Source organism: Pristiophorus japonicus, unplaced genomic scaffold (genome assembly GCF_044704955.1).
Source record: "Pristiophorus japonicus isolate sPriJap1 unplaced genomic scaffold, sPriJap1.hap1 HAP1_SCAFFOLD_37, whole genome shotgun sequence".
Lineage (NCBI taxonomy): Eukaryota > Metazoa > Chordata > Chondrichthyes > Pristiophoridae > Pristiophorus > Pristiophorus japonicus.
In genome coordinates, this window is record NW_027253543.1 from 4,554,547 (window position 1) to 4,626,130 (window position 71,584).

Genomic DNA, 71,584 nt, shown 5'->3' on the forward strand with positions numbered 1-71,584 from the left:
CATGTTGCTGAGAATTCTGTGCTCAGTGGTGCAATGGCTCGCGGATTGGACTGCTCACTAATTCTATTCGGTAGAAATATTCAAATGTTGTTGATTCGAGTCCCGCCAACGTGTAATTTTAGGACAGGGGTCCGTTCGCTCTGTACTGGACCGATACATTTTTCAGCAAACCACAACTTTCTGCTCTTCGGCCGCACAAAAACTGCCGCTTGTAGCTCCGATGGCCGGAAGGATTAATGCGTTGGGATTGATGTCCACTCGTGTTTCTGCTCGCTGTGACACTGTTTAAAGCTCCTTTCAATACCAGAATAAGTAAGAGTTGGAGATGCCGGGCTGCATTTCCTTCTCTCAGAGCGAGGAAGGCGCGTTCAAAGTGTCGCCCAATGCCCTTCTGCAAGATTTCAAGAGACGAGAAGGAGTTATCCTCAAGCTGCACTATTAATGTTGTTATTTTCTTCACATGCATCTCTCTATCTCTCCCTGTCTCTGGCTCAGGTCTTTGTCTGTATTTAGCTGATTGGCTTCTCAGGCTTCCGTGGCACGCGAGGGCTGATCTAACCTGTAACAGGGGCAGAAAAGGGGAACGAAAGACTGGAACGAGATATCAAGTAAACTTAAAAAATCCTGTCCATTTTCTTCTGACATATGTCTCTTCGCTCTCATAGTGAAATAACACAGCATTCGATTGCAACTGGCTTATGGTAGCGCGTATAATATGCGGATGCTGAGGCCGTCCACAATATCGGGTTTTAATTCTGCAAAATCTTATTGAATAATACAAGTCGTAGATCCAAAATTAATTTTGTAAAGAAGATCTAATATTGTTGACTTGAAATGGTCAATAATGCTCGCACGGCAGTTCGAAGCCTGTGTCCAGTTGCAAAGCTGCCTGAAAGAACATGCAGTTTGGCAACGCTGGACCTCCAGCGGATAGACTTTTCTACTGAGCAGTCAATGACCCTCATTCTTGAAAATGGCTTTCCAGTGCAGCTCAGAGGTGCTTAACCATCATGAGAGTGGGACGGAACTGGGGCCACTTATATACCAGGAAGTGCAGTGGAGCATTTTACATTCCTTGATGAACATTAATGATTCAGTTGCAGTTTTTGCTGCAGAATTTGTTTGTGCCACTCGTCACTCGGCGTAATGATGAGCTGCGCCGATCACGTGGAGTTAATTCAATTGTTCCAGTCAGTTATTTCATTTGGCATTTCAAGAAAAATAAGAAATCCGTGTATCCTCGTCACTGACCGCGTAACCGTATGTATCTTAATGCTATCAGAAATTACATTTTAGAGTCCATCGCGGTCAGTTTGCACCCTGGGTTCCAAGCTCGATCGGACCATTTCAAACAGTCTCTGAACTCATACTGAAATACTGAAATTCCTTTTGCTGACAGAAGCGGACTTACATTTCCAATATTGCGGATCTGAGTGCACGGGCAGGACATGCGGGAAAATATCTTTCCTGCACGTTTTTCTCTTTGGATGTCATTTAAAAAAAAATCTAAGTTAGTTCAGTCCTAGCCGAATGAACGGAAGGAAGAAGTGAGGGAAGGTTCTATCTCCGCTTTGCGATCTCTGTTCCACGTTCATTCAAGAAGTTGCATCTGAAGTTTAACACAATAAATGAGCTCAATTAATTAGTCGGCAATCGCCGTAAATTCTCGTCTGCTGTCTTCAACAACTCAGCCAATGCATTTCCTGCTTGTTGCATCCAAATAGAAAGATTCTGCAAGACGTCGCTTTCATTCATGCCCTGCCCGAGCATCCGGATCGACAATGTTGAAAATGTACAATCACCTTCTGCAAGCAAAAGGCCTTTGGTTACTTCAGGAAACCTGTAAAATGCCTAATCGAAAGATGAGCTACCGAACCCTTTTAATCAGACCAGGCAGCTTGGCCACGCCCGATTGATTCCTGGCGTATTTCGCCCAATTCTGGTCGCCATATTATAAAAACAGAAGTAAACGCACTGGAGAGGGTGCAGAGAAGATTTACAAGGATGATACAAGAAATGAGAGCCTATACTATCAGGAAAGGATGAACATGCAATGCCTTTTTTCTCTTGAAAAGGGAAGTCTGTAGGATGACCTAATAAGGCTCGTGAAAATCATCAATGGTTTGGATAGAGTGGATACAAAGAGAGAGTTTCCATTTCAGCCATGATCTTATTAAATGGCATAACATGCTCGAGCGGCCAAATGGCCTATTCCTACTCCTTTTTCTTATGTTCTTATGTTTCCACTTGTGGGGAAGAGTGTCACTATAGGTTATCATTATAACATAGTCACCAAGAAATCAAATCGGGAATTCAGAAGCATCTTCTTTACCCAGAGAATGTTCAGAATGAGGAACTCGCTACCATAGGGGATGGTTGAAGCGAATACTTCAGATGTATTTAAACGTCGGTTAGATACGTGTATGAGGGAAAAGGGAATAGAGGGTTGTACTGATAGAGTTTGAAGATGAAAGAGGGAGGAGATTCCAATGGACCATAATCGCCTACAGTGACTGGTTTGGCGGAATGTCGTGATTCAGCGCAGCATATCCTATGTAATCCTGTAAATCCGGCACCCATCAGTTAAATTCAAATTTCAGGGATAGAGAAAGAAGAACTGACTAATATTCAGGGCAGAGGATTTTTCAAGTATATTTGGAGATTGACCCTGAATAGAATTTCAGCCCCATTGTGGCGAGCTCATGGTTGCAGAAGGCTAAATATGAAGGCTCTACATTGGCCGCAATCGAACACGTTTGTAGGACGCCCAATGACTCACAGCTGTACACACACGGAATCCTTTAACTTTACTCATTTGGTTGGTTTTCACGTTGCTCCGGTGAAACTCTGTTTTTTTACCACAGAAAGTTGCTGAGTGCAATTCACGAAATATATTCAAAAAGGAATTAGGTGTAGTCCTTACTACGAAGGGGATCAAGGAGTATGGCGAGAAAGCAGGAATGGGGTACTGACGTTGCATGTTCAGCCATGAACTCATTGAATGGCGGTGCAGGCTCGAAAGGCCGATTGGCCTACTCCTGCACCTATTTTCTATGTTTCTATGTTTCTTTGTTTTTGGACGATGTGGGAAATAAAGACCGAAAACTCAATCGTTTTTCATTTAAAGTACTTATGTTTTCTGTAGTTTGGATCGGCTATGAGAAGATGATGTTTGACTAAAACCTGGTGAGGATTGTCTGGGCTTTAAATCTCCCTTTCCAACACCGAAATCCCAAAGCGAGAATCAAATTTCCAGACCAACGAGCCGATAATAACCAGCGCAAATCATTACATATTGGGATCTCATATCCTAACTATACTGAATCTCATATAGATGCCTGTGCTGTGTCTCTGATTGAGCTCTCTAATTAGTCCCACATCCACATAGTCCTACAGATGTTTTCCCTTTAAAGTATGTACTAATAATTTGAGACATGACATGTGTTAAGTGCCGCATGCTTGGAGCAAAAGTTGAATTTAGAAATGAAGTTTCAAGTGATGGAGAAAACAACCATAGGCAGCAAAGGTTTTCCACAATAATGACGAGCATGGGATTCGGACCTTGCATGCAGAGCAGAAAGGATTAGGATTCCACCCGCATAACTTCACGGCCATATCGCCTTAGTGTTACAGCCCAATCAGCCATTCTGCCTCTGCACACACATTACCCTCGTGGTCTCTAATAGGCCCTACTCTTTCTTTAGTTATCCTCTTGCTCCTAATACATTTATTAACCATCTTTGTCTTTTCCTTGATTTTAATTGCCAAGAAATTTTCAAGCTCCCTCTTTACTTTCCTAATAAACTTTTTAATTTACCGCTCGACATCTATACTCCTCTAGAGATTCTCCAATATGTAGCCCTTGCTCTCTGTCATCAGCCTCCCCTTTTTCTTTATCCTACCCTAGTCGTTGGGGCACAAGGTCCTGTGTTGACAAGTCATTGTACCAACATTTGTTGGTGCAATGGTTCAAGCTCAGAGGTGCCAGGATTGGGAACAGCAGTAGCAGGAAATAACATCGAAATATAAGTAACCACTGATATAATTTATCTGCATCAATTTCGATTTAATAACTTTTACTGAATGTGGCCCACGCCACGTCCCAGGATATCGGGTCGGGTCCTCCATGGAAAATGAGTTGGACACCTCTGAGATTTTTCTCCTGAGAGCAGAGGAGCCCAATGTCGATTTAAGAGAGGTGTTAAAAATCACAAATCGTTCTGGAAGAATATATATAATGAGAAACTCTTTCCAGTAGCTTAAGGGTCTTTAACTAGAGTACACAGATTTAAGGTGATTGGCGGAAGGACCAAAGATGAAATGAGGATACACTTTATTAGGCAGTGAGTGGTTAGGATTTGGAATGCACTAATTGATAAGGTTGTGGATACAGATTTAATAGTAGGCTTCAAAAAGGAATTAGATCAACACTTGAGGGAGAAAACATCGCAGTGATCTGGGGAAACAGCGGGGCAGTGGGACTGACAAGATTTCTATTTGAAAGGGCCTGCACAGACTCGATCAGCACAATAGTCATCTTCTGTGGGGTACTATTCCATGATTGTATGACAATCCCTTTCTATTTTAATATTTATGATTACATTGTCGACAGCACGTCACACAGCTTGAGTCAGGAAATTCATGACAAAGAATAATGCCATTCGGCCCATCGTACCCGGGCCGGCCGACAAAGGTATCCAGACTAATCCCACTTTCCAGCGATTGGCCTGTAGCCTTGTTCGTTCGGGCACTTCCAGGACTTGTTAAATGCTATAAGGGTTTCTGCCTCCACCACCCTTTCAGGCAGTGTGTTCCAGACCTCGACCACCATCTGGGTGAAAACATTGCGCCTCAAATCCCCTATAAACCTTCGAGCAATTATTTTAATTCTATGCCGCCCGGTTATTGACCCCTCTGTTATGGGAAACATGTCCTTCCTATTCACTCTATCTTCGTCTGTTCAGAATTTTATACAACATCAATTATTTGTCTATTCTACTGTTAACTATATTTATCATGATCTCGACTGGGTTCAATGAACGACAGTTCAGCGAGTCAGGCCTCATTCAGACATTGACTTCTGCTGACAGCTAAAACACCAGACGGATCCTTATTAAGGGTTCCTCTGGTTCGTCGGCATATATTTCTCAGGATACTGAAACCCAGCTTTCCCACAGTCCAATCCTGGAGGCCCCACTCCCTGAGAGCACAACCTTCAGCGGGGTCAGTGGTGGAGTCCCACAGCGGGAGGGATCTCAGAGTAACTGTCGGGATCGCACCCCGTGGATATTCCAGGTTATGTATTTTTAGTTATCCTGGTGTGTAACACGCAAACATCAGTAAAACAGGGAAATCCTGGAAACACACTGCAAATCCCTCTTTGTCTGGAGATCAAATATCTGTTGTATAATTGTAGCAGCAGTTAGCAGGCTCCTGTGAACTCCTCCCTCTGATATTTTAATGCATACATTAATCAGTTTATTTTAAACGGGTTTATTTAAATGAGATAATGCCTGCATTAAAATGGTATACTCAGGATTGTCCCACAAACACGTTAAATCTTCGTGGAATAACAACCAAAGTAAAATTTAGACTGGAAACTTACACCAGTTAAGAACAGATCGCAGTTTATACCAATCACTGATTGGACAGCACGTTTTCACCATTTACTTCTGTTCGTCCTGACTCTAAACATTGTTGTAATGGAGCCTTCTATTCTGTGCCCAGGAGCTCTGACCCATGGAAGAGAGCGGCAGGGATACAGTTCGTCCACACCTCAAGATTAACCCACATGGAGAGTTTGCTGTCAGTGACCAGAGATGAGAAAGATCAACGTGCTGTTTGCCCCTCTCAGTGTGGCCGCGAAGGACTGTATCCAGGATGAAGTTCTGTTTCCCCCGTAAGATCCTGCCCCCAGATTCTCCTTTCTCAGATCCAGCCAGGTGAGCTAAACAATCAGCTGGGAAAGATAGAAATCTACAACAATGTATTTAAACAACGCTGATATATTTGAAAAAACATCCAGATTGTTAAAATACACCCGGGTTATGTGGGTTATTAACATCAGCAGAAATGAACATGGCTCAGTCCGCAATGTGATTAACCGAAGCAATAACGGAAGGATTCAGCTCCTACAATCACTTCTGAACTCGCTGGTATCTCAGCAGGTGGAATGAATTAGTGAATCCCTAACCACACTCCGAGCAGGTGAACGGCATCTCCCCAGTGTGAGTGTGTTGGTATACCGTGAAGTCTGATGAATGCCTGACTCCAATCTCAAAATGAGAGGACCTAAATGGGCTCTCCCCAGTGCGAACATTGTTGCTGGACAGTCAGTTTCCCGGACCATTTACAGCACTTCCTGTGTCCAAGGATGTAAAAGGTCTCTCGTCAGTGTGAACTCGCTGGTGCATCAGCAGTTGGGATGAATTAATGAATCCCTTCCCACACTCGGAGCAGATGAACAGCCTCTGCCCAGTTGGGTTGCATTGGTGTCTCAGCAGATCAGTTGCGCTTTTAAAGCTCAGCTCAAACATTGAACAATTAAAAGGGCTTTCATCAGAGTGTGCAAGTTGGTATCTCAGAGGGGTGGACGACCGAGGGAATCCCTCGCACACAAGGAGCAGGTGAACGGCCTCTCCCCAGAGTGAATCCTGTGGGGTGTAAGCAGGGTGGACGATTAAGGGAACCCTTCCCACACATAGAAGCAGGTGAACGGCCTCTCCCCAGAGTGAACGCTGTGGGGTGTCAGTCGGGAGGACGACTGAGGGAATCCCTTCCCACACAAGGAGCAGGTGAACGGCCTCTCCCCAGAGTGAATCCTGTGGGGTGTAAGCAGGGAGGACGATTAAGGGAATCCCTTCCCACACATAGAAGCAGGTGAACGGCCTCTCCCCAGAGTGAACGCTGTGGGGTGTAAGTCGGGAGGACGACTGAGGGAATCCCTTCCCACACAAGGAGCAGGTGAACGGCCTCTCCCCAGAGTGAACGCTGTGGTGTGTAAGCAGGTGAGATGACAAGTAATGGCGGAGTCTGGTCTCCAGTTGCCTTTGATGCCCTTGCCACTGGACCTTGCTCTGTCAAGCCCGTGTGGTGTCTGCTCTGCGCCGGCCATCCCACAATAAAATAATTCACGCACAGGCATTTTCAACCCTTTAAAATGAGTTCATCAGTCACCTGAATACTCATTTTTAGCGTCGAAGCAAGTCATCCTCGACACGGAGTGACTGCCTATGAAGATGATGACAGGGTCAATCGTTCCCACACATGGATCAGGTGAATGGTATTGCCCCGGTGTGACTACGCCGATGCGCTTCCAGCTGGTATGGGTAATTGAATTCCTTCCCACAGTCCCCACATTTCCACGGTTTCTCCATGGTGCAGGTGTCCTTGTGTGTCTCCAGGTTGGACGATCAGTTGAAGCCTGGTCCACACACAGAACATGTATACGGTTTCTCCCCACTGTGAATGGTGCGATGTTTCTTCAGGCTGTGTAACTGGTTATAGCTCTTTCCACAGTCAGTGCACTGGAACACTCTCACTCGGGTGTGTCTGTCCCGGTGCATTTCCAGTCACCCTGGTGTTTGAAATCTGTTCCCACAGACAGAACAGACATACGTTTCTTCTTCCACATTCGGAGCTTGATGAATGGAGTGACTCCGTCAGATCTTCACGTTATGCGTGGTGTGAATTTGCGGTGTATAAATGCTGTCCCCTTCTCTGACAGACTGCAAGAGGAGTTGACAAAAGCCATCACTGTGAGTCCACGATAGAAATTGTCATTTTCTCCTCCTAGTTCCTGCCCAAGGGGGCTGCGCATGGGCTCTGCTGCACCCTGAGCCGAACAAGGTGACGGACGTTCCCCGGGCCTGTCACCGTGAGCAAGCACCGTAGCTGCCGTGGGCCCCACAGGTTCTTGTTCGGGGCCTGAGACCCAGATCGGGTGTCTGTAAAGCGGATGATGCGGAATGTTTTCTCTCGGGTGCACGGGTGGGGCCTAGGCCCGCACTCGGGCTATGTGAAGCACGTATCCCCCCGTGGTGTATTAAATCACTCCCTCCCTCCCGCCCCTCTCTCACTTACCGCGCATGCTCAGAGAGTGAGGGAGATCGAGTTCAGCCCCGCCCACTTTGTCTGCAAACCCCGCCAAAACGGTTTCAGCTCCGCCCTTCACACACTCCGTTTCGTTGGAGCACCAACCGCCGCTCATTCCTGCACACCCGCCCCTGCTCTTCCTATTGGTCGGGAGCTGGCGTCAATCAGCCGGGTAGTATGAGCTGAGCATGCGCGGGCGGCGACACCAGACGCTGACGCAGTCAGTGACCGAGCTGCAGGGAATGGGTTGGAGAAAGTCTGGCGGCAAAAACACCGAGTGCGGCCCCGGGCCCGAATATAAACCGTGGAACATTCTCCCACCGTCCTCCGGCTCCGGGTTCGCTCCAGCCCGTGCATGTGCAGTGTCAGCGTCAAACTCTCATGGACCGTCTGTAAATTAATGGAAAATGCTTAATAGCAGGGACTGTATGTAAATAAGAGGAATGATGATGGTTCAGGGTGCGTCTGTAAATTAATTAGCAATGGTACTGTGTAGGGGTATCTGTAAGTGACGGAGCAATGCTACTGAGCAGGGAGTGTTTGTAAATAAAACTGGAATATAGATAGGTTAGCGAGCGTCTGTAAATGAGCTTATTAACTTACACGAAGCGTGGACAAAATATACAAAAAATGCCTTCTCTTGGCGAGAGGTTATGGTGGAGGACTGGTGAGAGTTTGTGCTGGAGTTGCTGAAAATGACGGTGTGGGCCCAGAAACGCCGAGGACCGGGGGAAGCACGTGCCAGCCCACACTGCGATATGTGTGCCCACTCGGTCAGTGCAGCAGAGTACGTCTCCTGTTGTCCTGGTTTACCCTTGCCAATGGATAAAGATCTAGCTCCATCAAGCCCGATTGCTGGCTGATGTGCAACTGTCACCACACGTTAAAAAAAATCCACGCACAGCCATCTTCCACCCCTTGGCGTTCAGGACTGCAATGTTGGGTCCTCCATTGAAACATCTATGAACTCATCGCTTTTGGTGTGGAAGTAAGTCATCCTTGTTCGAGGGATCAACTATGATGATGAAAATGAAAATGAATTATCAATTGTGACTGAACATAGGCTGTTTGTAAATGAAGGAGGAATGGAGATGAGCAGGGAGCATCGTTAAAGAAACCTAGAATCATAAAATATTACAGCACAGAGGCAGGCCTTTTGGCCCATTGAGTTTGCACCGTATCTTTTGGAGAGCAATGCAGTTAGTTCCATTCCCCCGCTCTTTCCCCAAAGTCGCTGTAATTTATCTCCTTGAAGTTTTTATCGAATTAAGTTTTGAAGGTTACTATTGAATCTGTATTCAGCACCCTGTCAGACCTTGCTTTCCAAACCCTAGCCATTTGTTGCATCAAAATGTTTCTCAACCTGTCTATTTGTTTTTTAGCCAATCACCTTCATTCTGTGCCCTCTCGTTATCGATCGTTTCTCTTTATTTAATACATCTAAACCCTTCATGAATTTAAAGACCGCTATCAAATATCCTCTTAGACTTCTCATCTTAACGGAGAACAAACCCAGCTTCTCCAATCTATCCACGTAACTGTAGTCCCTCATCCCTTAGACATTTGGAACAGAGACGGTTAAGAGGTGACCTATTGGAGGTTTTATTGTTATCATTATTATTATTAGTACCATTGATAACTTTTATTTATATAGCGCCTTTACCATAGTAAAAAGTCCCAAGGCGCTTCGCAGTAGTGTTACAAGACAAAACAGATAAATTTGACACCGAGCCAAAAAAGAAGAAATTAATGCAAATGACCAAAAGCTTGGATAAAGAGATAGGTTTTAAGCAGCGCCTTAAACGAGGAAAGAGAGGTAGAGGGGCGGAGAGGTTTATGATGGGAGCTTAGGGCCCAAGCAGCTGAAGGCACGGCCACCGATGGTGGAGCAGATATAATGAGGGATGTTCGAGGGGGCAGAATTTGTGGAGCGCAGACATCTTGTGGGGTTGTTTCAGGAGCAAGGAGTTAAATTAAAAAGTAGGACCTCAAGGGTAGTATTCAAGGATTGCTTCCAGTGCCACGTGCTAGCCAGAATAGGAATGCCAGGAAAGCTAAAATGAATACGTGGCTTGAGGAGTGATGCAGGAGGGAGGGATTCAAATTACTGGTACTTTGGAAACGGTTCTGGGGGAGGTGGTACCCATACAAACCGGACGGTCTGCACCTGGGCAGGACTGGAACCAATGTCCTCGGGGGAATGTTTGCAAGTGCTGCTGGGGAGGGTTTAAATTAAATTGACAGGGGTTGGGAACCTATGCAGGGAGACAGAGAGAATTACAATTGGGAAGAAGCAAAAGATAGAAAGAGGAAAAGTAAAAGTGGAGGGCAGATTAACGCATGACAAAAATCAAAAACGGCCACATTACAGCAAAATTCGAAAAGGACAAAGTGTGTTAAAAAGACAAGCCTGAAGGCTCTGTGCCTCAATGCGAGGAGTATTCGTAATAAGGTGGACTATTAATGAATATGATATAATTAGGATGACGGAGACATGGCTCCAGGGTAAACAATACTGGGAGCTCATCATCCAGGAGTATATAACATTCAAAAAGGATTGAGAGAAAGGAAAAGGAGGTGGGGTAGCGTTGCATGTTAAAGACGAAATTAACGCAATAGTAAGAAACGACATTAGCTTCAATGATCTGGAATCTGTATGGGTAGAGCTGCGGAACAACAAATGGCAGAATACGCTAGTAGGGGCTTGTGTACAGACCACCAAACAGTATTAGTGAGATTGGGGACAGCATCAAACAAGAAATTAGGGATGCATGCAATAAAGGTACAGCAGTTTTCATTAGCGACATTAATCTACATATAGATTGGGCTAACTAAACTCGTAGCAATACGGTGGAGGAGGATTTCCTGGAGTGTATTAAGGATGGCTTTCTAAACCATTATGTCGAGGAACCAACTAGAGGGCTGGCCATCCTAGACTGGGCGATGTGTAATCAGAAAGGACTAATTAGCAATCTTATTGTGCGAGGCCCCTTGGGAACGATTAACCATAATATGGTAGATTTCTTTATTAAGATGGAGAGTGACAAAGTTAATTCAAAGACTATGGGTCTGAACTTAAGGAAGGGTGACTTCGATGGTATGAGATGTGAATTGGCTAGAATAGTCTGGCCAATGATACTTAAAGGGTTGACAGTGGATAGGCAATGGCAAACATTTAAAGATCACATTAATGAGTTTCAATAATTTTACATCCATGTCTGGAGTAAAAACAAAACGGGAAAGTTGGCTCAGACGTGGCTTGCAATGGACATTCGTGATAGTGTTAAATCCAATGAGGAGGCATATAAATTGGCCAGAAAAAGCAGCAAACCTGAGGACTGGGAGAAATTTAGAATTCAGCAGAGGAGTACAAACGTTTTAATTAGGAGGAGGAAAATAGAGTATGAGAGGAAGCTTGCTGGGAACATAAACATTGACTGCAAAAGCTTCTATCGATGTGTGAAATCAAAGAATTCGTGAAGACAAACGTCGGTCCCTTGCAGTCAGAATCAGATGAATTTATATTGGGAACAAAGAAATGGCAGGCCAATTGAACAAATACATTTGTTCTATCTTCATGACGGAAGACACATATAACTTCCGGAAAGATTAGCGGACCGAGGGTCTAGCAAGAAGGAGTAACTGAAGGAAAGCGTTATTAGTCAGGAATTTGTGTGAGGAAAATTGATGGGATTGAAGGTCGATAAATCCCCAGGGTCTGATAGCCTGCATCCCAGAGTACTTAAGCAAGTGGTCCTAGAAATATTGGATGCATTGGTGATCATTTTCCAACAGTCCATCTACTCTGGATCAGTTCCGATGGACTGGAGGGTAGCTAATGTAACACCACTTTATAAAAATGAGGGAGAGAGAAAACGGGGAATTATAGACCAGTTAGCCTGACCTCAGTCGTGGGGAAAATGTTGGAATCAATTATTAAAGATGAAATAGCAGCGTATTTGGAAAGCAGTGACAGGAACTTTCCAGGTTTACATGGATTTATGAAAGGGAAATCATGCTTGACAAATCTTCTAGAATTTTATGAGGATGTAACTAGTAGAGTGGACAAGGGATAACCAGTGGATGTGATGTATTTGGAATTTTAAAAGGCTTTTGACAAGGACCCCCACAAGAGATTATCGTGCGAAATTAAAGCACCTGGTTTTGGGCGTAATGTATTGATGTGGATAGAGAACGGGTTGTCAGAGAGCAAGCAGAGAGTAGGGATAAACAGGTCCTTCTCAGAATGGAAGCAGTGACTAGTGCGGTGCCGCCGGGCAAAGTGCTGGGACCCCAAAAATGTACAATGTATATCAAATGATTTAGATGAAGGATGAGTGCAATATCTTCCAGGTTTGCAGATGACACTAAGCTGGGTGGTGATGTGAGCTGTGAGGAGAATGCTAAGTGGCTGCAGGGTGACTTGGAGATGTTTGGTGAGTGGACAAATGCATGGAAAGTGCAGTATAATGTGGATGAATGTGAGGTTATCTACATTGGTTGCAAAAACAGGGAAGGCAGAATATTATCTGAACGGTGGCAGATAAGGAAAAGGTGATGTGCAACGAGATCAGTGTGACATGCGACGTCAGTCATTGAAAGTTGGCATGCAGGTACAGCAGGCGATGAAGACGTCAAATGACATGTTGGCCCTCATAGCTGGGGGATTTCAGTATCAGAGCAGCGAGGTCTTAATGCAGTTGTACAGGGCCTTGGTGAGGCCTCACCTGAAATATTGTGTTCAGTTTTGTTTTCCTGCTCTGGGGAAGGACGTTCTTGCTATTGAGGGATTGCAGCGAATGTTCACCACACTGATTCCCGGAATGGCGGGAATAATATATGAGGAGAAACTGGATCGGCTGGGCTGTATTCACTGGAGTTTAGAAGATTGAGAGTGGAACACATAGAAACATATAAAATTCTGACGGGACTGGACAGGTTAGATGCAGGAAGAATGTTCCCGATGTTGGGGAAGTCCAGAATCAGGGGTCGCAGTCTAAGGATAAGGGGTAAGCCATTTATGGACCGAGATGGGGAGAAACTTCTGAACTGAGAGAGTTGCTAATCTCTGGAATTGTCTACTGCAGAGAAATATTGATGCCAGTTCGCTTGATATATTCAAGAAGGAGATAGATATGGCCCTGATGGCTAAAGCGATCAAGGGGTATAAAGAGAAGGCAGGAAAGGGGTACTGAGATGAATGATCAGCCATGATGTTATTGGTGGTGCAGGCTCGCATGGCCGAATGCTATAATCCTGCACCTATTTGCTATGATTCTCTGTTTCTATGTTGTGAGGCTGACAAAGATACAAGAGATATGGAGCAGCAAGACCATGGAGTGATTTGTAAACAAGGATGAGAATTTTAAATCGAGGACTTGTTTAACCGGAAGCCAATGTAGGTCAGAAAGCACAGGAGTGATGTGTGATCTTTACTTGGTGCGAGTTAGTAAACGGGCTGCTGAGTTTTGAATGACCTCAAATTTATGTGGATTTGAATGTGGGTGGCTAGCCAGGAGTGAGTTGGAGTAGTCCACTCTAGAGGTAACAAAGGCATGAATGAGAGTTTCAGCAGGAGAAGAGCTGAGACAGGGGCGGAGGCAGGCAATGTTACGGAGGTGGGATAAGGCTGTCTTAGTTGTGTTGTGGATATATGGCTGGAACCTCATTTCAGTGTCAAATATGACAACCCGGTTGTGACCAGTCTTGTTCACCCTCAGATTGATGCCAATGAAAGGGAATGAAGTCATGGGTAGGGAATGCAGATTCTGGCGGGGACCAAAGATAATGTGTTTGGTCTTCCCAATATTTAATTGGATTACATTTCTGCGCATTCAATCCTGGATATCGGACACACAATCTGACAACTTAGATACCAAGCAGGGGTCGAGAGAAGTGGCGGAGAGTTAGAACTTGGTGTCGTCAGCGTATATGTGGAAACTGACTCCATGTCTAAGGATGAAATTACCAAGGGACTGCATATAATTGAGAAAAAAATGGGATCAATACAGATCCTTTGTTGACACCAGAGGAAACGATGCGGGAGTGGGAATAGAAGCCATTGCAGGAGATTTTCTGGCAACCATTTAGAAAGAATGGAAGCAGGCGAGTATATTCCCACCTAGCTGGATGATGGTGGAGAGGCGTTGGAGGAGGATGGAGTGGTCAACTGTGTAAAAGGCGGCAGACAGGTGCAGGACGACGAAGAGGGAAAGTTTACCTTTGTCACGCTCACAAAGAATGTCATTTGTTACTTTCATGAGAGCTGCTTCGGTACTGTGGCAGGGGGGGGAAACCAGATTGAAGGGATTCAAACATTGAATTCATGGAAAGGTTGTAATGGTTTTGGGAGCCGCCAACACGTTCAAGTAATTTGGACGGTAAAGGGAGGTTGGAGATAGAACGATAGCTCGCAAACAAAGTGGGGTCAAGAGTTGATTTTTGTAGGAGAAACGTGATGACAGCAGATTTGAACGAGATAGGGACAGTACCTGAGGAGAGACCTGTTAGCAATGTCAGATAACTTCAGATCCAGAATGGGAAGATATGTGGTCAACAGATTGCTGCGAATAGGTTCTGGGAACAGGAAGTGGGGCTCATGTACAGGATGAGGTCGGGGAGATCATGGGAGTTCCGGGAGAAACTTGAGAAAGATGTAAGATCAGGGCTAGGGAAGGTGATTCGCAGAGGAAGTTGGGACTTTGGGCTAAGAGAAGGAAGGGAAAAGGCAGAGGTGGCTGAACAGATGGTCTCATTCTTGGAGAATAAGATGTCCATGAGTTTCTCATACTTCTTGTCGTAGGTGAGGGTGGAGACTGGCGAGAGGGGTTTAAGTAGATAATTAGCAGTGGAGCATAGAAGACAGGATTTATATTAGCATTCCAGAATAATTCTGGAAAAGTGAGCGTTTTTGGCCGATGAGAGCCGGTCGCGATAGTACTGATGGTGAATGGCTGGACCAGTTTTCCGCCATATCCGTTCAAGTTTGCATCCGTTGAACTTAAGGAAGAGAAGACGTGGCCCATACCAAGATGAACGGCCAGGGTGAGAAAGGGTAATTGTTTGATCGCGAATAGTGCATCAAACGTGGTCGTGTGAATGAGCAGATCCGTTGCTGCAGAAGCGCCATGGTGAATGGAGTGTGAAAGGCTGGAAATTTGGGCGTTCACACCAGCAGTTGTAAGAGAGTCAGGAGCGAGCATATTCTTAGCGGCGTACATAGAATGAAGTATGTTTGCGTGGAGGTTGGGCGGCTGGTTGAATGGGGATGTCGGTGGAGAGCAATGCAAGGAAATAGCCAGAGATGGCCTTATCTGCAATTGAAATGATGGGAGTATCAAGACCACGAGAGATGAATTGAGATGGGATCTAATAAAGAAACATTGCAACTGTGAGGATGTGTAAAGTAGCACTTAACTACGGGCATTAAATAGGTCATTGCAAGGCAAGAAGTAGGTTACTGAATCAAATCATTGTTGAACTTTGACAAATTTCGACAAACTTCCAAAGCTCCTGTTTTCTATAATCTTAACTACTGCGAATCTATTACAAATTCAGAGAACTGCTTGAATTCCTATCTTTATCTGAGTATCAGAGTTACTATGTATTTTGCTTTCATTGGTTCTGTACAAGTGCCTCTCCTGAACCGGCGAAAATCAATTTTTGAACGTCATCCACAATATTCTTGGAGTTTCCAACAATGTCCATTATAATCACAAAGAATGTGTTGGGCAAAATCTCATAACACGTTTAAAAAATCATCGGATTATGGTTGAGGCTGAAATGAGCCCGTTGTTGTTCAACCTCAGTTGCGCTGGGAAGGTGATAGTGTGTCTGCTATTTGACCGGGCAAGCACTGAGATAATAAAGGGTCTTCACTTTACTCGTGCAGTCCTTGCGGTGGGTTTCAGTTTGTTTTAAGTGCGGAGTTTTTGAGGTCACACAGGGCCTTTTCTTACACCGGGCCATCTTTGAGCTCACAGAGAGCCGTCCCTTAACCAGGCCGGTCTTTGAGGTGAGGATCGCTTCATCTTAAACCAGGCAGCTTTTGAGGTGAGGATGGCCTCCTTTTAAACCGGGCAGCCTTTGAGTTGAGGACAGCCTCCTCTTAAAGCGGGCACACTTTGAGGTGTGGATCGCCTCCTCTTAAACCTGGTAGTCTTTGAGGTGAGAATGGCCTCCTTTTAAAATGGGCAGTCTTTGAGTTGAGTATGGCCTCATCTTAAACCAGACAGCTTTTGAGGTGAGGATGGCCTCCTTTTTAACCGACAGCCTTTGAGGTGAGGATGAACCTCCTCTTAAAACGTCCATCTTTGAAGTGAGGATGGCATCTTTTAAACCCGGCAGTCTTTGAGATGCAGATGGGCCTTCTCTGTTACTGGGCAGTCTTTGAGGTGAGGATGGCCTTCTCTTTTGCCATGTATTCCTGGAAGTATTATATAACCTGCCCTTTAACCGTGCAATTATTGCAGTGCTAATGATCTTTCTCGTTACCAGGACAGTCCCTGCAGTGTTGATGGGACTTCGCTGTCGGATTGGATGTCTCCATAACCCAGTCCATTGAATGGAGTGTGGGCAGGTACAGCTGGAGCCGCGAGGTCGCTCAAAGGAGCAGCAAGAGATCCTGGAGCGACGTGACTGGGGCCCAAGAGAGGCGTTAGTTCTGGGCCCAGCAGAGGCAAGAGCCCAGGGGCAGCATGGGCAAGCCCACGCACACCAACATGTGTGCACAGTGCGTCTTTGCATCAGAGCTGGACTGCAGTCGTCTTGGCTAATCCTTGCCACTGGAACATGAACTACATCTGTCAAGTCCGAGTCGTGGCTCGTTGCAACGGTCACTACACCTTAAAACATCCACACACAGTCATCTTCGACCCTTCAACATGCAGTTCGGGGTCTGGAATATTAGGTCCTTCATTGACAGGTTGTTGAACTCATCCCGTTCTGGCTTGGATGCAATTCATCCCTGTTATGAAGGACAGCCTAAGAAGATGAAGATGGGAGTTTCTTTTAACGGGGCAGGCCTTGCAATGATGGTGGACCTTCTCTTTATCGGGGCAATCCTTGAGGTAAGTTGCCCCCTCCTTTATGTTACATATAGCATGCTGGCCAGGATAGGAAGGTTGATGCTTTCGATTTGTTGGCATTAGGCTCAATAAAGCTCGAGGTTACTCTCATGAACGCGACAAGCTTACAGAGAGCTTATCGGAGAGAATCTAAGGAAATATCATAATTAACAGATGGGACAGGGCGACGTTTTGCTTGATGGGCGTGTGGCAGAAGTAGGTGAGAGGATATTTTCAGGAATAATGACACGAAGAACGACCGGTTCCTAGAAGTTTTTTGGGGAGGTGGAATGGGCAGGGGAGAGCTCGTTAAGGAAGGAAGAATTGAAAAGAAGCCACTGGCTATCTTGTCTTTCCAGGATTGTCCTTGAGAATTGACCGTTTTTGCCACATGAGAGAAATTTCAGATACAGCTGGAAGTGGTGAGCCAGATCTGGATATAAATATCTCAAGCAGTTGTGGCTAAGATAGTATCATATTTTTGCCCTTGAGCTTGAGAGCGGCATTTTGAGTCCATACGAGGGAAATTAGTAGGGTGGAGATGGTGTGTGACAAGGATATCATCGATGTGAATGAGGGTTTGGTTGAGCAGATCGACAGCGACAGAAATATATTTTGAAATGGACAAGGTTGGGCAATTTGGAGTTCCAAGTTCCATTGTAAGTGACTTGCAAGAGTTTTGTTCTCAGGACCGGATGCTGAACTAAGTCGGGTTGGACAAGGTAATGTGAATAGTGAGGGTTTCACGCCAGTTGTCGGGCATTGGATTGTATGTGACTGATAACATGGCAGTAGAGTGTCCACAGGATATTGCAAGGTGGAAGACAACAAATGACAGTCACAGCGGCCAGACTGCAGGTTTGCTTTTGCTTATCCTTCCCCGTAGTAATTAAAGTATTATTTAGGGCTGTGAGCAGTTTCTCTGTACATCGATGTAACACTGAGTTCAATACATTTAGTTACATAAAATGTGCCAGTTTGAAGGGTGTTAACTGAAGCATTTGTTTCAGTGACTGTAATTAGTTTCAGTCTCCGTGGGTTAACTCAAGCAGTTTGTTCAATGACTGTAATTACCGCCCGTCTCCATGGGATCTAATTGGGCCAGAGAGGGATTCACTCTGCTATTAATAAGGGACTCCGTTCAGTGTGTTCTACCACATTGTCATTGAGAGCATCACTGCTGTTAATAACTGGAATCAGCGGCTCTACCCAGAGTGGAAGGATGGATGCCTTTCATGAGTTTCAGTTACGAGCGATCATCCGTGGCATAGAAAAGATATATTATCCGATCCTGGCTGCTTTCGGTGTCACTGGTAAGTCACCATGTCATGTTGTAAACCATTTCTAGCGGTGTTACAGTATTTTCACCTTGCTGTCACAATATCAAGAATCTAATTGCACCCAGAGCTTCACTCTCGCTGCGGGTCTGATAACGTTCCGTGATCGCTTGCTGTGATTTTGTCCTTTCCTTCCGTGTACTGGTCTGAGAATAATGAATGGGAAATATGACCTGCCACTCTTATCTCCATGTAATATAGTCTGATTAAGACCAGCATATTTTGTTAGTTTCTAAACGAGCGAGGTTTCTGATGCTTATCTTCATAAAGCAGCTCACTGTCTGTGTCTGCACTGAGCACATATATCCTTTCAGACTGATGAGTTCATGGGTTTAGATGACGAAATATTGGAGTAGAATAGATAGCGAATGCTGGTCCTGAGAAAAAGCTAAGATACACCGTGTGAATATTTGATACTGTCCATCCTGATCCAGCTCATTTAGCAGTCTCACTGTGTATCAGCTCCTGCTGTGTATGGGTCAGTGTTCTCTGTGGTGAGCGTCGGATTGCAGCTTCATTCGTGATACAATAAATTTGGTCTACAGCTACATTTCAATGGCTTGATTTCCAAACGCATCTTTACAATAGAATCCCCAATCCCACCGCCCCGTGCCCGTCAAACACAGCACAAGAGAATCTCTTTGAACCTCATGTGATTCTCTCCTATCTCCTGCTACCCTTCAGTGTAATTGAACATTATTGATGGTCACTGGAATAAAATGAATGGTGAGATCACTTTATTAAACAACTTCACCGAATCAGTTGAAATTCTCATAAAATCTTACCGCCAGTTAAAGAACTCCAGATTAGCGCTGGTCTAGTTGGGTTCAGATATTTAATCCATTCTCACCATTAATTACAGCAGTCCAGGTTAGCGCTGATCTAGTTGTGTTCAGATATTTAATTAGATCTCACCATCAATTATAGATCTCCATGTTAGCATAATCTATTTGGAGTCAGTAACTTCAACAAACGCCAATGTGGTAATTTATATGGATGCCATTGTAAGCAACAGCAGAAGCGTCTACAATCTCACAGCTGGAGCTAGTTTGAACTTTAGGCGATGCTGAAAAACCAGCTATTTGAATTCATCGCCTGTTGTGCACCACGGCCGACGTTGCTTTCTGTTTATACAGGTGTACAAGGACCGGACTGTTCAATATTGTTCATTTTATCCCTTTGTTCATAGTAATAAATAAACCGAGCATTTTGCCGAGAGAGAAAATCAGTTTTTGTGTGTGGATTCTTCTCACAACATAGATATCATATTATTAGGTAATTTAAAGTAAGGATTATTTGTTACTCGATTGGAGATTCTGTTATTGACAGTCATTTAAATAGTTTTCCACAAAGTGTTACATTCTGTTAATCAGATGTTTCAGATTTGGGCGAAACTTGAAGCACTGTCATGTGTTATGCCTTGTTTCATAATCTTATTGATATATTTAATAGTTGTCCCTTTCTCTCCCCGAAGACTCGCTCATTTGTAGTCCCCGGTTCGACCGAGAATTTCATTCAGCACATTGGGAACCGCACCCGAGTTAATACCAATTCTGCACAATATCCACACTCTTTTTCCTCTGGGAAAGAAAGAAGGAAGTAAGGAAAGAAAGGAATTAAAGAAAGGAAGGAAAGAATGAAGGAAAGATGGGATAAAGGCACAATGAAAGAAATAAAGACGATTTGAAGTGTAGTTACTATTATAATATAGGAAATGCAGAACCTATTTGTGCTCAGATGATCGCACAAACAATGAGATAACCACCAGATTACCTGTTTCAGTAATGTTGATTCAATGATAAATATTGGTCTGGACAATGGGAAAAACTCCCTGCTCTTCATCGAATCAGTGTCCTGGGAATATTTCCGTCCACATGAGAGAAAAGAAGGGGCTTAGTTTAAAGTCTTATTGGAAAGACAGCATGTCAAACTTGACACCACTTCCTCAGAAGCACACTAGAATGCTGCTTAGACCTACAATTCTTAGACTCAGCAACAAGCGACCAGGCATACTGAGTTCTTGAGCAAGGAGACTGAGTCGGGTACGGGGAGAATGACCCACAGAGCTATTGCTTTTCAAGATCTATCTCAAGCGTCACAGAATCATGCATCCCAGTAACTGACTCACAATCCCTCATCACTGCCTCCAGGAAGAGTCAATAAATGCTGCTCGTGCCATCGACGACCACATCCCTTTCACCAAAATAAATATCTCCTATGTATTGACAATTCTCCTAATCGCAGTATCTCTCTCCGAATTTTAATCCCTCTCCCCTGGTCACGGACATTCTCTCCCGGAAGAGACCATCTCTCCCAGTCACACACCACCTCTCCCAGCCACAGACGCTCTCTCCCGCTCACAGACCCTCTCTCTCGCTCACAGATTCTCTCTTCGAGTCACAGACCCTCTCTCCCGGTCACAGAGTCATTCTCCCGCTCACACACCTACTCTCCCAGTACCACAGACCGCCTCTCCCAGTCACATACCGTGTCTCCCAGTCAGATACTCTCTCACCCTCAAACACACTCCCTCCTGGTCAAAGATCCTTTCTCCCAATAACGGACACTCTCTCCTGGTCACAGAGCCTCTCCCGGGTCAAAGACCGTCCCTCCCAGTCACAGAAAGTCTCTCCCGGCCACAGACCCTCTCTCGCGGTCACAGGCACTCTCTCCTAGTCAAAAACCTTCTCTCCCAATCAGATTCCCTCTCTCCCTCTCACAGAGCTTCGCAACCTGTCACAGACTTTCTGTCACAGTCACACACCATATCTCCCAGTCACAGACAATCTCTCCAATTCACACACCTTCTCTCCCAGTCACAGACCGAATTTCCCGCTCTCATACCCTCTCTCCCGGTCGCAGACACTCTCTCCCAGTCTCACACCCTTTCTCCAGGTCACATACCCTTTCTGCCGCTCTCACACCCTCTCTCCCGGTTACAGACCCTCTCTCCCAATAACAGACCCCATCTCCCGCACACAGACGCTTTCTCTCCCAGTCACAGACCCTCTCTGCCTGTCACAGATTCCCTCTCCCGCTCACACACTCACTCTGCTAGTCACAGACCGGCTCTCCCAATAAGATATCGTCTCTCCCAATTAGATACTGTCTCCCCCTTTCACACCCTCTAGCCAGGTCACAGAACCTCTCTCCCGGTTACAGACTCTCACCCGCTCTCACACCCTCTCTCCCGATCTCACACCCCCTCTCCCGGTCACAGACTCTCTCTTCCAATAAAAAACCCTCTCTCTCGCTCTCACATCCTCTCTCCTGGACACATATCTCCCTCAAAATCACAGTTCCTCTCTCCCGGTCACAGACTTTCTCTCCCAGTCGTCGACCCTCTCGCCCTTTCACTGACCCTCTCTCTCGGTCACAGATTGTCTCTCCCCGTCACAGACGCTCTCTCCAGGTGACAGTCCCACTCTCTCAGTCACAGACCCTCTGTCTCGGTCACAGATACACTCTCCCGCTCACCGATTCTCTCTTGAGGTCACAGATCGACTCTCCAAGTCACAGACTCTCTGTCACGGTCACAGATACTCTCTCCCGTTCACAGACGCTCTCCACCGATTACAGACCCTCTCTATCAGTCACAGATACTTTCCGCCAGTCACATACCCTCTCTCACGGTCACAGACCCTTTCTTCCGCTCACAGACCTTGTCTCCCAATCACAGATCCTCTCTTCCGCTCACGTACAGTGTCTCCCGTTTCCAGACCCTCACTCCCGCTCACAGATACTCTCCCCCAATCACAGACCCTCTCTCCCGGTCAGAGACGCTCTGTCGCGCTCCAAGTCGCTCTCTCCCAATCACATACACACTCTCACATGCTCACAGACCCTCTCCCCCGCTCACAGACCCCCTCCCCCCCTGTCACACACCCTCTCTCCCGCTCACAGATACTCTCCCCCAGTCACAGACCCTATCTCCTGCTCTCAGACCATCTCTCCCGGTCATAGACCCTCTCTGGCGGTCACAGACACTCTCTCTCCCAGTCAGAGACCGTCTCTCCCAGTCACAGACCCTCTCTCCCGCTCACCGACCCTCTCTGCCTGTCACAGATCCTCTGTGCCTCTCACAGACTCTCACTCCCAGTCACAGACACTCTCTCCCAGTCACACTCCCTCTCTCCAAGTCATAGACTCTCTCTCCCAGTCGAAGAGCCTTTTTGCCGCTCACAGACCCTCTCCCATTCAGAAGCCCTCTCTCCCGGTCACATATTCTTTCCCCCGGTCACTGACATCTCTCCTGTCACACTCTCTCCCGGTCACAGACGTCTATCCCGGTCGCAGACTCTCACTCCCGGTCACCGACCCTCTCTGCATGTCACCGACCCTCTCTCCCAGTCACAGGTCTTCTCTGAATGTCGCAAAACCCTCCATCCTGGTCACAGACGCTTGCCCCAGTCATGGACGCTCTCTCGCAGTCCCGGGCCGTCTCCTAGTCACAGACCATGTCCTCCGCTCACAGACCCTCGCTCCCTGTTACAGGCACTCTCTCCCAGTCACAAACCCTCTCTCCCAGTCACAGACCCCCTCTCCCGGTCACAGACCCTCTCCCCCTCCCACGAACCCTCTCTCCCAGTCAGAGACTCTCTCTCCCAGCCTCAAACCCTCTCTCACGTTCACAGACGCTTTCTCCCGGTCAGAGAGCCTCTCTCCCTGTCACAGATCCTCTCTCCATGTCACAGACCCGCTGTCCATGTCATTGACCCATTCTCCCAATCACAGACCCTCTCCCCCGCTCACAAACCCTCTCTCCCAGTCATAGCCACACTCTTCCCCTCACAGAAAGTCTCTCCGGTCACAGACGTTCTCTCCCGGTCACAGACCCCCTCTCTCGGTCACGGAAAACCTCTCCCAGTCACACACCTTCTCTCCCAGTCAGATACCCTTTCTCCCGCTCACAGACCTTCTGTCCCAGTCACAGACCCAATTTCCCGCTCTCATACCCTCTCTCCCATTCACAGACAATCGTTCCCAATAACGGACCCTCTCTCCCGGTCAAGGACCCTCGCTCCCAGTCACAGAGACTACCAGCCGCTCACAGACACTCTCTCCCGGTCACAGATCCTCTCTCCCAATAACAGAACGTCTCATCCCAGTCACAGACCCTCTCACCCGCTCTTACACCCTCTCGCACGGACACAGGCCCTCTCTCCCAATAACAAAGTCTCTCTCCTGGTCACAGACCCTTTCTCCCGTTCACAGACCGTCCCTCTCAGGCACAGAAAGTCTCGCCTGGTCACAGACCTTCTCTCCCCGCCAAAGAACCACTGTCCCAGTCACACCCTCTGTCTCGGTCACAGTTCCTCTCTCCCGCTCACCGACCCTCTCTCCATGTCACAGACCCTCTTCGCAAGTCACAGACCCTTTCTCCATTTCACAGAACCTCTCGTCCGCTCACAGACACTCCCTCCCGGTCAGAGAGCCCCTCTCCCTGTCACAGATCCTCTCTCCAGTTCACAGACACTCTCCCATTCCCACATCCTCTCTCCCGGTCATGGACCCTTTTCCCCGGTCTCAGAACTCTCGCCGTAACAGACACTCACTCCCGGTCACATACGTCTATCCCGGTCATCGACCCACTCTCTCACTCAAAGAACCTCCCTCCAGATTACAGACCATCTCTCCCTGTGACAGACTGTCTCTCCCGGGCAAGAACTCTCTGTCCCAGTCACAAACCCTCTCACCTGCTCAGAGACACTCTCTCCCAGTCAGAGACCTTGTCCTCAGTCACAGATTCTCTCTCCCGGTCACAGGTCCGCTCTCCCAGTCACAGACCCCCTCTCCCGGTCACAGACCCTCTCTCCCTCCCACGGACCCTCTGTCCCAGTCACAGACACTCTCTCCCAGCCTCAAACCCTCTCTCACGTTCACAGACGCTTTCACCCGGTCAGAGAGCCTCTCTCCCTGTCACAGATCCTCTCTCCATGTCACAGACCCGCTGTCCGTGTCATAGACCCATTCTCCCAATCACAGACCCTCTCCCCCGCTCACAAACCCTCTCTCCCAGTCATAGCCACACTCTCCCCCTCACAGAAAGTCTCTCCGGTCACAGACCCTCTCTCCCGGTCACAGATCCTCTCTCTCGGTCACAGACGCGCTCTCCCAATCACACACCTTTTCTCCCAGTCAGATACCCTCTCTCCCGCTCACAGACCTTCTCTCCCAGTCACAGACCCAATTTCCCGCTCGCATATCCTCTCTCCCATTCTCAGACACTCACTCCCAATAACGGACCCTCTCTCCCGGTCACGGACCCAAGCTCTCAGTCACAGAGACCCCCAGCCGCTCACAGACACTCTCTCCCGGTCACGTACCCTCTCTCCCAATAACAGACCTTCTCTCCCAGTCACAGACCATCTCACGCGTTCTCACAACCTCTTCCCGTTCGCAGACCCTCCCTCCCAATAACAGACCCCCTCACTCGGTCACAGACTCACTCTCCTGTTCACAGGCGGTCCCTCTCAGTCAAAGAAAGTCTCCCCTGGTCACAGACCCTTTCTCCCGGTCACAGACCGTCCCTTCAAGACATAGAGCCTCGCTCCCGGTCATAGACTCTCTCTCCCAGTAGCCCCTATCTTTCGGTCACAGAACCACTCTCCCGCTCACAGACCATCTCGTCCCGTCACAGACCCACTCTCCCAGTCACAGACCCTCTGTCCCGGTAACAGACCCTCTCTCCCGCTCACATATACTCTCTCCCGCTCACACACCCTCTCTCCCGGTCACAGACCATCTCTCCCGCTCAAAGAGTCTCCCTTACGGTCACAGACACTCGCGCCAGCTCTCAGACCCTCTCTCTTGGCCACAGACCATCTCTTCCAATCACAGACCCTTCTCCCGGTCACAGACCGGCTTCCCCCGCTCCCAGACCCTCTCTTCCGCTCTCAGACACACTCTCTCGGTTACAGACCTTCTCTCCCAAACACAGACACTCTCACCCGCTCACAAACCCTCTCTCCCGCTCTCAGACCCTCTCTCCCGGTCTTAGAACATCTCTCGCGGTCATAGAGCCTCTCTCCCGGTCACAATGAATCTCTCCCAGTCACAGACCCTCTATCCCGTTCACACACCGTCTCTCCCGGTCGCAGACCTTCTGTCCCGGTCATACACCGTCTCTCCCAGTTACAGACACTCTCTCCCGGTCACAGACCCAAACTCACGGTCACCGACATACTCTCCATCTAACAGACCCTCTCTGCATGTCACAGATGATTTCTCCCGCTCACAGACACTCTCTCCCAGTCACAGATCCTCTATCCATGTCACAGAGCCTTTCTCCCGCTCACAGACCCTCTCTCTCGGTCACAAATCTACTCTCCCAGTTACAGATCCTCTCTCCATGTCAAAGACTCTCTGTCCCGGTCACAGACCCTTTCCCCCGGTCACAGACGCACTCTCTGTCACAGACCCTCTCTCCCATTCACAAAATTTCTCTCCCAGTCACAGATCCGCTCGCACAATCACATAACCTTCGCCCCAGTCACAGATCCTCTCTCCCGATCACCAACCCTCTCTCCCGATAACAAACATTCTCTCTCCGTCACAGACCCTTTATTCCGGTTACAGATCCTCTTCCACGATCACAGACCCCCTCTCTCCCAAAGACCCTCGCTTGCACTCACAGACCGTCCATCCCGTTCACAGATCCTCTCTCCCGGCTACAGACCCTCTCTCCTAGTCAAAGACCCCTTGTTCCGGTTGCAGATCCTCTATCAATGTCACATACCCTCTCTCACGTTCACAGTCACGGACCACCTCATCGGGTCACAGACGCTATCTCCCGGTCACAGACCCTCGCATCCGATCACATCGAGCATTTGATGATCTATTTTGCGCCGCCGATTACTCTTGTATTATACCATCCAGTTCCAGGATTCAGTTCACAATTTATTAATGATCTGCCAGTTATATAGCATAATTATAAAGCTTGGCTGCAGATCCCGTTACTTTGAAATGTTATTAATGGAAGCAGTAACAAGTTTGGATATTTCACCATTAACTACATCGAACTTCTTATTGTGCTTTCATCCTGCCGTGCTAATGTGTCGCTTTATTTCTCTTCATCAAAGTTAACGCAGTGACGATTGTGATCTTGTCTCGGGGAAAGTGCGGTCTCTCCAAATGTGTCACTCGATATTTGGTGGCCATGGCAGCGGCGGATCTCCTGGTCATTATCACTGACCTGATACTCAGGCAGATTCCAATTATTCATCGTATGTACATTGTGCTGACCATCCCCGTGTGTAATATCCACGCCGTCCTGCTTTATGCAGCCACAGATTGTTCTGTCTGGTTTACCGTCACTTTCTCCTTTGATCGATTTGTGGCCATTTGCTGCCAGACGCTGAAAACCAAATATTGCACCGAGAGAATGGCAGCTGTGGTTCTGGGAACAGTGACTGTGCTGAGTGGTTTAAAGAACATCCCCTGGTATTTTATGTTTACATCTCAGTACACACTTTTAGGAAGCAGTTGGTTTTGTTATGTCACTATCCATGTTGCACTTTCACGGGTGTGGGGAACAATCGAGTTCCTTCAATATATTATAACCCCAGGTATCCCATTTATTCTCGTTCTGCTGATCAATGCTGTCACCGTCAGATACATTTTAGTGGCCAGTAGAGCCCGCCAAAGACTCCGAGGTCCCAGAAGTGCAGAGAGTCCTCGAGACCCAGAGATGAACGGCAGAAGGAAATCCATCATTTTACTTTTGATGATCTCATCCAATTTCATACTGTTATGGGCGGTGTTCATGCTGTGCTCCATACTGCGTCGGGCCTGCAGTTTCAATTGTCTACCTGTACGCATTCCTTTCTATGTTTGGGAAATGGGATTCATGCTTCAGCTCCTGAGTTGCTGCACGAACACTTGTATTTATGCTGTGACCCAGACTAAGTTCAGAGAGCAGCTGAAGAATGCGGTGAAATATGCCTTCGCTTTAATTATTAAATATATTAAATGATGAGAAGAACTGAATAATTTCCAGCAGTAAAACTCAATTTTGTTGCATGATTCACTCTTCGCATTCTTCCAATGGTCTGTGATACCAACAATAGTGTCCCTTTTACTCTCTCCCCTTTCTCTCTCTCTCTCTCTTTCTCTCTACGTCAGTTTTTCCCGTTCACTCTCTCCTGCTCTTGCTCTCTCTCGGCCTCTCACTCTCTGACTCCTTCCCGAATGAAACGCATTCTGTTCTTTTTTGCGCAAGCAATTAAACTAACAATCCAGCCTATTGAATATAAGAACATAAGAAGATAAGAAATAGGAGAAGGAATAAGTAATCTGGCACTTCGAGCCTGCTCCACCTTTCAATAACATCATGGCTGATCTGATCTTGGCCTCAACTCCAATTCCTTGCTTTCTCCACGTAACACGTTACTCCCTTATCCTTCAAAAATCTACCTATTTCCACCGTAAATGTATTTAATGACCCAGGCTCCAGAGCTCTCTGGGGCAGAGAGGGCCTGTGGCTGAAAGATTCAAGACCCTCTGACAGAAAAAAAATCTTCATTTCCATTTTAAATGGGCGACACCGCATCCTGAGACCATGTCCCCGAGTTCTAGATGCCCCCATGAGAGGAAACATACTCTCAGCTTCTACCCTCTCAAGCCCCCTCAGAATCTTATACGTTTCAATGAGATTACCTCTCATTCTTCTAAACTCCAGAGTGTATAGGCCCACCTGCTGAAACTCTCTTCATCTGACAGCCCCTCACATTTTATACACCATCCCCTTGCAATAAAGGCCATCATTCCATTTGATTTTCTAACTACTTGAAAGGAATCATAGATTTCTCAGTACCAGAGCGGTCTGTAATCTATTCTCCATTTAAATCATAATTTGCTTTTCTATTTTTCCTAACAATTGGAGAAGGTTGCATTTTCCCACAGTATACCCCATCAACCAAATATTTACCCACTCACATTTCTATATCCCATTGCAGATTATTTGCGTCCTCCTTACAACTTCCTTTCCCACCTATCTTTGTATCATCAGAAAATGTGCAACATTAAACTCGGTCCCTTCATCCAAGACAATAATATAGATTAGAAATAGTTTGTGGACCGAGGGCCGGTTCCTGCTGCAGCACACTAGTCATTGTTTGCCAACGTGAAAATGACACATTTATGCAAATATCTGTCTTAGTGTAATTAGCCAATCCGCTAACCAAACTAATAGATTACCCGCAACCCCGCGAGTTCAAATCTTGGCACCTTATTAAATGCTTTCTTGAAATCCGAATACAGGTCATCTTTAGCTCCCCTTGATCCACCCTGCTCATCACATCCTCAATGAACTCCAGCAACTTTGTCAAACATGGTTTTCATTTAATAAAACCATGCTGACTCTGCTTGACTGCATGATGTTTTTCTAAATGTCCTGCTAAGACTCCTTAATAAAGGACTCCAGCATTTTCCAAGAGCAGATATTTGGCTAACTGGTCTATAAGTTCCTGCTTTCTCTATCCCTCTTTTCTTAAATTGATGTGTTACATTTGCAGTTTTCCAATTTGCCTTGACCTCTCTCGAATAAAGAGAATGTTGGTATGTTACAATCAATGCATCCACTATCGGTCTCGCCACTTATTTTAAGACCCTACGATGCAGGCCAGTGAACTTATCTGCATTTAGTCCCATTAGCTTACCGAGTACATTTTCTCTATTCATAGCTATTTTTAAAGATCCCTTCCACAATATCTCGTTGATTATTAATTTTTGGAATGTGCTTAATGTCTGCTAACATGAAGACTGATGCAAAATAATTGTTCATATTCTCTGCCATTTCCTTGTTTCACATTATTAATTCCCCAGACTCATTCGCTGCGTGACCAACATGTACTTTCGCTACTCTCTTCCTGTTTATATGCCTGTAGAAGCTGTTGCTCTGGCATGTTTTAAGATATTAATGATTGAAATGACGGGTGTAATTCGGTCGGTAAATATAATCTCTCAAGCTGAAGGATTTGAGTTTAAAGGTTGTGATGGGAGCTCAGACCATGTGCTCTTTCCATTTATCATTCCACGACGGAATGTTTAACAGAACGATTGGTTAAAATGTGCAATACACTGCCAGATAGGGTGGTGGATTCAATAATAGCCTTAAAAAGGTAACTGCATAAATACTTGAAGTAGATAAATATGCAGGTTTATGTGGAAAGCTCTGGGGAGTGTGACAAACTGGGTTGCTCTCTGAACTATCCAGCACAAACTTCGGTGCTGTCCTATTCCACGATTTATTACAGTACGTAGATTATCCGACGCTGAGTCACACACGGGTTCTCCAGTAGCATAATCAAGTGAATAATAACCTTTTATAAAGCATTATTATAAATTAAAATGTACTTACAGTTCAGAAGCAACTCGAACAGGTAATTGCCACGTGTCAGATCAACACGATCCATCCTACTCCTACCCTTCAACATCTAAACCCATCAAAATGTCTTTCCATTTTTTTCGTCATATGCTTATCTTCCAGTTAAAAGCTATTTGCATCAAGCACGATTTGTGGTATCGAAATCCACTTTTTAGCACTTCACTTGCTGCATAAGATTCTTCACACATCAAAGGGGAAATGGCACTAATCAGACTGGAAACTCGAACTCTGGTTTGGTGAAACAAATAATCCCCAATCTCAACTGGGCTGGGACGAATATCCTTGTGGGGTCTTTCGTCGTGATATTGGCAGGATTTAAAATAGTTTGGTGCGGGATGGGAACCTGAGCATAGATTCTTAAGGGAGAGTAGCAACGTTGCAAATGGAAGGCAGTAAATTAGCAAGTGAGTTTGGACAGCAGAGTAAACAAAAGCTGGAGAATAGCTAACAAATATTTGGAAGTGCTTAATAATATATACTTCAATGCAAGGAGTCTGGTGAGTAATGCAAATGACCATAGGGCAGAGATAGACAGCTGGAAGTTTAACATTATGTTATTATATCATTGCTATTACTGAAACCTAGGTGAAAGAAAGGAAGGAATGACAGGGCAACGTTAATGGTTACAAGGTTTACAGATTAGATAGAGAGTGGCGAAAAAAGGAAGGGTCACAATCCTGGATAAATATCAATACCAGATGTGAGGAAGGCATCTGTGTTGGAACGATCGTTAAATGAGGTCGTATATACTGAGCTGAAGAATAAATAATGGACAATCACATTGCTGGGAGTGTACAGTAGAACCCCAACTATTCACATGAAGATGGGGGGAAATACTTAGGCAAATTTTGCGAGGTTAAAAACAATAGGTGATTAACAGCAGGGTTTTTTTTTGGTATCCTAATATTAACTTGGACAGCATAAGAGTAGAAGGTATAGAGGGCGTCTAATTCTTAAAATGCACTCAGGAGAAATTTTTAACCAGTAAGTACCTAACTCAATAAAATAACCTGCAGTGGTAAAACTCGGTTTAGGGAACGAAACTGGGCAGGTAGAAGGGTTATCAGTGGGAGAGCATTGTGTTGTAGTGACCATAATTCAGTTAGATTTAGAATAGTTAACGGACAGAAAAAGTTAGACCAGGAGTAAAAGTTCTCAACTGCGGAAAGGCCAATTTTACTGAGCTGAGACATGATTTAGCAAAAATCTACCGGAAACAGCTGCTTGAATGTAAATTAGTGTCAGAGTATTGTAAATAAAATGAAGCTCAGTATCTTAATCAAAATGTCCGATCAGTCGCTTAAACAAAATGGTGGCCAATATCTTAAACACAATGAGGTTCAGTATCTTCAAAAAAATGACGGATCAGTATCTTAAATACAGTGAGACTTAATATATTATACAAAATTATGGATCTGTATTTTAAACAAAATGAGTCTCAATATCTAAAACAAAAAAAGTCTCAATATCTTAAACAAAATGTGTTTCAGTATCTTAAACAAAATGGTGGCCTGCATTTAAAAAATCATGCAAGGTTGGTCTTTTCTGCAAGGGAGGTGGATTATTAAAGTAGGAAAGTCCTGCTACAATTGTACAGGGCGTTGGTGAGAATAAACCTTAGTACTGCGTACAGTTTTGGTCTCCTTATATAAGGAGAGATATATTTGAATTGGACGCAGTTCAGAGGAAGTTCACGAGGTTGATTACTGAGATGAAAGTGTTGTCTTATGAAGAAATGTTGATCAGAATGGGCCTGTACTAATTGAAGTATGAAAGAATGAGAGGTGGTGTTATTGAAACGTATAAGATTCTGAGGCGGCTTGACAGGGTAGAATCAGAGCGGATATCTTCCCTCGTGATAGACGAATGAACAAGATCAGAACATATGGAGTCAGGGGACAAGTAGCAGAATGGCATACTAGCTGGCTTCAAGCATTCAAATTTGAATCTTGGCTTATGGAAAAATGGATAAATAGTGAAATGCGGATCATATCTCGTTTCTACTGATGGAAAGGTTTTCTTTTGATGCTTCCAGTGTAAATGTTCATTCTTAAAAAAAATGCGTGACAGCTTCTTTCAGAGTGGATGTAGCTCCTCCTTCTTTGTCAAGTGACACTGGTTAGTTTAAGTCATTGGTCTGCATTAAATGGAGGTTAATTAATCTGTAAAACCAAAATTTTTTTATGGCCGCGCTGAAAGTCTGGTTGGTTGAAACTTTGTCAAAGCATTTAGATCTGGACATGAGGCAATCACATCAACAATTGGGATTTTAAAAATTTCTGGCCAATTTCAATATGTGACTCGGGGGGAGCGGGGAGAGGAATGATATTATTGTGTGTTGAGTTGCCTTAATTAATATTTGTAGTAATGATACTCACGATGTCTAATGTTTTACTTGCTGAATTGAATTGGTCAGGTTCTTTGCAAATTTAAAAGCGTAGAGACTTTGTACAAGCAAAAGTTTTTTTAAAGTTGAAATGCTGCGAGACGTGTGGCTGAAACTTACTCTGATTGATGATGTCTGTACTTGGCAGCATTGGAAATGCAAAAAAAGGAAGATAACTTTTTCACAAGCAGCTGTGAACTCTGTTTTAATTCAGTACGGAACAGCTTTTGAATTGCTGAATGCAATTATAGAGATATTGGACGTTATTAAATGAAAGTTTCTTAATATTAAGTAAATATATTCCCGACGAGCCAGACGGATTTTTATGAGTTGATAAATTAACCCCTTGTGCTCGTAAGCATTGTCACAAATGATTCGCTGCTTATTTTATTTGATGTAGGTGACCATCGGGAAGAAGGTGTGGAACTTGCGATGTTCACCTGTTATTTCCGTGTGGAAAGCTGGCAACCAATTTGGAAGCTATAAGAAAAGACGGTGAGGATTATTATTTACATAACAGAAAAGCATTCTCAGAGTGAATCAACTAGGAGGCGATCAGGAAATCAGACGAACTAGCGAGGATGGGGCAGAGAAACAGGGATCCCATGGGGTTTGTACCAATCAGGAATGGTTGCCGCCACGATCCTGGTAGATATTGTAATTGTGCTTCACCCAGTTTCTAAAACGGAACAGTTGAAGGATTTAGTGTTAAAAACTGTCCATAAGGAGAAAAAAGCAAGGCAGTCTCTAGAATGACTGTACAGCTCCAGAGATGTAGAGGTCAGGGAAGGCATTCAGTTCAAAGGAGTTAGTGAATTGTGACTGAGGGAGTTCGGGAGGGCACAACACAGAAACTGATTACACTGGCCCCGAGTAAACCTCAGGAGCGGGAGGTGGGACGCCAGGTAATAAGAACATAAAAACATAAGAAATAGGAGCAGGTGTAGGCCATACGGCCCCTCGAGCCTGCTTCGCCATTTTATACGATCGTGGCTGATTCAATCGTGGACTCAGGTCCACTTCTCTGCCCGCTCCCCATAACCCCTTATTGCCTTATCGGTTAAGAAACTGTCTATCTCTGTGTAAAAGTAATTCAATATCCCAGGTTCCACAGCTCTCTGAGTCAGCAAATTCTACAGATTTGCAACCGTCTGAGAAAATAAATTTCTCTTCATCTCAGTTTAAAATGGACAACGCCTTATTATAAATTTACACACCCTAGTTCTATCAGCCCATCAGTGGAAATATTGTCTCTGCATACACCTTGTCAAGCACTCTCATAATTTTATACGTTTCGATAAGATCACCTCTCAATCTTCTGAATCCTGATGAGTCGATGCCCAATCTACTCAACCTTTCATGATAGGTTTCCCCTCATCTCCAGAATCAACGTAGTGTACCTTCGCTGAACTGCCTCCAAAGCAAGTATATCCATTCGTAAATATGTAAACCAAAACTGCACGCAGTATTATAGGTGTGGCCTCACCAATAACCTGTATTACTGTAGCAAGAGTTCCCTGCTTTTTACCCCATCCCCTTTGCAATAAAGGACAATATTCCATTGGTCTTCCTGATCACTTGCTGTACCTGCATAATAATGTCTTGTGTTTCATGCACAAGTATCCCCAAGTCCCACTGTGCTGCAGCACTTTGCAATCATTCTTCATTTAAATAATAAATTGCTCTTTGATTTTTTTCTGCCAAAGTGCATAACCTCACACTTTCCAACATTGTACTCCATCTGCCAAATGTTTGTCCACTCACATCGCCTGTTAATGTCCTTTTGCAGATTTTGTGTTTCCTCCTCACACATTGCTTTTCTTCCCACAGAAAAAAACTACGCAAGGTGGGAGTATTTGAAACCCAGTACAAGAGACTGAATAATATCCTTGATGAAGCAAGTCGCACAGTATAAGCAGGCCGTTTACAAATGAGAATGAAACCCGATGAAGCTTTTTCAGCGAACCAGCAGGTCACTGAGATGACACAAAATGATTATGAACGTGGTGATCCGGATTCGTCCATTTCAGTTGGATGAGGATGAATGGGTGCCCGATGTAATAGCCTCTCCTAATCAGGCACAGTATGTTCCAAATGGAAGTGGATAGTACACGGAAGCAGTCAGAATTTTCCCGGCTCCAGATTCAGAAACACGTCCTATGCAAAGACAAGACCCACAGTGCCAACTAATCACTTGTCATAGTAAAATACATATCGTGAATGGTAGAAGTAGGGGCGTCCGCAGGTATAGGACCAGGCTACATTTCCAGTGATGTCGTAAGTATACCAGTCTAACCGTCCATTATATCAAAGGAATGTGTAATGAGGTAAGATTAATAAATTACTTCTTGGTATAAGATCCTCTAGAAATGAGTGTCCATAACATAGTTGAATTTACAATTCAGTTGGAGGCTGAGAAATTTGGTTCTCAAAACAATGTCCTAAGCTTAAATAAAGGAGACTACAAAGGTATGAGGGCAAAGTTGGCTAAAGTGGACTGGGAAAATAGATTAAAGTATGGGATGATTGATTAGCAGTGGCAGACATTTAAGCAGATATTTCCTAACTCTCAACATACATATATGCCAATGAGAAGGAAAGACTGTAAGAGAAGGGATAACCATACGTCGCTAAATAAGGAAATAAAGGATGGTATCAAATTGAAAACAAGACCAGTGGGAGGACAGCGGTTGGGACATTTTAAAAGCTGGCAAAGAACGATTTAAAAAATGATACAGAGAGGGAAGATGAATTTGAAAGCATACTAACGTGAAAGATAAAAAAGACAGTTGCATAAAAAGGAAACGAGTGCCTGAAGTAAATTTGATGCGATGGGACTTCAGAATTAATAATGGAGAAGTGGGAAATAGCAGAGAAGTTGAACACATATTTTGCATCAGTCTTTGCGTTAGGAGACTGTAAAAACATCCCGACTGTCGATAATCAAGGGGCTATGAGGAGGGAGGAGCTTAATACAATCAGTATCACTAAAGAAGTAGCACTTGTCAAAATAATACGACCACAGGCGGACAAGCACTCTGGACCTGATTGCTTACATCCTCGGGTCTGAAAAAGTGGCAGTGGAGATAGTGGATGCATTGGATGTGATCTACCAATAATCCCTGGATTCTGGGGCGGTCCCAGGGGATTGGAAAACCGCAAATATAACGCGCCTATTAAAAAAAAATGAGGCAGACAAAAACGACGAAACTATAGACCAGTTAGCCTAACATCTGTCTTTGGGAAAATGCTGGAGTCCATTATTAAGGATGCAGTAGCGGGACATTTGGAAAAGCATAATTCAATCAAGCAGAGTCAGCATGGTTTTATGAAAGGGAAGGGAAATCAAATTTGACAAATTTTACGGCGGTCTTTGAGGAGGTCATGAGCAGGGTGGATAAGGAGGAAATAGTGGGTGTATTTTATTTAGATTTCCAGAATGCATTCGATAAGCTGCCACATAAAAGGTTATGGCACAAGGTAGAAGTTCACAAGTTGGGGGCAATATATCAGTAAGGATAGAGAATTTTCTAACTAACAGAAAACAGAGAATCGGGACAATTAGATAATTTTCTGGTTGGCAAACAGTAACTAGTAGAATGCTGCAGGGGTCAATACTGGGCCTCCGCTCTTTACAATCTATATTAAAGAATTAGATGACGGAAGTGACTGTAATGTTGCCGTTTGCTAATGATACAAAGATTGGTGGGAATGCAAATTTTGAGGAGGACATAACACATCTGTAAAAGGTATGTAAACAGGATCAGTGTGGGCAAAAATTTGGCAGACGGAATATAATGTGGGAAAATGTGAGGTTATCCACTTTGGCAGAAAAAATAGAAAACCAAATTATAGTTTAAATAGAGAAATATTGCAAAGTCCTGCAGTACAAACGGACCTGAGGCTCCTTATGCATGAAACACAAAAGGTGAGTATGCAAGTACAGCAATTAACCAGGAAGGCAGATGGAATGTTGGACTTTATTTCAAGGTGGGCTAGAGTATAAAAGCAGAAACGTCCTGCTTCAACCTTACAAGGTATTGGTGAGACCACACCTGGAGTACTGCGTACAGTTTTGGTCTCCATATTTAAGGAAGGATATAATGCATTGGAGATGGTTCAGAAAAGGCTCTCTAGGTTTGTTCCAGCGATGAGGGAGTTGACTTATGAGGAAAGGTTGAGTAGGTTGGGCTTATACTCATTGGACTTGAGTAGAATGAGAGGTGATCTATCGAAACATATAAGATAATGAAAGGAACTGGACAAGATGGAGGCCGAGAGGATATTTCGACTCATAGGGAAAACTAAAACTAGGGAACATAGAATCAGAATAAGTAGCCATGTATTTAAAACTGAGACGTGGAGGAATTTCGTCTCTCAGATTGTTGTAAATCTATGGAATCCTCTGCCCCCAGATCTGTGGAGGGTGGGTCATTGAATATATTCAAGTCGGAGATTGACAGATTTTTGAGCAATGAGAGAAAAAAGGAGTATGTGTAGCTGGCAGTGAAGTGGAGCTGGGCCCATGACCGGATCAGTCATGATCTCATGAAATGGAGAAGCATACTCGAGAGATAGGTAACCTACACCTGCCCCTATTTCTTGTGTTCCTACGTTCCTACTCCTCTCACCACTACCTCTGGCGTCCCCGAAGCAGCTAGCCTCGCTCCCAACCCCCTATTTATCAATTACTTGCTGCCCTCGGTGACATCATCCGAAAAAACAATGTTACATTCCATCTGTAAGCTTGCTTCACTAAACACATATGTTGTCCTTATGAAAGAGGAGAATTGGCTCTAGCAGGTGGAAATTAGTTGTGCAATGATCTTGGAATGATCTTCAGAAACATGAGATTAACGTCCAAAATAAGGGAATTATCTCCAGGAAAAGTGTAATTACGAAATGCAGAAACAGGGGAGTTAGCTCCAAAAACAATGGAATTAGGAACTGCAGAAACAGGTGAATTAGCGGTAGAAACAGAGGTATTTGAAGCTGCAGAAACGGTGGAATTACGAGCTCCAGGAACAGGGAAAATGGTTCCCAAAAAATTCATCTCGCTCCAGAATTTGGGAATCGAGATATCCAGAAACGGTGGAATTATCTTCAAATAAAGGGGAACTAGGAGCTCCAAAAACAGGGAAATTGGGAGCTCAAGGAACTGGGGAATTAGGAGCTACATGAAAAAAGAGGTATTAGCTCCATAAACAGTTTATTTACCTGCATAGAAAGTGGATTTCTCCATAACACTGTTAGCTCCATAAACAGTCCAGAAACAAGGGAATTATGACGTTCAGAAACTTGGGAATTGGCAGCTCCAGTAAAAGGAGAATTAGCACCAGAAACTGGTGAATTCGCGACATGAACACGGGCCTAGAATCTCTTTAAATTTTGGGAATTAGCTCCAGAAAGAGGTAAATTTACACCAGAAACAGTGTATATAGCTCCAGAAACAGGAATTAGATCCAGAAACTGTAGAAGGAGGAGCGTTGGGACAGGGTAATTCGGAGCTGCAAAAAAAGTCGAATTCGGAAATGCAGAAAAAGGGGAATTAGGGGCCTCTGAAACAGCGAAATTAGCTCCAGAAATAGGGGAATTGGGATCTTCAGGAACAGGGGAATACGAAGCTCATAGTGAGGTGAATTAAATGTGTAAACAGAGGAAATAGAAACTGCAGAATCATTGGAGCTAGGAGCTCCAGGAAAAGGAAAATTCGCTCCCGAATAAGGGAATAAGTGTCAAAACGGGAATTAAGTCCAGAAACAGTGGAATTAGCTCCGGAAACAAGAGGTTCAACTCCAGAAACAGAATTATATAGAAAAACAGTGGAATTCGCACAAGAAGCATGAGATTTAACTCCAGAAACTGGAGAATTAGATCTCAAAATACCATAATTAACTCTAGAAACAGAAGATTTAACTCCAGAAACATGAGAATTAGATCCATGAAGAGTTGAATTCGCTCCAGAAATAGGAGAAATAGATCATAAACAGGGGATCGAGGAGCTCCAGGAATTGAGCAATTAGCATCTCCATGGACAGGGGAATAATTAACTACAAAAAAGGGGGAATTAGGTCAAGAATAAGGCAAATCGCTTCAGAGAAACACATCAGGAGAAGCAGAAACAGGGGAATTAGCTCCATAAGCAGGATATTTACTCCGGAAACAGAGCCTGCAACTCAAGACGCAGAGGAATCTGCTCCAGAATTAGGAGAATTGGTTTCGCCGAACACAAGGGAATTTGAACTCCAGAAGCAGATGAATGAGCTGTAGAAACAGAGGAATTAGGAGCTTCAGCAAGTGTATATAGGAGCTCCAGCAACTGGAGAATTGGGAAATTGAGAAACTGAGGTATAAGATCCAACAATAGAGCGCATACCTCCAGAGAATTATGAATTAGATCCTGAAACAGGTGAATGGGTGCTCCAAAAATAGTGGAATTCAGAGCTCGAAAATTAGCGAAATTAGCACCATAAGCAGTGGAATTTTGATCTCCAGAAATTGGAAAATTGTGAGCTCAGAAACAGGTGAATTAACTGTAGATACAGGAATTAGGAACTGCACATACATTGGAATTAGGAGCTCCAGGAAGAGGGGGAATAGCGCCCAGACAAGGGCTTTTGTTCCAGAAAAAAGGTTATTCTGAGTTCCAGAAACAGCAGAAAGGTTTAGAAACAGGGGAACTAACTCTGGAAATCGAAGAATTTACTCTAGAATAGAGCAATTACGAAGACCAGGAACTAAAATCTAGGAGCTCCAGAAACAGGGGAAATAGATCCAGATAAAGGGAAATAACTCCAGAAACAAATGCATTAGGGAAAACATAAACAGGCTAATTAGGAGCTTCCGAAACAGGAGAATTAACTCAATGAACGGATCATTTAGTTCCAGAACAAGGCAATGAATTCCAGAGACAAGGGGAAGAAGCAAATCCAGAAACTGGGGAATTAGCTCCAGAAACAGTGGAATAGTGATCTCCAGAGGCAATGGTATTAGGAACTCTAGATACAGCTTAATTAATCGAAGAAACAGGGGAATTTGAAGCTGCAGAGTCTGTGGAAATAGATGCTCCAGGAACAGGGAAAATGGCTCCGGAACAAAAGATTTTGCTGCAGAATTTTGGAATTGTAAGTCCCAGAAGCGGTGGAATTTACACCAAAAAAGGGAATTAGGAGTTCCAGAAAGAGGGGATTTAGTATATAGAAACACATAGAATATTGATGCAGGAGTAGGCCATTCGGCCCTTCGACCCTGCACCGCCATTCAATTAGTTCATTACTGAACATGCAACTTCAGTACTCCATTCCTGCTTTCTCGCCATAACCCTTGATCCCACTAGTAGTAAGGACTACATCTAACTACGTTTTCAAAATAATTACTGAATTGGCCTCAACAACTTTATGTGGTAGAGCATTTCACAGGTTCACCACTCTCTGGGTGAAGAAGTTTCTCCTCATGTCGGTTCTAAATAGCTTACCCCTTATCCTTAGACTGTGACCCCTGGTTCTGGACTTCCACAACATTGGGAACATTCTTCCTGCATCTAACATGTCTAAACCCGTCAGAATTTGAAATGTTTCGATGAGATCCCCTCTCATTCTTCTGAACTCCAGTGAATACAAGCCCAGTTGATCCACTCGTTCTTGATATGCCAGTCCCGCCATCCCGGGAATCAGTCTGGTAAACCTTTGCTGCACTCCCTGAATAGCAAGAACGTCCTTCCTCAATTTAGAAGACCAAAACTGTATACAATACTCCAGGTGTGCCTCACCAAGGCCCTGCACAACTGTAGTAACACCTCCCTGCACCTGTACTCAAATCCTCACGCTATGAAGGCAAAGATGCCATTTGCTTTCTTAACCGCCTGCTGCACCTGCATGCCAACCTTCAATGACTGATGTACCATGACACCCAGGTTTCGTTGCACCTCCCCTTTTCAGATAATAGCCTGCGTCTCTGTTTTTACAACCAAAGTGGATAACCTCACATTTAAACATATTATACTTCATCTGCCATGCATTCGCTCGCTCACCTAACTTTTCCAATTCACTCTGCAGCCTCATAGCATCCAATTCGCAGCTCACACTGCCACCCAACTTAGTGTCATCCGCAAATTTGGAGATACTACATTTAATCCCTTCGCCTAAATCATTAATGTATAATGTAAACAGCTGGGGCCCCAGCACAGAATCTTGCGGTACCCCACTGGTCACTTCCTGCCATTCTGAAAAGTACCCATTTACTCCTACTCTTTGCTTCCTGTCTGACAACCAGTTCTCAATACACCTCTGTACACTACTCCCAATCCCAAGTGCTTTTACTTTGCACATTATCTCTTGTGTGGGACGTTGTCGAAATCCTTCTGAAATTCCAAATACACCACATCAACTGGTTCTCCCTTGTCCACTTTACTGGAAACATTCTAAAAAAATCCACAAGATTTGTCAAGCATGATTTCCCTTTCACAAATCCATGCTGGCTTGGACCTATCATGTTACCTCTTTCCACATGCGCTGCTATGAGATCCTTAATAATTGATTATTTTATTTTGCCAACTACCGATGTCAGGCTGACCGGTCTATAATTCCCTGCCTTTACTCTCCCTCGTTTTTGAAAAAGTGGGGTTACATTGGCTATCCTGCACTCCATAGGAACTGATTCAGAGTCTATGGAATGTTGGAAAATGACTGTAAATGCATCCGCTATTTCCAAGGCTACCTCCTTATGTACTCTGGGATGCAGACCATCAGGCCCTGGTAATTTATCGGCCTTCAAACCCATCAATTTCACCAACACAGTTTCCCGACTAATAAGGATTTTCCTCAGTTCCTCCTTCTTCCGAGACCCTCTGACTCCTTTTATATCCTTAAGGTTGTTTGTGTCCTCCTTAGTCAATACCGAACCAAATTACTTGTTCAATTGGTCTGCCATTTCTTTGTTCCCAGTTATGGCTTCACCTGCTTCTGACTGCAGGAGACCTACTTTTGTCTTTACTAACATTTTTCTCTTCACATATCTATGGAAGCTTTTGCAGTCCAATTTAATGTTCCCTGCAAGCTTCCTCTCGTACTCTATTTTCCCTGCCCTAGTCAAACACTTTGTCCTCCTCTGCTGATTTCTAAATTTATCCCAGTCCCCAGGTTCGCTGCTATTTCTGGCTAATATGTATGCCACTTCCTTGGCTTTAATCCTTTCCCTGATTTCCCTTGATAGCCACGGTTGAGCCACCTTCACTTTTTTATTTTTACGTTAGACAGATATGTACAATTGTTGTAGTTCATCCATGCGGTCTCTAAATGTCTGCCATTGCCTATCCACTGTCAACCCCTTAAGTATCATTCGCCAATCTCTCCTAGCCAATTCACGCCTCATACCTTCAAAGTTACCCTTCTTTATGTTCTGGACCATAGTCTCTGAATTAACTGTTTCATTCTCCATCCTAATGTAGAATTCCACCATATTATGGTCACTCTTCCCCAAGAGGCCTCGCACAACGAGATTGCTAATTAATCCTCACTCATTACACAACACCCAGCCTAAGATGGCGTCCCCCCTAGCTGGGTCCTCGAAATATTGATCTCGAAAACCATCCGTAATGCACTGCAGGAAATTTCCTCCACCGTATTGTTTCCAGTTTGGTTAGCCCAATTTATATGCATATTAAAGTCACCCATGTTAACTGCTGCACCTTTATTGCATGCACCTCTAATTTCCTGTTTGATGCCCTCCCCAACATCACTACGACTATTTGGAGATCGGTACACAACTCCTTCGAGCGTTTTCTGCGCCCTGGTATTCCGTCGCTCCACCCATACTGATTCCACATCATCCAAGCTAATGTCTTTCCTTACATTTGCATTAATTCCCTCTTTAACCAGCAACGCCGCCCCGCCTCCTTTTCCATTCTGTCTATTTTTCCTAAATGTTCAATACCCTTGGATGTTGAATTCCCAGTCTTGGTCACCCAGGAGCCATGTCGCCGAGAAGCTAACCACATCGTATCCATTAACTGCTATCTGTCCACCTTATTCAGAATATTCCTCGCCTTGAGGTACAGAGCCTTCAGGCTTGCCTTTTTAACACACTTAGACCCGTTAGATTTTTGCTGCAAAGTGGCCCTTTTTTTGCCCAGTGTTTCTCTGCCCTCCACTTTTACTCATCTCCTTTCTGTCTTTTGCTTCTGTCTCCATTTTGCTTCCCACAGTCTCCCTAAATAGGTTCCCATCCGCCTGCCATATTAGTTTAAATCCTCCCTAACAGCACTGGCAAAGACTCCTCCTAAAACATTGGTTCTGGTCCTGACTCGGTGCAGACCATCCAGTTTGTACTGGTCCCACCTCCCCCAGAACCGGTTCCAATGACCCAGAGATTTGAATCCCTCCCTGTAGCACCACTGCTCAAGCCACGTATTCATCTGCGCTATCCTGCGATTCCTGCTCTGACTAGCACGTGGCAATTCTGAGATTACTACTTTTGAGGTCTTACTTTTTAATTTAGCTCCTACTCCTTAAATTCGTCTGGTCGGACCTCATCTCGTTTTTTACCTATATCCTTGGTACCAATGTGCACCACGGCCACTGGCTGATCACCCTCCCTTTTCAGAATGTCCTGCACCCGTTCCGAGACATGCTTGACCCTTGCACCAGGGAGGAAACGTACCACCCTGGAGTCTCAGTTGTGGCCGCAGAAACGACTATCTATTCCCGTTACAATTGACGCTCCTATCACTATCGCTCTGCCATTCTTTTTCCTGCCCTCCTGTGCAGCAGAGCCAGCCGTGGTGCCATGAACATGGCTGCTGTTGCTCCCCACTGATGAATCATCCCCCTCATCAGTACTCAAAGTGGTGTATCTGTTTTGCAGGGGGATGACCGCAGGGGAACCCTGGACTACATTCCTTGCACTGCTCTTCCTGTTGGTCTTACATTCCCTAACTGGCTGTGCACCCTTTAACTGCGCTAAGACCAAATCATGAAACGTGTTATTGATGTCATTCTCAGCATCGTGGATGCTCCAGAGTGAATCCGCCTTCAACTCCAATTCCGCAATAGCTCCAGAAAAAGTGGAATTATCTCCACAAATAGCTAATTGGATCTCCAGAAACATAGAAATTAGGAATTCAGAAACAGGTGAATTACCTGTAGAAACAGAGAATTAGGAAGTGTACAATAATTAGAATAAGGAGCTACAGGAACATGGGAATTAGGATCTCCAGGATCAGGGAATTAGGAACTCCAGCAACAGGTGAATTAGAAACTCCAGGATCAGGGGAATTCGGGAGTCCGGTAACAGGGGATTAGCAACTCTAGGAACAGGGGAATTAGGAAATCCAGGCAAAGGGGAATTGGGAACTTCAGTATCAGGGGAATTAGGAACTCCAGGAACAGCAGAATTAGGAGCTCTCGAAACAAAGAAATTAGGAACTCCAGGAGCAGGGTAATTAATAAGTATATAGACAAGGGTAATTAGGAACTCCAGAAACAGGGGAATTAGGATCTCCAGGAGCAGGGGAATAAGGAACTCAAGGAACAGGGGAATTAGGAACTCCAGGAACAGGGGAATTAGGAACTCCAAAAACAGATGAATTTCTGGTGGAATTGGGAGCTCCAGGAACAGGGAAGATGGCTCCCAAACAAGGGATTTCGCTCAAAGATTTGGGAATTTGGGAATTGTGCAAATCAGATTAGGTGGAATTAACTCAAAAAGAGGATAGTTAGCAGTTGCAGAGAGAGGGGAATTAGTATCTTAAGAAACAGGGGAATTTGGAGCGGCAGTATAAAAAGGTAATTAGGTCCACAAAGAGTGGATTTGCTCCAGAAACACTCTATATATGGGAGCTCCGGAAACAGGGAAATTATGAACTCCAGAAACAGGGAAATTGACTCCAGAGACAGACGAATTAGGTGCTCCAGAATTTGTTCTCGAAACAGGAGTAATAGGAGTTCCAAAAACAGGGAAATCAGCTCCAGAAACAGGGGAATTGGCAATAGCATCGGACCATGACGTGCTCCTGAAATCGGGAGGTTAGGAGCACCAAAAGCGAGGGGACCAATACCATCAACAGGGAAATAAGACCACCTGAAATTGGGAAATTAGGATCTCCAGCAAAACAAGGAATTGGAGAGGTCACACACAGTCGAATGAGGAGCTCCAAAATCAGGGGAATTATGAGCTCGAGAAGCAGGGAATTTGGAGCTCCAGAAACAGCGGGAAAATGATCTCTTGAGTCACGGGAATTAGGATCTCGACAAACACAACTATTCGAGAGATCTTCGGATGAAGTGGAATTAGCAGAGGGCTCGATGAACAAGGCAATTCGCAGCACCAGAGATACTGGAATTAGCCGCAACAGACAAAGGGCAATTAGTTGCTCATGAAGGTTTCGAGCACCATAAACGGGGGGACCAGCACCATAAACATGGAAATAAAAGCACCTGAAATTGAGGAATTAGGATCTTCAGAATTAGGAGAGATCACAAACAGTAGAACAAGGAGCTCCAGAATCAGGGGTATTAGGAACTCCAGAAATTGGGAATTCGAGCTCCAGAAACTGCGGAATTATGATCGCTTGAAGCAGGGAATATCTATCTCCAAATGCAAGGGAATTAGGAGCTCCAGAAATGGGGATTAGGAGAGATCACCCGAAACAGTGGATTCAGGAGAAGGCTCCTGAGCAAGGGAATTAGGAGCTCCAGAAACAGGAGAATTGCAATCACCATAGAGGGGTACTAGAAGTTTTATAAACGGGGAAATAAGAGAAACAGAAATAGATGAATTAGGAACGAATGAAACAATGGGATTAAAATTTTCAGAATAAGGTGTAATTAGGAGAAGGCACCAGAAACAGTGGAATTATGAGTTCCAGAAACATTAGAATTAGGAGTTCCAGAATCAGTGGAAATAGGAATTCTAGAAACAGTTAAATTAGGAGATTCAGCAACAAAGTAATTAGCTGCAACAGAAATACTAGTAGTAGCACCAACAACACGGGAAATAGCTGCTCCAAAAAGAGAGATATTAGGAGATCTATAAACAGGGTAAATAAGAGCAATATAAAATAGCGAACTTGCGGCTCCATAAACAGAGAACTAAGACCACAAGAAACAGAAGGATTATGAGCTCCAAAAGAGCGAATTACAAACACCATGAACAGGAGAATTGGGATCTCCAAAAAGAGAATAATTATGAGCTCCAGAAGCATGGGACTCTGACTCCAGACCCAATCTCTCACCCCTCTTTCAACCTTGACCCCAATTTCTGATCCCTGAGCCAAATCTCTGACCCCTAACCCCAGTCGCTGACGCCACTCTCTCACCCATAGTCCGAATTTCTGTCACCTGACCCCATTCTATGAAACCTTTTTGTTATTCTGTGAACCCTGACATAATTCTCTGACCCGTGACGCCACTATCTGATGACAATCTCTGAACCCTGACCCCTCTCTCTGAACTCTGAACACACTCTCTGACCCCACCCTCTGACACCACTCTGTTCCCTGACCCCAATTTCTGACCCCACTTTCTGATTCCTGACCCCACGCTCTGACGCCTGACGCCACTTCCTGGCCCCACACTCTGACTCCATTCTCTGACCTCTGACCGTAATCACTGACCCCTGACCCCACTCATTGACAGCACCCACTGACCCAACTCACTGTCCCCACTCACTGAATCCTGATTCCATTTACTGACTCCTGACCTAACTCACTGATCCCATTCATTGATACCTGACCCCATTCATTGACCCCACATACTGACCCCTGACCCCACTCACTGACCCCTGACCACACTCACTGACATCATTCCCCAGTCTCTGATACCTGACCTATACACTTTCATCATTTATTGAACTCACTCCATGACTCCTGACTCTACGCATTTAACTCTGACCCCAGATCTCAAGAATCGGTGGATTTATGAGGGAGCTCCAGAAACAAGAGAATTACGAGGTCCAGAAACTGGGGAATAGGTATCCTCAAAATGATGGGAATTAATACCTCCGGAAGCAGGAGATATCACCAGAAATAATACATTTAGGATAGAGCTCCAGAGGCAGAGGAATTAGGATCTCTGGAAGCAGGGAATTGGAGTTCCTGAAGCAGAGTAATTGAAGCTCCAGTAACAGGGGAATTGTAACCACAATAGAAGGTGGAAAAAGCAGCTCCAGATACAGGTAATAAGAGTAGCAGAATTATGATCCCATGGAAGAATATAATTAGGATTGTCAAAATAAGCAGTAACGAGAAGAGAGCACCCGAATAAGCGGAATTCCGAGCTCCAGAAACAGGGTAGTTAGGAGCTCCACAAACGGGAGAATTGAAAATGCCATAGAGGGGGCAACTAGCAGCTCCATAAATAGGGGAAATATTGCATCAAAATCAGCAGAATAAGGTGCTCCGGTAAGAGGTGAATTAGGAGCTCCAGAAACAATGGAATTAGGAACTGCAGAAACAGGGCAATTAGGAACTCCAGAAACTGTGGAATTAGGAGCGCCACAACCAGCAAAATTAGGATGTACAAGGGATTTTCCGAAGGGCAACATCAACATGGCTCAATCAGTGACCTCTGCCCCACTCAGGGACACCTGATTCCACTCACTGAACACTGACCTTACTCACTTATCCCACTCCATGAACCATGACGCGACTCATTGACTCATGGCCCACTCACTGAGCCCACAATCCATTCTTGGAATCTACTTTCTGACTGCACTTTGACCCCTGATCACAGTCTATTTTGTTTTTTTTTCATTCACGCAATGTGGATATCGCTGGCAAGTCCAGCATTTATTGCAGATCCCTAATTGCTCTTGAGATGATGAAGGTGAGCCACCTTCTTGAACCGCTGCAGTCGGTTTGGTGATCGTATTGCCATAGTGCTGTTAGGGAGGGAGTTTCATGATTTTGTCCCAGCGACGATGAAGGAACAGCGGCATGCTTCCAAATCAGGATGCTGGCTTGTGGGGAACTTGGAGGTGGTGGTCCTCCCATGTGCTTGCTGCCCTTGTCCTTCTAGGTGGTAGAGGTCGAGGTGTTGTGATTTGCTGTAGAAGAAGCCTTGGCACGTTGCTGCATTGCATCTTGTAGGTGGTACACACTGCAGCCACGTGCGCTGGTGGTGGAAGGGCTGAATGTTGCAGGTGGCGGATGGTCTGCCAATCATGCGGTGTGCTTTGTCCTGGATATTTAGTGTTGCTGGAGCTGCACTCATCGAGGCAACTGGAGAGTATGCCATCACACTCCTGACTTGTGCCTTGTAGATGGTGGAAAGGCAGTGGAGAGTCAGGAGGTGAGACATTTGCCACAGAATACCCAAACTCTTACCGGCTCTTGTTGCCATAATAATTAGTAGCCGGTCCAATTAAGTTTCTGATTAATAGTGACCCGCAGGATAATGATAGTGCGAGATTCGGTGATTGTACTGCCATTGAATGTTCAGGGGTGGTATTTAGCCTCTCACTTGTTGGCGACAGTCATTGCCTGGCACTCGTGTGGCGTGAATGTTATTTGCCACTTATTAGCCAAAGCCTGAATGTAGTCCAGGTCTTGCAGTATGCTGACATGAACTGCTCCATTATCTGAAGGCTTGCAAGTGCAACTGAACACCGTGCAGTCATCAACGAAAATTCCCACTTCGGACCTAATGATGGAAGGAAGGTCATTGATGAAGGAACTGAAGATGGTGGGGCCGAGGACACTGCCCTGAGGAACTTCTGCAGCAATATCCTGGGGATGAGATGATTGACCTCCAACAACCAAAACCATCTTCTTGTGTGCTAGGTATGACTCCAGCCAGTGGAGAGCTAGCCCCCTGATACCCGTTGACTTCAGTTTTACTAGGGCTCCTTGAAACCACACTCGGCTAAAATGCGGCCTTGATATGAAGAGCAGTCACTCTCACCTCACCTCTGGAATTCAGCTCTTTTGTCTGGAGCCGAGTCGTCCTGGTGGAACCCCAACTTGGCATCAGTGAGCAGGTTATTGGTGAGTAAGTGCTGCTTGACAACACTGTTGACGAAATCTTCCATCACTTTTCTGTTGATTGCGAGTAGACTGATGGGCGGTAATTGGCCGGATTTGATTTGTCCTGCTTTTTGTGGACTGGACATAAGAGGGCAATTTTCCACAATGTCGAATAGATGCAAATGCTTTAGCTGCACTGCAACAGCCTGGCTCTAGGAACGGCTAGTTCTGGAGGACAAGTCTTCAGCACATGTTATGGTGGCCCATAGCCTTTGCTATAACCAGTACATTCAGCCGGTTCATGATGTCACGTGGAGTTAATCAAACTGGCTGAAGACAGGCTTTTGCGATGGATGGTACCTTCGGAGGACGCCGAAATGCATCATCCACTCGGCACTTTAGGCTGATGCGTGTAAACACTTCAGCATTTTATTTTGCAATCACGTGCTGGGCTCTGCATTCAATGAAGATGGAGATATTCATGGAGTCTCCTCCTCCCGTTAATTGTTTAATGGGCCCGATTTGGCAAGACAGCAGAGCATTAATCTGATCCGTTAGTTGTGGAATTGCTTAGCCTTGTCTATAGCATGCTGATTCCTGTTCCCACTGCCTGAGCCCTGTCAACGACCAAACTATTTGACGGCACTCACTGAACCCAGACCCCATTCACTAATGCCTGACCCCACTAACTGTCCCTTGACCCCACTAACTGAACGTTGACACCACTCACTGACCTCTGATCCCACTCGCTGACCCCGCACTCTGATTAATGATTTCACTTTGAAATCTGGCTGCACTTTCTGAGCCCTGACCCCACTCATTGACGCCACTCACAGCCCCTGACTGCACTCACTGAACCTCTTACCCCAATCACTGACAACACTCACTGACACAACTTACTGAGCTCACTCACTGATCACACTCACTGAGCCCACTCACTGAACCCACTCACTGACCCCAGACACCACACACTGACGACACTCACTGACTACACTCGGTGCAGTTGCCCGCACTGACTGAACCCCTTACCCCACTCGCTGACTGCTGAATCATATTACTGACTCCTGACCCGACTCAGAGACACCTGTCCCCGCTGCCTGACCACATTCAATGACCCCACTAAAATACCCCACTCAGTGACCACTGACCCCACTTAATGAGTCCTGACACCAATCTCTGACGCCACTGACTAACCCTACGTCCTGACTCCTGACCGCACAGACTTACCGCTGCCTCCAGATCTCCAGAATTGGCAGAATTATGAGAGATATCCATAAACAGGGGAATTATGATCTCCGAAAACGAGGTGAACAGAAGTTCCAGAAACAGGAATTAGAGTGGTCACCCATAATAGGATTTGGGACAGAGCTCCAAAAGCATGGGAAATGGGAAATCTAGAAGCAGGGGAATTATGAGCTCCTGAAACGAGTATTTAGAGAGAGCTCCAGAAAGAGGAGCAATTCGGAATCCGAATGCAGAGGAATTACGAGAGGACAAGTTCAACGTGGTAATTGGAAGAAGGCTCCATCCACAGGATAATTAGGAGAGAGCTCCTAAAATTGGGTTTTATGTGTTGCTGCATAAGAGGAATTATGATACGGTACGATCGATAGGCCAATTAGGAGCACCTGAAATAGCGGAATTAGGAGGTAATTAGGAGCTCCTGCAACAGGAGGATTACGAGCACCATACACGGAGGGACCAGGAGCACCATAACTAGGGAAATAAGAGACAGAACAATTACAAGCTCCTGAAATTGTCGAATTCCGATTTTCAGCAAATGGCGGAACAAGGAGAGGGCTCAAACATTGGAATAAGGAGCTTTAGAATCACGGAAATTAGGAGCTCCAGAAACTGGGAATTTGGAGCTCCAGAAAGAAAGGAATTAGGAGCCTCAGAAACTGTCACTTTGGGGCGATCACCCGAAACAGTGGAAATATGAGAGAACTCCAGAATCAGGTGATTAGAGACTCCTGAAACTGTGGAATTGGAGCTCCAGAGTAAAAAGGATTATTACGAGTACCATAGAGCGGTGAACGACGCGACTGAAAAATGGAAAAGTTCCCTGGACATGATGACCTCCATCCTAGAGTTAGAAACACAGAAACATAGAAAATAGGTGCAGGAGTAGGTCATTCGGCCCTTCTAGCCGGCACCGCAATTCAATGAGTTCATGGCTGAACATGCAACCTCAGTACCCCATTCCTGCTTTCTCACCATACCCCTTGATCCCCCTGGTAGTAAGGACTTCATCTAAATCTTTTTTGAATATATTTAGTGAATTGGCCTCAACAACTTTCTGTGGTAGAGAATTCCACAGGTTCACCACTCTCTGGGTGAAGAAGTTTCTCCTCATCTCGGTCCTAAATGGCTTACTCCTTATCCTTAGACTGTGACCCCTGGTTCTGGACTTCCCGAACATTGGGAACATTCTTTCTGCATCTAACCTGTCTGAACCCATCAGAATTTTAAACGTTTCTATGAGATCCCCTCTCATTCTTCTGAACTCCAGTGAATACAAGCCCAGTTGATCCAGTCTTTCTTGATAGTTCAGTCCCGTCATCCCGGGAATCAGCTGGTGAACCTTCGCTGCACTCCCTCAATAGAAAGAATGTCCTTCCTCAAGTTAGGAGACCAAAACTGTACACAATACACCAAGTGTGGCCTCACCAATGCCCTGTACAACTGTAGCAACAACTCCCTGCCCCTGTACTCAAATCCCCTCGCTATGAAGGCTAACATGCCATTTGCTTTCTTAACCGCCTGCTGTACCTGCATGCCAATCTTCAATGACTGATGTACCATGACACCCAAGTTTCGTTGCACCTCCCCTTTTCGTAATCTGTCACCATTCAGCTAATAGTCTGTCTCTCTATTTTTACCACCAAAGTGGATAATCTCACATTTGTCCACATTATACTTCATCTGCCATGCATTTGCCCACTCACCTAACCTATCCAAGTCACTCTGCAACCGCACAGCATCCTCCTAGCAGCTCACACTGCCACCCATCTTAGTGTCATCCGCAAATTTGGAGATTATACATTTAATACCCTCGTCTAAATCATTAATGTACAGTGTAAACAGCTGCGGCCACAGCACTGAACCTTGCGGTACCCCACTAGTCGCTGCCTGCCATTCTGAAAGGTACCCATTTACTCCTACTCTTTGCTTCCTGTCTGACAACCAGTTTTCAATCCATGTCAACACACTACCCCCAATCCCATGTGCCTTAACTTTGCACATTAATCTCTTGTGTGGGACCTTGTCAGAAGCCTTCTGAAAGTCCAAATACAAAGTTCTGAAAGAGATAGTGGATGCATTGGTTTTGATCATCCAAAATTCTATAGATTCTAGAACGGTCCCAGCCGATTGGAAAGTAACAAATGTAACACATCAAATCACTAATGGAGGTAGAGAGAAAACAGGGAACGACAGGCCAGTTACCCTGATATCAGTCACTGAGGAAATTGTGGAAATCATTGTTAAGGAAGTGTTATCAGGGCACTTAGAATATCATAACTGATGTATCTATTTGGACTGTACTTTTTTTGAAGCAAGGGCATGTGTCCAATCCCACCCACCATTGCCCATAGCGTTATTTTTGACAGTCGTGCGACAAGCACCGTGCCTTCTCAAGTTCCGCCCCCATTCCCGGCCAGAATAATTTCATCCACGTGTTGCCAAGAAGCAGGACCTGAGGTTCCGATTCTCTCACTCCCTGGCTGCCGGTGGTCCTGCGGCCGAGAGCGGACGGCCCTGGGGGCGAGTGGATAGCTCGCGGCAGAGAGCGAAAGAGAAGCTGGGGAGAGCGAAAGTGAGACTGGTGGGAGTATGAGAGAGGCTGGGGGCGAGTGAGAGAAGCCGGGGCCAGTGAGAAAGGCCGGTGGAGTGGAAGAAAGACTGCGGGGGGGATGAGTGATTGGCTGGGTTGTGAGAGAGGCTGGGGGATTGAGAGATGCTGGGGAGAGTGAGAGAGGCTGTGGAGAGAGAGAGGCTGGTGAGTGTGAGGGAGTCTGGGGGCGGGTGAGAGGCTGGATGGAGAGTGAGAGACTGGGGGGAGTGAGAGAGGTTGGGGGAGATTGAAAGAAGCTGGGGGAATGAGACAGACTGGGGAGAGGAAGAGGCTAGGTAGAGTGAGAGAGTGTTGGGGGAGAGAGAGAGAGCCTGGGGGCGGGGGGGCGGCGCAGCGAGAGACTGCGGGGAGAGAGAGATGCTATGATGAGAGTGAGGGAGGCTGGGGGAAGATAAAGGCTGGGAGGAGAATGAGAGAGGTTGCGCAGTGAGAGAGGCTAGGGGAGAGGGAGAGGCTGGGGGAGAGTGCGAGAGACTGGGGGCAGTGGGATAGGCTAGGGGAGAGGGAGAGGCTGCGGTGAGTGAGAGAGGCTGAGTGGAAAGTCAGGCTGGGGAGATTGAGAGAGACTGGAGGCAGTGAGAGAATCTAGGGGTGAGCGAGTGTATGGGGAGAGTGAGAGAGGCTAGATAGAGAGAGAGGCTGGGGGAGAGTGAGAGAGACTGGAAAGAGAGAGAGGCTAGGGAACAGGGAGAGGCTGGGGGGAAGTGAGAGAGGATTGGGGGAGTGAGATAGGCTGGTGGAGAATGAGTGAGGCTGGGGGAAGAGTGAGAGAGGCTGAGGAGAGAGGGAGAGGCTGGGGGAGTGTATAAGGCGGTAGGATGTGCGAGAGGCAAGGGGAAATTGCGTGAGGCTGGTCGAAGAGGGAGTGTGGCAGGGGGAGAGTGAGAAAGGCTAAAGGAGATTGAGAGAGATTGGGGCGAGAGCGAGTAGCTGGGGAGAGTGACAGAGGCTCGTGGAGATTGAGAGTCTGGTGGAATGAGAGAGACTGGGATTGACAGAGAGGCTGGGGGACAGTGTGAGAGGCTTAGGAGAATTAGAGAGGCTGAAGGGAGAGAGAGGCTGGGGAGAGAGGCGGGGAGACTGGAGGAAGTGAGAGAGTCTGGGGGAGAGGTAGAGGCTAGGGTAAGTGAGAAGCTGGGGGGAGTGAGAGAGACTGGGGGTGTCAGACATGTTGGCGGAGAGTGAGAGAGGGTGGGGAACGAGTGAGAGAGGCTGGGGGAGTGTGAGAGGATAGGGTGAGAGTGAGAGAGACTGGGGGACAGTGAGAGACCGGGAGGGAGAGAGAGAATAAGGGAGGATATTCAGAGACTGCGGCGGAGAGAGGGACACCGAGGGAGAGTGAAAGATTGATGGGAGAATGAGAGGCTGGGGCGATTGAGAGAAGCTGGGGGGAGAGTGAGATAGTTTTGTGGAGAGGGAGAGGCTGAATGGTCAGAGAGGCTGGAGGGAGTGAGAGAGGCTGGGAGAGATTGAGTGAGGATGGGGAGGAATGAGTGAGCCTGGAGGAGAGTGAGAGAGAATGGGTGAATTTGAAAGGCTGGGGGGAGAGTGAGAGAGGCTGGGGGAGTGAGAGAGGCTGGGGAGAGATAGAGACTGTGGAGGAGAGGGAGAGTTTGGGAGGAGAGTGAGCGACTGGGCGACATAAGGAGAGGCTGGGAAGAGAGAGAGAGGCTTGGACGAGAGTGAGCGAAATTGGAGCAGTGAGAGAGGCTGGAGGAGACTAAGACAGGCTGGGGGAGAGTGAGAGATGCTGAGGGTAGAGAGAGGCTGGGGGAGAGTGAGAGAGACTGAACGTAATTAGAGATGCTAGGGGAGAGGGAGAGGCTGGAGGAGTAAGAGAGTCTGGAGCGAGTGAGAGAAGCTGGGGAGAGTGAATGAGACTGGAGGTAGTGTGGCAGAGCCTGGGGGGACAGCGAGAGTCTGGAGGTGTTAGAGTGGCTGGAGGGTGTGAGAGAGTCTGGGAGAGAGTGTTTGAGGCTGGGGAAAGACGACAAGAGGCTGAGGGAAAGTGTGAGAGGGTGGGGGAAATTGGGAGAGGCTGGGGGAGATTGAGAGAGGCTGGAGAGTGTCCGAGAGTCTAGGTGGACGAGTGTGAGTCTCTGGGGGAAAGTGAGAGAGACTGGGCGGAGAATAAGAGAGATTGGGGTAGCGAGAGAAGCTGGGGAACGAGTGAGAGGGGCAGGGGAGAGTGAGAGAGATTGGGGCGTGAGTGAGACTGGGGGAGTGATAGAAGATGGGGAAGAGTAAGAGATACTGGGGACAGTACAAAACTGGGTGAAAATGAGAGGATGGGAGGAGAGTGCGAGAGGCAGGGGAAAGTGTGAGATTGGGAGGCAGAGAGAGAGGATGGGAGGAGAGTGAGAGATTGGGGGCAGGAAAGAGGCTGAGGGAGAGTGAGAGATGCTTGGGGGATAGAGAGATGCTGGGAAAAGCGTGAGAGGGGCTGTAGGTGAGTGAGAAAGACTGGTGAAGAGGGAGAGAGGCCGAGGGAGAGTGAGCGACTGGGGGAGAGAGAGAGGCTGGTGAGGGGAGTGAGAGGGGCTGGGGAAAGTGAGAGAGTGAGTCTGGGGGAGTGTGAGAGTCCGTGGGGGTTGATAGAGGTGGGGGCGGGGAGAATGAGCGAGAATGGTAGGGGAGAGAGGCTGTAGAAAGTGAGAGAGGCTCGGGGAGAGTGAAAGGCTGGTGGTGAGTGAGAGATGCTGGGGGAAGAGTGCGAAAGGCGGGGGAGAGTGAGAGGTACTGGGTGGAGAAAGACAGATTGTGGTGAGAGAGCGAGGCTGGAGAGGTTGACAGATTATGGGTGAGATTGCGAGTCTGGTGGAATGAGAGAGACTGAGGAATTGACAGAGCGGCTGTGGGAAGTTGTGACAGCTTTGGGGAGATTGAGAGAGGCTGAGGGGAGAGTGAGGTTGGGGGAGAGTGAGAGTGGTTGGCTGAGTGAGAGTGGCTGGAGGGAGTGAGAGAGGCTGGGGAGAGTGAGTGAGGCTGGCGAAGAGAGAGAATGGCTGGGGAGAGAGGGAGAGACTGGGGAAGTGAGAGAGGCTGGAGGGACTGAGAGAGGCTGGGGAGAATGAGAAAGGTTGCGGCAGTGAGAGAGGCTTGAGGAGTTTAAGAGAGGCTGCGGAAAATGGGAGAGGCTGAGGGAAGAGAGAGGCTGTGGGAGAGTGAGACAGGTTGGGGAGAGTGAGAGAGGATGACGGGTGAGATAGGCTAGTGGAGAGTGAGGAGACTGAAGGGAGTCAGAGAGGCTAGGGCAGAGGGAGAGGCTAGAGGAAGTGAGAGAGGCTGGAGGGAGTCAGAGAGGCTGGGGAGAGTGAGTGAGGCTGGGGGAAGAGTGAGAGAGGCTGCGGGAGTGAGAGAGTCTGCGGGAGAGAGAGTGAGACTGGGAAAGAGGGAGTGAGGTTGAGGGAGACTGTGAGACGCCGGGGGAGAGTGAAATAGACTGGGCGGAGAATGGGAGACATTGGGGGACAGAGCGAGGCTGGGGAGAGTGACAGACGCTGCGGGAGTGTGAGAGGCTGGGGGGAATGATAGAGACTGGGGAAAGTGAAAGGCTGGAGGGAGTGAAAGAGGCTGGGGTACGTGAGAGAGGCTGGAGGGACTGAGAGAAGCTGGTGAACGAGTAAGAGGGGCTCGAGAGATTGAGAGAGGCTGGGGGCATGAGTTAGGCTGGGGGAAGAGGGAGAGAGTCTGAGGGAGTGAAAGAAGCTGGGGGAGAGTAAGAGAGGCTGGGCGACAGTGCAAGACTGGTCGAGTGGGAGAGAGAGTGGATGGGAGGAGAGTGAGAGAGGCAGGGGAAAGCGAAAGACTGGGAGGGAGAGAGAGGACTGGAGGAGAGTAAGAGTGACTGGGGAGAGGGAGTGAGGTGGGGATGAATGAGAGACTGGGGGAGAGAGAGAGGCTCGGGAGGGGAGTGAGAGAGGCTGGGGGAAGTGCGAGTGGCTTGGGGTAGAGTGGTAGAGATTGGTAGGAGAGAGGGGCTGTGGAGAATGAGAGAGGCTGGGGTAGAGTGAAAGCGGCTGGGGGGCGTCGCGAGAGGTTGTGGGAGAGTGAATGAGGCTGGGGGAAGAGTGAGAAATGCTGGGGGAGAGTGAGAGGCTGGAGGTCAGTGAGAGATGCTGCGGCAAAGAGTGTGAGTGGCAGTGGGAAAGTGAGAGAAGCTCGGCGGAGAATGAGAGAGATTCGGGCGAGAAAGTGAGGCTGGGGAGAGTGACAGAGCTGGGGGAGAGTGAGATTCTGGAGGTAGGAGGAAGATTTCGGATTGACAGAGAGGCTGGGGGAGGCTCAGCAAGGCAGGTGGGACTGAGAGAGGCTGATGGAAGAGAGAGGCTTGGGGAGAGTTAGAGAGGCTGGAGTGAGTGAGAGAGGCTGGGAAGATTTTGACGCTGGGGAAGAGTAAGTAAGGCTAGGGGGCAGTGATAGATTCTGGGTGAGAGAGAGAGACTGGGGGAGTGTGAGAGTCTGGGGGAGAGTGAGAGGCTAGGGGGAGTGAGTGAGACTGGGGGGAGTGAGAGGGGCTGGAGTGAGTGAGTGAGGTTGGGCAACGAGTGAGAGGGGCTGGAGGAGAGAGAGAAGCTGCGGGGCGTTGTGCGAGGTTGGAGGGAGTGAGATGCTGGGGGAGATTGAGTGAGGCTGGGGAAATAGTGAGAGAGGCTGGAGGAGAGCGAAAGAGTATGGGGGAGTGTGAGAGAGGCTGGGGGAGAGTGATTGAGGCTGGTGAGAGTGAGAAAGGCTGGGGGAATGTGAGAGGCTTGGGGGAGAGTGACAGAGGCTGGGGGGGGAGAGTGAGAGAGATTGGAGAACAGAGAGAGCCTGGGGCGAAGAAAGAGGCTGGGCTCGAGAGTGAGACACTGGGTGGGAGACAGAGAGGAGAGGTTGGGAGGAGATTAAGAGACTGGGGGACAGAGAGAGATGCTGGTGGAAAGCGAGAGGCTGGGAGGAGAGTGAGAGAGGTTGCGGCAGTGAGAGGGTCTCGAGGAGAGTAAGACAGACAGGGCCATGGTAAGTGAGGCTGAGGGGGGAGAGAGGCTGCGGAGAATGAGAGAGGTTGAGGGAGAGTGAGAGAGGCTGAGGTGACAGAGGAGCTGGTGGAGAGCGAAAGAGACTAAAGGGCGTGAGAGAGGCTAGGGGAGAGGGAGAGAGGCTGGGGGAGAGTTATTGAGGCTGGGGAGAGTGGCCGAGGCTCAGGAGAGTGACCGAGGCCTGGGGAGAATGAGAGAAGCTGGGCAGAAGATTGTGAGAGGCTGGGAAGGGAGAGCGGCTGTGCTGAGTGACAGTGGCTGCGGGAGAGTGAGAGGCAAAGGGAAATGAAAGAGACTGGGGGATTGACAGAGAGATTGCGGGAGAGTGAGAGAGGTTGGGAAGACTGAGAGAGGCTGAGGGGAGAGAGAGGCTGTGAGTAAGTGAGAGAGACTGGTGGCAGTGACAGAGGCTGGGGGAGAGGGAGAAGCTAGGGGGAGTGAGAGAGGCTGGGGAGAGTTTGAGGCTGGGGGAAGAATGTGTGAGGCTGGAGATAGACTGGGGGAGTGAGTGAGGCGGGGGGGAGAGAGAGAGTCTGGGGGAGTGAGAGAGACTTGCCATACTGAAAGGGGCTGAGGAGAATCTGAGATTCTGGGGAATGAGTGAGAGGGGCTGGGGAGAGTGAGAGAGACTGGGGGGCATGAGAGATGCTGTGGGGAGAGTGAACGAGGCTGGGGCTTGAGAGAGGCTGGAGGAGTGAGAGGCTGGATGAGGCAGAGAGGCTGAGGGAGAGTAAAAGAGGCTGGGGGGAGATCGAGGATGCGACGAGAGTGAGAGCGTCTGGAGGAGAGTGAGATAGACTGGGGAAGAGTGAAATAGGGCAGGGGGCGAGTGAGAGACTTGGGGATGAGGAACCGGCTGGGAAGGGGTGTGAGAGAGCCTGGGGGAAGTGAGATAGGCTAGGAAATGAGAGTGGGTGGGGGAGAAATAGAAAGGCTGGGAGTGAGGGAGAGGCTAGGGTGAGTGAGAGAGGCTAGGACGAGGGAGGGAGGCTGGAGGAAGCGAGGGAGACTGGGTGAGAGTGTGAGTCTGGTGAAAGGTAAGTGAGGCTTGGGGGCAGAGAGAGAGGCTGGGGGAAGAGAGAGAGACTCGGGGAATGAGAGAAGCTGGGAGGAGAGGGAGAATCTGCGCGGAGTGAGAGAGACTGGGGGAGTGAAAGGGGCTGGGGGAGATTGAGAGAGGCATGGGGACGAGTGAGAGGGGCTGCGGGGAGATCGCGAGAGGATGGGGGTGAGAGTGAGGCTGGGGGGAGAGTGAGAGAGGCTGGGCGTGTGAGAGAGGCTGGGGGAGTGAAAGGGGCTCTGTGAGATTGAGAGAGGCATGAGGATGAGTGAGATGGGGTTGGGGGAGAGAGCGAGAGGCGGGGACGAGAGAGAGGCTGGGGGGAGAGTGAGAGAGGCTGGGCGTGTGAGAGAGGCTGGGGGAGTCAGAGAGGTTGGAGGGGAGCAAGAGACTGGGGGACAGTGAGAAACTGCGGAGGAGGGAGAGAGAGAGGATGGGAGGAGAGAGAGAGATTGCGGGGGAGAGAAACAGACTGGGGGGAGAGAGAGAACCTGGGAGGAGTGTAAGAGAGGCTGGAGGAGAGTGAGAGACTGGGGGTGAGAGAAAGGTTGGGGAGGTAAGTGAGAGAAGCTGGGGGAAGTGAGAGAGTCTGGGTGATTGTGAGAGGCTGGGAGGAGAATGGGAGAATTTGGTGGGACTTAGAGACTGGGGACATTGAGAGTGAGAGGGTGAGAGTGAGGGCGGCTGAAGGCTGTGAGAGAGGTTGGGGAAGAGTGAGTTAGGCTGGGGGAAGAGTGAGAAATGCTGGGGGAGAGTGAGAGGCTGGGGCGTGTGAGAGAGGCGGGGCGAAAGAAAGAGGGGCTGGGTGAGAGGGAAAGGCTGAGGAGAGTGAGAGAGGCTGGAGTGAGTGAGAGGTTTTAGGAAGAGTGAGAAAGACTGTGGGAATGTGAAAGGCTTGGGGGAGATTCAGAGAGGCTGGGGGGTGAGTGAGAGAAATTGGGGGGAGAGAGAGGCTGGGGCGAGTTCGAAAGGATGGGATGAGTAAGAGAGGCTGGTGGAGTCGGGGAGAGGCTGGGAGGCGGAGAGTGTTATGCTGGGGTAAGTGAGAGAGGCTGGGGGATTGAGAGACGCTGGTGGAGTGTGAGAGGGGCTGGGGGATAGTGATAGAGACTGGGGGGAGTGAGAGAAACTGGGAGGAGAGTAAGACAGACTGGTGGGAGTGACAGAAGCTGGGGGAGAGGGATAGGCTCGGGGGAGTGAGAGAGGCTAGGGAGAGGTTGAGAGGCTGGACGGAGTGAGAGAGGCTTTAGAGAGTTTGCAGCTGGTGGAAGAGTAATTGAGTCTATGGGGGAGAGGGAGAGGCTGTGGGGAGGGAGAAAAACTGTGGGGAGTGAGAGAGGCAGGAGGGGAAAGGGAGTTGCTGGGGTGAGTGAGAGAGAGTGGAGGGAGTGAAAGGGGCTGGAGGAGATTGAGAGAGGCATGGGGGACGAGTGTAGCGGCTTGTAGAGAGGGATAGACAGGCTGGGGGACAGTGAGAGACTGGGGGGAGAGAGCGAGAGGATGGGAGAAGAGTGATAGATTGCGGGGAGAGAGGCTGAGCGAGAGTGAAACAGGCTGGGGTGAGAGAGAGAAGCTGGGAGGAGAGTAAGAGAGGCTGGAGGCGAGTGAGAGAGACTGGGGATGAATGAGAGAGGCCGGGGCGTTGTGAGAGACTGGGGGGATAGAGATAGGTTGGGGAGGTGAGTGAGAGAGGCTGGAGTAAGGGAGAGAGTGTGGGGGATTGTTAGAGGCTGGGGTGGGGGGTGAGACAGGCTGGAGGGCGAGAGAGAGGCTGGGGGGAGAGTGAGAGAGGTTGAGCGTGTGCGAGAGGCTGGGAGAGTCAGAGAGGTTGGAGGGGAGAGAAAGGCTGGGGGACAGTGAGAGACTGGGCAGGGGGGAGAGAAAGATGATGGGAGCAGAGTGAGAGATTGCGGGGGAGAGAGTCTGAAGCAGAATGAAACAGGCTGGGGGGAGCGAGAAAAGCTGGGAGGAGCGTAAGAGAGGCTGGAGGAGAGTGAGAGAGACTGGTGAAGATTGAAAGAGGCCGGGGGGAGAATGAGAGACTGGCGGGAGAGAGAAAGGTTCTGGAGGTGAGTAAGAGAGGCTGGAGTAAGGGAGAGGGGGAGTATGAGAGGCTGGGGGGAGTGTGAGAGAGGCTGGGAGGAGAGTGGGAGAATTTGGTGCGAGAGAACGACTGGGGAGATTGAGAGTGGCAGGGTGAAGGTGAGAGCGGCTGGCGGGTGTGAGAAAGGTTGGTGGAAGAGTGAGTTAGGCTTGGGGGAAGATTGAGAACTGCTGGTGGAGAGTGAGAGGCTGGTGCGAGTGAGAGAGGCGGGGCGAGAGAGAGAGAGACTGGGAGAGAGGGAGAGGCCGAGGATAGTGAGAGAGGCTGGCGGGAGTGAGAGAGGCTGAGGAGATTGAGTGAGTCTGGGGGAAGAGTGAGACATGCTGGAGGGGAGTGAGAAAGGATGGGGGAGTGCGAGAGAGGCTGGAGGAAAGTGACAGATTTTACGGACAGTGAGAAAGGCTGTGGGAATGTGAGAGGCTTGGGGTGAGTCAGAGAGGCTGGGGGGAGAGTGAGAGAAATTGGGGGAGAGTGAGAGGCTGGGGCGAGTGAGAAAGGATGGGGTAGAATGAGAGAGGCTGGTGGAGTGGGAGAGAGGCTGTGCGGGGCGGGGGGAGAGTGATAGGCTGGGGGGAGTGAAAGTGGCTGGAGGGGGTGGAGAGAAACTGGTGTAGCGTGAGCACGGTTGGTGGATAGTGATAGAGGCAGGGGGGAGAGTGAGAGAGACTGGAAGGAGGGTGAGATAAACCGGTGGGAGCGACAGAGGCTGGGGAAGACTGAGAGGCTAGAGGGAGTGAGAGAGGCTGGGGCGAGTGAGAGGCTGGAAGAGAGTGAGAGAGTCCGGGGAAGAGCGAGAGAGGTTGGAGAGAGACTGAGAGCTTGGGCGGGGAGAGAGAGGCTGGGAAGGAGGTTTAGAGATGCTGGCGGAAGTGAGAGAGGCTGGGTGAGTGTGACAGGATGGGGGAGGGTAAGAGAGGCTGGGGGAGAGAGAAAGAGAATGGTTGTAAACAGAGACGCTGGGGAGAGGTAGGGCGGCTGGGGGTAGTGAGAGCGGCTGGGGCGAGAGAGAGGCTGGGGGGAGTGTGAGTGAGGCTGGGGGAAGAGCGAGAAATGCTGGGGGGGGGAGAGAGGCTGGGGATGAGTGTGAGAGGCTGAGCGTAATAGTGTGAGAGGCGGGCGAGAGTGAGTGTGGCTGTGCGGAGAATGAGAGAGATAGGGGCGAGAGACATAGGCTGGGGAGAATGACAGAGGCTGGGGGACAGTGAGAGGCTGGGGGAATGAGGGAGACTGGGGATTGACAGAGAGGCTGGGGCCAGTGCGAGAGTCTGGGGAGCCTGACAGAGGCTGAGGGGCGAGAGAGGCTGGGGGAGCGTGAGAGTGACTGGAGGGAGTGAGAGAGGCTGGAGGGAGAGGGAGAGGCTAAGGGGAGTGAGAGCGGCTGGGGTGAGTGAAAGGGGCTGCTGGAGAGTGACCGAGACTGGGGAATTGAGAGAGGCTGGGGGAGACTGAGAGAGGCTTGAATAGAGTGAGAGAGACTGGGTAAGAGTGAGAGAGACCGGGGCGAGAGTGAGAGACTGGGGGTGAGAGAGAGGCTGGGGAAAGTGAGAGAGGCTGGGAGAGTGCGAGACGCTGCAGGCAGAGTGAGCGATGCTGGGTGGAGAGTGGAAGATGTTGGGGGAGATTGAGAGAGGATGGGGAGAGTGAAAGAGGCTAGGGGAGAGTGAGAGTGGCTGGGGGAAGAGTGTTAGAGGCTGGGGGAGAGTGAGAGAGCCTGGGTGGAGAATGAAGGAGATTGGGGGGAGAGTGAGAGGCTGGGGAGAGTGACAAAGGCCGGGCGAGAGACAGAGACTGGGGGGAATCGCCGGAGAGGCTGTGGGAGACTGAGAGAGGCTGGGGAGACAGAGAGAGGCTGAGGGGTGAGAGAGGCTGTGAAAGATTGAGAGAGACTGGAGGGTGTCAGAGTGGCTGGGGGCAGAGAGAAAGGCGAGGGGGAGTGAGAGAGGCTGGGGCGAGGGAGAGAGGCTGGAGGGAGTGAGAGAGACTGGGGGAGTTGTGTGAGGCTGGGGGAAGAGAGTGAGAGATTGGGAGACGGGGAGAGAGGCTGAGGGAGAGTGAAAGAGGCTGGGGAAGAAGAGAAGCAGGGAGGAGATTGAGTGAGGCTGGAGGGGAGAGAGAGAGACTGGGGAAGAGGGAGAGAGGACGGGGGGAGAGTGAGAGACTGGGGAGGGAAGTGAGAGAGGCTGGAGGAAGTGAAAGAATCTGGGGGAGTGTGAGAGGTTGGGGGAGTGTGAGAGAGGCTCGGAGGAGAGTGGGAGAGATTGTTGGGAGAGAGAGGCTGGGCGATTGAGAGAGGCTGGGTGAGAGTGAGAGTGGCTGGGGGGAGAGAGAGAGGCTGGGGGGAGAGTGAGTGAGGCTGCGGGAAGAGTGAGAAATGCTGGGGGTGAATGGGAGGCAGAGGCGAGTGAGAGGGGCGAGAGTGAGAGGCTGGTGGCGAAGGAGAGGCTGAGTGGGGTGGGAGCGGCTCGAGGGAGTGAGAGAAGCTGGGGGAGATTGAGTGAGTCTGCGGGAAGAGTGAGAAAAGTTGGAGGAGAGTGAGTGTGGATGGGGGAGTGTGAGAGAGGCTGGAGGATTGTGAGAGATTTTGGTGAGAGTGGGAAATGCTGTGAGAATGTGACAGGTTTGTGTGAGTGTCATGAGGCTGGGAGAGAGTGAGAGAAATTGGGGAGAGAGCGGGGCTAGGGCGGGATAAAAGGATGGGGGAGAGTGAGAGGAGTCGGTGGAGTGGGAGAGAGGGTGGGGGGAGAATGATAGGCTGAGGGGAGTGGGAGAGTCTAGGGGGATTGAGTGAGGCTGGCGAAGCGTGAGAGGGGTTGGTGGATAGTGATAGAGATTGGAGGGTTTAATGGAGACTGGGAGGAGAGTGAGAGAGACTGGTGGGAGTGACAGAGGTTGGGGGAGAGTGAGAGAGGATGGGGGAGAGTGCAAGGCTGGGGGAAGTGTATGTGGGGCTGGCGGAGAGGGCGACGCTGGGAGAGAGAGTTAGAATGGGGCGAATGAGAAAGGCTGCGGGGAGAGGGAGAGATTGGGCGAGAGTGAGAGAAGCTGGGGGAAGTGTGTGACAGGCTGGGGAGAGTGAGAAGGGCTGGGCGGAGAATGAGCGAGATTGGAGGGAGAGAAAGATACTGCGGAAAGTGACAGAGGCAGGTGGAGATTCAGAGGCTGCGGGGAATGAGAGATCCTGAGGGTTTGACAGAGGGGTGAAGGACAGTGAGAGAGGCTGGGGAGATTGAGAGAGGCTGAGTGGAGAGAAAGGTTCGGGGACAGTGAGAGACTGAGGGGGAGAGATAGAGAGGATGGGAGAAGAGTGAGAGAGGATGGGAGAAGAGTGAGAGAGGTGGAAAGAGTGAGAGAGGCTGAGGGAGAGTGAGAGAGGCTGGGGAATAGTGTGAGAGCCTGGGGTAGGGTGAGAGAGACTGGGGGAGAGTGAAATGTTGGGGGGAATGAGCGAGACGGTGGGGATTGATGGAGAGGCAGGGGGATACTGAGAGAAGCAGAGCTGATGAGAGAGACTGAGGGGAGTGAGAGGCTACGTAAGGGTTAGAGAGACTGTAAGGATGGAGAGAGGCTGGGGGAGAAGGAGAGGCTAGCGTGATGAGAGAATCTCGGGCGAGGGAGAGAGGCTGGTGGAAGTGAGAGAGGCTGGGGAGAGTATGAGGCTGGGGGCAGAGTAATTGAGGCTGGGGGCAGAGGGTGAGGCTGGGAGGAGTGAGAGAGGCTGGGAAGGTGAGAGAGGCTGGGAGCCGAGGGAGAGATGCTGGGGGAAGAGAGAGAGGTTGGGGGAATGAGAGAGATTGGGGGGATTGATAAAGAGGCAGAGGGAGACTGAGAAAAGCTGTGCTGATGAGAAAGGCTGAGGGGAGAGAGAGTCTTGATGAGAGTGAGGGAGACAGGAGGGTGTGAGAAAGGCTGGGGGAGTGAGAGGCTGGGGAAGAATGAGAATGGCTGGGAGACAGTGAAAGACTGGTGGAGAGAGAAAGAGGATGGGAAGAGAGTCAGAGATTAGGGGCGGGGAGAGAGGCTTGGGAGGGAAGTGAGAGAGGCTGGGGGAAGTGCGAGACTCTGGGAGAGGGTGAGAGGCTGGGGGGAGTGTGAGAGAGCTTGCGGGGAGAATGGGAGAGATTGGTGGGAGGGAGATGCAGGGGAGATTGAGAGAGGCTGGGTGAGTGTGAGAGCGACTGGGGGGAGAGAGAGAGGCTGGGGAGAGAGTGAGTGAGGCTGCGGGAAGAGTGAGAAAAGCTGGTGGAGAGTGAGAGACTGAAGGTGAGTGAGAGAGGCGAGGCGAGAGTGAGAGAGGCTGGGGAGAGGGAGAGCTGAGTGGAGTGAGAGATGCTTGAGGGACTGAGAGCGGCTGGGGGCGTTGACTGAGTCTGGGTGAAGACTGTGATAGGCGGGAGGAGAGTCAGAGAGGATGGGGGAATGTGAGAGAGGCTGGAGGAGAGTCAGAGAGTTTGGGGAGAGTGAGAAAGGCTGTGGGAAGGTTAGAGGCTTGGGGAGAGTGAGAGAGGCTGGGGGAGAGTGAGAGCAATTGGGGGAGACAGGGAGGCTGCGTCGAGTGAGAAAGCTTGAGTGTGAGAGAGGCCGGTGGTGTGGGAGAGAGGTTTGGGGACAATGATAGGCTGGGGGGAGTGGGAGAGGCTGGGGGGATTGAGTGAGGCTGGTGGAGTGAAAGTGAGGCTGGTGGATAGTGAGAGTGACTCGGAGGAGTAAGAGAGACTGTGGAGAGTGAGAGAGGCTGGGGCCGAGAGAGAGGCTGGGGGGAGAGTGAGAGTGGCTCGGGGAGTAGAGAGAGACTGGGGGAGTGAAAAATGCTAGGTGGGAGAGATAGAGGATGGGAAGAGAGTGAGAGCTTGGTGGGGCAGAGATAGGCAGAGGGAGAGTGAGAGAGGCTGTGGGGAGAGATAGATGCTGGTAGGAGAGCGAGAGAGGCTGTGGGGTGAGAAAGCCGCTGGGAGGAGAGCGAGAGAGGTTGCAGGAGAGTGAGAGAGACTGGGGAAGAGTGAGAGAGGCCGGTCGGAGAGTGAGAGATTTGGGGGAGAGAGAGAGACTGGGGAGGGGAGTGAGACAGGCTGGGGGAAGTGGTAGATGCTGGGAGAGTGTGAAAGGATGCGGGCATAGTGAGAGAGGCGGGGGGGGGGGAGAGTGGGAGATGCTGAGGAAGAGTGCGATGGAAGGGGAGAGTGAGAGAGGTTAGGGAAAGAGTGAGAGTAGATGGGGAAGAATGTGAGAGGCTGGGGGAGAGTGAGAGAGGCTGGGGAGACTGAGAGAAGCAGAGGGTAGAGAGAGGCTGTGGGAGAGTGAGAGAGACTGGAGGGAGTCAGAGATGTTGTGGGCAAAGAGAGCTGCTCGGGGGACTGAGAGAGTCTGGGGCGACAGAGAGAGGCTGAAGGGAGTGAGAGAGTCTTGGGGAGAGTGTGAGTCTGTGGCAAGGGTAAGTGAGGCTTGGGAGAGAGTGAGAGGCTGCGGTGAGAGAGAGAGACTGCGAGAGTGAGAGAGGCTTCAGGGTAGAGGGAGAGGCTGGGGGGGTTGAGAGAGACTGCGGGGAGTGCAACGGGCTGGGGGAGAGTGAGAGATGCATGGGGAACAAGCGGGACGGGCTGGGGGATACGGAGAGTGGCTGGGGGGCATGGGAGAGACTGGGGGAGAATGAGAGAGGCTGGCGGAGTGAGAGGGGCTGGGGTAGTGAGAGAGGCTGGGGAGACGGAGAGAGAGGCTGGGGAACAGTGAGAGACTGGGGGAGAGAGAGAGGATGGGACGAGAGTGAGACATTGGTGGGAGAACGAGAGGTTGAGGGAGAGTGGGAGACGCTGCAGGGAGAGCGAGAGGCTGGGAGGAAAGTGAAAGAGGCTGGAGGAGAGTGAGAGAGACTGGTGAAGAGTGAGAGAGGCTGGGGGAGAATGAGAGACTGCGGGGAGGGAGGGAATCTGGGGATTGGTGTGAGAGAGGCGGGGGAGTGTGAGAGAGGCTAGGGAGTGTGATTGAGGCTAGGGGAGATTGAGAGAGGTTTGGGGAAGAGTGAGAATGGCTGCGGGAGATTGAGAGAGATTGGGTGGAGATTGAGCGAGATTGGGGGGCGAGAGAGAGACAGCGGAGAGTGACAGAGGTAGGAGGCGAGTCAGAGGATGGGGGAAGGAGATACTGGGGGGATTTATAGAGAGGCTGAGGGAGAGTGAGAGAGGTTGGGGAGATTGAGAGAGGCTGAGGGGAGAGCGAGGCTGGGGGAAAGTAAGAGACTGAGGTGGAGCGAGAGGATGGGAGGAGAGTGAGAGATTGGGTGGGGGAGATAGAGAGGCTCAGGGTGAGTGAAAGAAGCTAGGGCGAGAGAGAGGCTGGGAAGAGAGTGAGAGAGGCTGGAGGAGAGGGAGAGAGACTGGTAAAGAGTGAGAGAGGCTGGGGGTGTAAGGGAGTCTAGGGCGAGGCAGAGTCTGGGTGGAGCGAAAGAGTTTGGGGGGATATTGAGAGACCTGAGGGGGGGAGAGAGAGAGAGGTTGGGAGGAGAGTGAGAGACTGAGGGACGGAGAGAGACGCTGGTGAGAGAGTGAGTGAGGTAGAGAGAGTGAGAGAGGCTGAGGGAGCGTGAGAGAGGCTGGAGAAGAGTGTGAGCGCCTGGGGAGGGTCAGGGAGACTGGGGGAAAGTGAAATGTTGCGGGGAATGAAAGAGACTGGGGGGGTTGATAGAGAGGCTGGGGGAGACTGAGAGAAGCAGGGGTGATGAGAGAGACTGAGGTGAGAGGGATGCTGGGTAAGGGTTAGAGAGACTGGAAGGTTTGAGAGAGGCTGGGGGAGAGGGAGAGGCTAGGGTGATGAGAGAGTCTCGGGCGAGGGAGAGAGGATGGAGGAAGTGAGAGAGGCTGGGGAGAGTGTGAGGCTGGGGGCAGAGTAAGTGAGGCTGAGGGCCAGAGGGAGAGGCTGGGGGGAGTAAGAGAGGCTGGGGGAGTGAGAGAGGGTGGGGGCCGAGGGAGAGATACTGGGGAAGTGAGAGAGGTTTGGGGAATTAGAGAGATTGGGGGAATTGATAGAGAGGCTGGGAGAGACTGAGAGAAGCTGTGCTGATGAAAGAGGCTGAGGGGAGAGAGAGGCTGGGTGAGAGTGAGAGAGACAGGAGGGAGTGAGGAAGGTTGGGGGAGTGAGAGAGGCTGGGGAGAATGAAAGTGGCTGGGAGACAGTTAAAGACTTGTGGAGGGAGAGAGAGGATGGAAAGAGAGTGAGAGATTCGGGGGCGGGTAGAGAGGCTGAGGGAGATTGAAAGCGGCTTGTGTAGAGAGAGAAGCTGGGAGGAGAGTGAGAGAGGCTGGAGAAGTGTGAGAAATTGGGGGGCGGGGAGAGAGGCTGAGGAGGGAAGTGAGAGAGGCTGGGGGAAGCGCGAGAATCTGGGAGAGTGTGAGAGGCTGGGGGGAGTGTGAGAGAGCTTGTGGGGAGAGTGGGCGAGATTGGTGGGAGGGAGAGGCAGGGGAGATTGAGAGAGACGGGGTGAGTGTGAGAGCGACTGGGGGGAGAGCGAGAGGCTGGGGGAGACAGTGAGTGAGACTGTGGGATGAGTGAGAAAAGCTGGTGGAGAGTGAGAGATTGGACGTGAGTGAGAGAGGCAAGGCGAGAGTGAGAGAGGCTGGGGAGAGGGAGAGACTGAGTAGAGTGAGAGAGGCTGGAGGGAATGAGAGAGGCTGGGGGGGTTGAGTGAGTCTGGGCGAAGACTTAGACAGGAGGGAGGAGAATCAGAGAGGATGGGTGAGTGTGAGAGAGGCTGCAGGAGATTCAGAGAGTTTGGGGAGTCTGAGAAAGGATGTGGGAAGATTAGTGGCTTGTGGAGAGTGAGAGAGGCTGGGGGAGGGTGAGAGCAATTGGGGGAGACAGGGAGGCTGTGTCGAGTGAGAAAGAGTGAGTGTGAGAGAGGCCAGTGGAGTGGGAGAGAGGTTAGGGGGGCAGTGATAGGCTGGGGGGAGTGGGAGAGGCTGGGGGGATTGAGCGAGGTTGGTGGAGTGTAAGAGGGGCTGGTGGATAGTGAGAGTGGCTCGGGGGAGTAAGAGAGACTGGGAAGAGTGAGAGAGGCTGTGGGCGAGAAAGAGGATGGGGGAGAGTGAGTGTGGCTGGGGGAGTAGAGAGCGGCTGGGGGAGTGAAAGATGCTGGGTGGGAGAGATGGAGGATGGGAGGAGAGTGAGAGATTGATGGGGCAGAGAAAGGCTGAGGGAGAGTGAGAGAGGCTGTGGGGAGAGAGAGAGGCTGGGAGGAGAGCGAGAGAGGCTGTGGGGTGAGAGAGAGGCTGGGGGAAGACGGTGACAGGCTGCGGAGATTGGGAGGCGAGAGAGAGATTGCGGAGAGTGACAGAGGCAGGGGGAGACTCAGAGGCTGGGGGAATGAGAGATACTGGGGGGATTGAAAGAGAGGCTGGGGACAGTGAGAGACTGAGGGGTAGCGAGAGGATGGGAGGAGAGTGAGAGATTGTGGGGTGGGGGAGAAAGAGAGGCTGAGGGACAGTGAAATAGGCTGTGGAGAGAGAGAGGCTGGGGGGAGAGAGAGGCTGGGAAGAGAGTGACAGAGGCTGGAGGAGAGGGAGAGAGACTGGTAAAGAGTGAGAGAGTCTGGGGGGAGTAAGAGAGTCTGGGGCGAGTGAGAGAGACTGGGTGGAGCGAGAGAGGCTGCCAGGGAAAGTGAGAGACTGCGGGGCGGGGGGGCGGGGGGAGAGAGAGATTGGGAGGAGGGTGAGAGACTGGGCGACAGAGAGAGAGAGGCTGTGGAGAGTGAGAGAGTCTGGGGGAGCGTGAGAGGCTGCAGGGAGAGTGAGAGACTGGGGGGGGAGAGAGAGAGGTTGAGAGGAGTGTGAGAGACTGGGGGACAGAGAGAGAGGCTGGGGAGAGTGAGAGAGTCTGGGAGGAGCGAGAGAGGCTGGGGGGTTAGTGAGTGACTTGAGGGGTAGAGAGAGAGGTTGGGAGGAGAGTGAGAGACTGGGGGACAGAAAGAGAGGCTGGGGAGAGAGTGAGAGGGTTTGTGGCAGTGAGAGACGCTGGAGGAAAGTATGAGAGCATGCGGTAGAGTGAGAGACGCTGAGGGGAGAGAGAGGTTGGGGAGAGTGAGAGAGGTTGTGGGAGAGTGAGAGAGGCTGATGAGAGAGCGAGGCTGGGGGAGAGTGAGAGAGGCTGGAGGGAGCGAGAGAGGCTGGGGGAGAGTGAGTGAGGCAGGGGGACGTGTGGGAGAGGCTGGGGGTAGAAGGAGAGGCTGGGGGGAGTGAGAGGCTGGAGGAGTTAAAAAGTCTGCGGGAGAGTGAGTGAGGCTGAGGAAAGAGTGAGTGAAGCTGTGGAGAGTGAGAGAGGCGGGGGGAGAGTGAGAGATTCTGGCGAGAGTGAGAGTGCTGGGGTAGAGGGCGAGAGGCTGGGGGGAAGAGTGTGAGAATCTGGGAGAGAGGGTGAGAGGCTGGGGGAATTGACAGAGAGACTGGGAGAGAGAGAGAGATCCTGAGGGGAGAGAGAGGCTGGGTTAGAGTGAGAGAGACTGGAGGGAGTGAGAGAAGCTGAGGGCAGAGTGAGAGTCTAGGGGTAGTGACAGAGGCTGTTGCGAATGTGAGAGGCTGAAAGGAGTGAGAGAGGCTGGGGATGATTGTGAGGCTGTGGAAGAGTAAGTGAGGCTTTGGGGGGAGACAGGGTGAAGCTGGGAGGGGGAGAGGGTGAGGCTGGGTGAGTGAGCGAGACTGGGAGAGTGAGAGGGGCTGTGGGTGAGTGAGTAAGGCTGGGGAACGAGTGTGAGGGGCTGTTCGAGGGTGAGAGAGGCTGGGGGCGTGAGAGAGGCTGGCGGGAGAGTGAATGAAGCTGGGGAGTGAGAGTGGCTGGGGGACTGACAAACTGGGAGGAGAGAGAGAGGATGGGAGGAGAGTGAGAGATTGCAGGCGGAGAGTGAGCCTGAGGGAGAGTGAGAGAGGCTGGGGGAGAGAGAGTGGCTGGGATGAGAGTGAGAGACACTGGGGAAGAGTGAGAGAGGCTGGGGGAAGTGATAGAGGCTGGGGGAATGAGAAAAGCTGTAGGTAGAGTGAGAGCGGCTGGGGGACGAGTGAGAAATGCCGGGGGTGAGTGAAAGGCTGGGGCGAGTGAGAGAGGCAGGGGGAGAGTGAGAAAGGCTGGGGGAGAGGGTGACGCTGAGGGGAGTTAGAGAGGGTAGAGGGAGTGAGAGAGGCTCAGGGACATTGAGTCTGGCGGAAGAGTGAGAGATGCTGGAGGAGAGTGAGATAGATTGCGGAGAGAGACAGAGAGGCCGGGGCGAGTGAGAAAGTCTGGGGGAGAGTGAGCGACGTCGGTGTGGAGATGGAGAGCGGCTGGGTGTGAGAGTGATAGGCTGGCGGGAGTGAGAGAGGCTGGGGGGAGAAGTGAGAGGCCGAGGGGAGAACGAGAGAGGCTGGGGGAGAGGGAGAGGCTGAGGGGATTTGGAGAGGCTGGAGGGAGTGAGAGAGGCTCGGGGTCATTGATTGAGTCTGGGGAAAGAGTGAGAGAGGCTGGAAAATTATGAGAGAGGATGTGTGAAGAGTTAGAGAGGCTAAGGGAGAGAGAGGCTGGGAGAGAGTGAGAGAGGCTCGAGGAGCGTTAGAGGCCGGGGGGAATGAGAGAGGCTGGAGGGAGTGAGAGAGGTTGGGGGAGAGTCAGTGATGCTGGGTGAAGAGAGTGATAGGTCAGTAAAGTGTGAAAGAAGTTGAGGGAGAGTCAGTGAGGCTGGGGGGGAGAATGAGAGAGATTGGGGTGAGAGGGAGAGGCTGGTGAGTGTGACAGAGGCTTTGGGAGAGTAGAAGCTGGGGGGAATGAGAGACTCTGGGTTGAGTGAGAGAGGCTGAAAGGAGTGAGAGAGGTTCGGGGAGAGTGTGAGGCTGGGCGAAGAGTAAGTGAGGCTGGGGGGAGTGGGAGAGGCTGGGAGAGAGAGAGAGAGACTGGGGGAGTGAGAGAGGCTGTGGTGGAGAGGGAGAGGCTGGGGAGTGTGAGAGACTGAGGAATTGAGAGGGGCTGCGGGGGAGTGAGAGAGGCTGGTGGGCGTGAGAAAGGCTGCGGTGAGTGTGAGTGAGGATGGGGGAGTGAGACAAGCTGTGGAGAGTGCGATTGCCTGGGAGAGTGAGATGCTGGGGGAGCGAGAGAGGCTGGGGGAGATTGCGAGAGGCTGGGGGCCAGTGAGAGACGGGGGTGGCGGGGAGAGGATGAGAGGAGAGAGAGATGTGGGACTTAGAGTAGCTGAGGGAGAGTGAAAGACTCGGGGAAGAGAGAGAGACGCTGGGAGGAGAGTGAGAGAGTCAGGAGGAGAGTGAGAGAGGTTGGGGAAGAGTGAGAGAGGCAGGGGAAGAGTGACAGAGCCTGG

At 48.9% G+C, this 71,584-nt stretch overlaps 1 protein-coding gene across 1 annotated transcript; it reads left to right on the top strand.

Moving 5' to 3' along the window:
• The first annotated feature begins 26,654 nt into the window (after window positions 1–26,654).
• LOC139250316 (neuropeptides capa receptor-like) lies at window positions 26,655–27,470 on the top strand. Its single transcript, XM_070872805.1, has one exon. It carries the CDS (start codon window positions 26,655–26,657, stop codon window positions 27,468–27,470), a length of 816 nt encoding a protein of 271 aa, XP_070728906.1.
• The last annotated feature ends 44,114 nt before the right edge of the window (window positions 27,471–71,584 follow it).

Coding starts and splice junctions, on each gene's coding strand:
- LOC139250316 (XM_070872805.1), top strand. CDS start 26,655: ATGGCAGCGGCGGATCTCCTGGTCATTATCACTGACCTGATACTCAGG.